The sequence below is a fragment of the Bufo bufo genome, chromosome 3 (genome assembly GCF_905171765.1).
Source record: "Bufo bufo chromosome 3, aBufBuf1.1, whole genome shotgun sequence".
Taxonomy (NCBI): Eukaryota; Metazoa; Chordata; class Amphibia; order Anura; family Bufonidae; genus Bufo; species Bufo bufo.
The window spans coordinates 341,885,537-341,957,625 of NC_053391.1; positions in this window are offsets into that span (position 1 = coordinate 341,885,537).

Sequence of the window (72,089 nt, forward strand, 5' to 3'; positions counted from 1 at the left end):
CCGTGGCATTTAAACGATGCACAGTTGGCACTAAGGGGCCTAAAGTGTGCCCAGAAAACATCCCCCACACCATTACCATTACACCACCACCACCAGCCTGCACAGTGGTAACAAGGCATGATGGATACATGTTCTCATTCTGTTTACGCCAAATTCGGACTCTACCATTTGAATGTCTCAACAGAAATCGAGATTCATCAGACCAGGCAACATTTTTTCAGTCTTCAACAGTCCAATTTTGGTGAGCTCGTGCAAATTGTAGCCTCTTTTTCCTATTTGTAGTGGAGATGAGTGGTACCCGGTGGGGTCTTCTGCTGTTGTAGCCCATCCGCCTCAAGGTTGTGCATGTTGTGGCTTCACAAATGCTTTGCTGCATACCTCGGTTGTAACGAGTGGTTATTTCAGTCAACGTTGCTCTTCTATCAGCTTGAATCAGTCGGCCCATTCTCCTCTGACCTCTAGCATCCACAAGGCATTTTTTCCCACAGGACTGCCACATACTGGATGTTTTTCCCTTTTCACACCATTCTTTGTAAACCCTAGAAATGGTTGTACGTGAAAATCCCAGTAACTGAGCAGATTGTGAAATACTCAGACCGGCCCGTCTGGCACCAACAACCATGCCACGCTCAAAATTGCTTAAATCACCTTTCTTTCCCATTCTGACATTCAGTTTGGAGTTCAGGAGATTGTCTTGACCAGGACCACACCCCTAAATGCATTGAAGCAACTGCCATGTGATTGGTTGACTAGATAATTGCATTAATGAGAAATAGAACAGGTGTTCCTAATAATTCTTTAGGTGAGTGTAGATTAAAAAAAATGGAGCAAATCTGCTAATAGTTTAAAAATACCCTACCATTTTGTATCTACAGAGTTCATAGGGCTCTGTGAGTAGCTTAGTCCTGCAGTCACCTGTTCCTCTCTTATGTTTGACCCCTGCATATACGTAAGACAAGAGGGAAAATGGAATAGCGTAACACTACAGTAGGACTGCAGGGCCAGACTACACACAATAGTCTATGACCAGAGAGACACATAGGTGTGCACAGGGTTAGCTGATATTAGCATACACTGGGCTTAAAGGGAACATTGGTAAAATTGGTAAATTTTGTCTAGGCTTGTCATGCCAAGAATCTACATTTTAGCAATAATTAAGAAAAAAAAAAACTATCTACATAGATGCTGAACTTTTTCACCCATGACCAGTCATGATAAAGTTAAGAGCTTGGTATAAGTAACACCTTGTAGATTGTAAGCTCTTCTGGACAGGGCCCTCTACCTCTCTGTACCAGTCTGTTAAGTTCAAGTTCACACTTCTATTATTTGGTCAGTTATTTCCATCAATTAGGGCTCATGCACACGACCGTATGTATTTTGCGGTCCACAAAAAAAATGGATCAGCAAAAAATACAGATGACGTCCGTGTGCATTCCGTATTTTGCAGAACGGAACAGCTGGCCCCTGATAGAACAGCACTATCCTTGTCCGTAATGCAGACAATAATAGGACATGTTCAATTTTTTTACGGAAAAGGAATGCACACGGAGTAACTTGCGTTTTTTTTGAGGACCCATTGAAATGAATGGTTCCGCATACAGTCTGCAAAGAAAATACGTTTGTGTGCATGAGCCCTTATTGTGAGCCAAAACCAGTAGTGAAGCCTGCTCTGGATAATGAATAATGGGAAGATTTCCTCCTGTTCTGTGTTTTTGACTAACATCTGGTTTTGGCTCAGAATAACTGATGGAATTGACTGCTAACCAAATAACTGAGGTGTGAACTCAGCCTTATAAATGTCATGCCTGTTTGACTTGTGTTGTTTCATATTCTCACATATACCCACTCTTAGATCTACAGCGCCATGTAATTAATGGCACTTTCAGATAAATAATAAAAATAATACCTCCCCTCATTTACATTTGCAGTAGTCTTTTATCGTGTCTCCTCCACCATACATTACTAAGGTACTTTCTTCAGTTTAGTAGTGCAATGACATAGTAATTTAGCATATGTACAATGCATAAATGTATTTTTGGTAAGAAATGTGTAGACCATGAGATATCATTTATGATTGTGAGAATATTAGTGAATATAATACAGACATTTTTCAGCGCTCATGGGGTTATGAAAGTCATAGGCAGAAAATGATAACCTATTCAAATTTACATATAAATCTGAAGATATAAGGCTGTATTTAAGAGTCTGGATCCATTCCAGTGTTCTTCTTGCTAAAGGCATTAACATGCAGATGGTTGAAGATTAATATGAGTAGGACAAGATCTTTAGTTCATTGGCGCTTACATTGATATATAGCAGCAGCAGATGATGGATCACTAAAAAATATTTATGACAATGGAAAAAAACATCCCATTAGAATGGACTTAACCTCTGAGCCATATTCATATTAGAATTAGCTAACAGTTGTGAGTCTTTTTATACGATAATATAATACCAAATATAACTTTTAAGACACATATAGACATTGCTGCCATTCAAACAATTTAAGGGAACTTGTCCCTAGCTTTGTGCACTGTAAACTGCCACCACACAGGCAGTCAACTCCCTAAATATCTCCCTCTAGTCTTGTTTGACCTCCCCCATCCTCTGCTTAGATGCGACAGATCTTGCTGCCACTGTATTCTGGAAAACTCCTGAATAGGTTCCAAGGAACACTGTTTGCAAAGTACTGCCTCAAATCGGTATTCCAGCCACTAGATATTGATGACCTACAGGATAGGTCATCAATATTAGGTCAGTGGAGGTCCAACACTTGACAACGTCACTGATCAGTTGTTTTTGGCCATCTTTTGGAAACTAAACAATGGATGGAAGAAGTAGTCTCTATCCACTGTGTAGTGGCTGTGCTGGCACAAAACTCAACTACCATTTAAGTGAGCTCCACTGATCTGATATTGATGACCAGGAGCAGAATTGGGAGGCCCAGATATAATTTAAAATCATTTAGATGTTTTTCTATTCCAAAATACTGAATATATGTCAGGAAGTAGCAGGGTTCCGATAAAATATAAGTTACTTACATTTTTTTTATTTTGCATTGGCGCTGGAGCGATAGGCAAACATGGCTCCCGCTCGCACGTGCAGCGGCGCCATGGACAGCAGGTTTTAGCTGTTTCAAACAGCAAAGACCTGCCAATTACCGTGACCGGCAATAATGCCGATGCGGCAATTAAAGGCTTTAGATGCTCGTGCTTCTGGGCTTCCTACCGACATCCCCTGCGGCATGGGGATGTCGGTAGTTGCTTTAAATGCTGTGAGCCTCGCTGACGAGACCCACAGTATTCATTCTGAAATTCTTAGTTTGGCCACCAGATGGCAGGCCAACATGAGAAATAAGTTGAAATCACCCCCCTTTCCGTATAATAAAAAAATAAATACCTGAGTAACAAAAAAAATCATGGATATCACCGTGACTGAAAATGCCCATACTATTCAAATATAAAAAATAAAAATTCAATACATCGAATGGCGTAACGGAAAAAAGAGTAATTTTTTTTTTCAAAGTTTAAATGTATTTTTACATATTTAGGCATAAAAAACCTATACATAAGGGGTATCGGCATTAGAAAGTACAAAGTACAACTTGTCCCACAAAAAAATAAGCTCTCATACAGCTATGTTAATGGCAATATAAAAAAAGTTATGGCTCAAGGAAGATAGGGAAGAAAAATGAAAACACAAAAACTAAAAAATCTCCGGTAGTGAAAGGGTTAAAGGGGTTCTTTAAGATTTTCAGGCTAAGTCAAAGATATGAGATTGGTTGGGGGTCCGACTCTCTGGCTCTGGTGAGTGCCGAGGCTTCCTTGCAGCTTACAAAGCGAGCTGTCCATTGACTTGGACTTGAATGCTCCCAGTGACTGATGAACATGACGTCACATGGCCTAGGAAGAGGCCTAAACAGTCAAGGAGCACAGCAGTCTGTTCTTACAGCTGATTGGTGGGGGTGCCGGAAGTCGGATCTCTGCCAATCTGATATTGAAAACCTATCTTGAGCATAGTCTATCAATATCAAAATCCCAGATAAGCCCTATAAAGAGGGGAAAATATTTTTCATTTACTGTATATTAGTGACAAAAAGGAAAAAAAAAAATGAGAATTTCAAAACTTAGAAATGAGGAAAATAACTGTATATAGATATAGATAAGTCTGTTGACCATATGAATACCATATTTGCTTTTGTTCACTATTTAATTCCTGCACTCTGCTTCTCGACGCATCTAAATGTGCCTTATGAGCTTCTCCCTTATGTTATTGGACGCTGATGGTTTAGGTGAACTTGCTTGATAAAAGCGAAATAAGGCCCTATTCACACGTCCGCAATTTCGTTCCGCATTCATTTCTATAGCCAGGCTATGAGCTGAGCGATGCGATTGGCCAGCGCTACAGCATAGGAGAAGGAGACCGCGGCAGGCTCAACTGGGTGGAGCCTAACTACAAACATATCGGAGGCTATAACCGGAGAACGGAGCGGCGTCCGGGGATAACAGTAAGTGCAGGGGGATCCCTGGGCGCCGCTCTACACGTCTGTATGGTCAGTTTACATACTTTCTTCTGGTGAAAGGTCCTCTTTAAGAAGAAATCAGTAACAACAGGCCAGTGAGACTGACATCTGTAGTAGTAAAAAATGGAAATTCTCCTGAAAGAGGGTAACTGGCTGCCTCAGGGCTCATGCACACAAACTTATTTTCTTTCCGCTTCCGTTCCGTTTTTTTTGCGGACTGTATGCAGAACCATTCACTTCAATGGGGCTGTAGAAAATACAGAAGTTAGGCCTCATGCACACGGCCATTGTTTTGGTCCGCATCCGAGCCACAGTTTTTGCGGCTTGGATGCTGACCCATTTACTTCAATGGGGCCGCAAAAGATGCGGACAGCACTCCGTGTGCTGTCCGCATCCGTTGCTCCGTTCTGTGGTCCACAAAAAAAAATATAACCTGTCCTATTCTTGTCCGCGCTTTGCGGACAAGAATAGGCAGTTATATTAAAGGCTGTCCATGCCGTTCCGTTAACACACACGGACGCCATCCGTGTTTTGCAGATCCGCGATTTGCAGACTGCAAAACACACAACGGCCGTGTGCATGTAGCCTTACTCCATGTGCTTTCCGTTTCCGTTTGTCCGCATGGCCGTTCCGCAAAAAAGTAGTGCATGTCCTATTATTGTTCGCAAATCACGGCCCGAGGCCCCATTCAAGTCAATGGGTCTGCAAAAAATATCGAACACACACTGAACACATCCGTATGTCATCCGTAGTTCATCCGTATTTTGCGGATCCAAACTGTAGAAATGCCATGCCCAGCCCATATTGCTCATGTGTTTGGTGATTAATAAGTAAGGGTCCATTCACACGTCCGTATGTGTTTTGCGGATCCGCAATACACGGACACCGGCAATGTGCATTCCGCATTTTGCGGACCGCATATTGCCGGCACTCTCATAGAAAATGCCTTTTCTTGTCCGCAATTCCGGACAAGAATAGGACATGTTCTATGTTTTTGCGGAACGGAAGTGTGGATCCGGAAGTGTGGATCCACAAATGCGAATGCGGACAGCAAATTCCGGCCCCATTGAAAATGAATGGGTCTGCACCTGTTCTGCAAAATTGCGGAATGGATGCGGACCCATTTTGCGGACGTGTGAATGGACCCTTACTGTTTCTATATACGATCCGCAAAAAACAGATCAAATACGGAAACAATACGGATATGTTTTGTGCAATAACGGAACGGAAGAAGACTTAAATCACAGAGAAAAAAAACTCAGATATGGAACAACGGATCAGTGAAAAACGGACCGCAAAACAACAATGGTCGTGTGCATGAGCCCTTAAAACCAACAACTTTGTGGATAAGAAATAGCATTGATTACTTTAGGAAGATCATGTTGAACTAATTTCAGTGACCTCTGACTATATCAAAGAGCAGGGGCATAGCTAAAGGCTCATGGGCCCTGGTGCAAGAGTTCAGCTTGGGCCCCCCTTCCCTCAAACCTTCGTGCTGCATAAGGCAAAAATTGAAACTGCACCCCCCCTCCTCCATAACAAATTCTTAACCTAACCCCTTCTGTCCAGCCAGAGGTGTAACTTGCATACACTTTCTATAATACCAGTGTCTTCTTATGTGGCACAAGGGTCTTTGGGCCCCTCAGGCTCCTGGGCCCGGTAGCGACTGCTACCTCTGCACCCCCTATAGCTACGCCCCTGTCAAAGAGGATACTATTGGTACCAGGGTTATCACCAGGAAAACATTTGATTTGAAAATAGGACTTCATCCCTGCCACCTGCAGGCTTACATTGGAATATACCTGAGAAAAGCCTGGTACCATCCAGCAGGCTCCAGCTTTTGATAACCAACCAACAGGTTTCACGATCACCATGTGTGGGAGTTGTTCCAGCCTCAGCAGCACAGAGCTCCCAGATTTTCAGCACTCAGATGCCATGGACACAATTGACCATTGCATCTGAGGGTTAAAAATCTGCAATCAGTGTTAGGCCTCATGCACACAACCATTCAGTTTTTTGCGCAAGACACGGTAGCCGCCCGTGTGCCTTCCGCAATTTGCGGAACAGAACAGACGGCCCATTGTAGAAATGCCTATTCTTGTCCGCAAAACGGACAAGAATAAGACATGTTATATTTTTTTTGCGTGGCTACGTAATGGAGCAACGGATGCAGACAGCACATGGAGTGCTGTCCGCATCTTTTGCGGCCCCATTGAAGTAAACGGGTCCGCACCCGAGCCGCAAAAACTGCAGCTCAGATGCGGACCAGAACAACAGTCGTGTGTATGAGGCCTTATAGTGGTGCATTCTGAGATTGCAAGCCAGTGCCATCCTTAAAGATGGGGTTAAGAATAATATAATAATATATATATATATATATATATATATATTACAGTACAGACCAAAAGTTTGGACACACCTTCTCATTCAAAGAGTTTTCTTTATTTTCATGACTATGAAGGCATCAAAACTATGAATTAACACATGTGGAATTATATACATAACAAACAAGTGTGAAACAACTGAAAATATGTCATATTCTAGGTTCTTCAAAGTAGCCACCTTTTGCTTTGATTACTGCTTTGCACACTCTTGGCATTCTCTAGATGAGCTTCAAGCGGTAGTCCCCTGAAATGGTCTTCCAACAGTCTTGAAGGAGTTCCCAGAGATGCTTAGCACTTGTTGGCCCTTTTGCCTTCACTCTGCGGTCCAGCTCACCCCAAACCATCTCGATTGGGTTCAGGTCCGGTGACTGTGGAGGCCAGGTCATTTGGCGCAGCACCCCATCACTTTGAAGAACCTAGAATATGACATATTTTCAGTTGTTTCACACTTGTTTGTTATGTATATAATTCCACATGTGTTAATTCATAGTTTTGATGCCTTCAGTGTGAATCTACAATTTTCATAGTCATGAAAATAAAGAAAACGCTTTGAATGAGAAGGTGTGTCCAAACTTTTGGTCTGTACTGTATATATATATATATATATATATATATATATATATACAGTACAGACCAAAAGTTTGTAGATTCACACTGAAGGCATCAAAACTATGAATTAACACATGTGGAATTATATTCATAACAAACAAGTGTGAAACAACTGAAAATATGTCATATTCTAGGTTCTTCAAAGTAGCCACCTTTTGCTTTGATTACTGCTTTGCACACTCTTGGCATTCTCCTGATGAGCTTCAAGAGGTAGTCCCCTGAAATGGTTTTCACTTCACAGGTGTGCCCTGTCAGGTTTAATAAGTGGAATTTCTTGCCTTATAAATGGAGTTGGGACCATCAGTGGCGTTGAGGAGAAGTCAGGTGGATACACAGCTGATAGTCCTACTGAATAGACTGTTATAATTTGTATTATGGCAAAAAAAAAGCAGCTAAGTAAAGAAAAACGAGTGGCCATCATTACTTTAAGAAATGAAGGTCAGTCAGTTAGCCAAAATATTGGGAAAACTTTAAAAGTAAGGGCTTTTTGACCATGAAGGAGAGTGATGGGGTGCTGCGCCAGATGACCTGGCCTCCACAATCACCGGACCTGAACCCAATCGAGATGGTTTGGGGTGAGCTGGACCGCAGAGTGAAGGCAAAAGGGCCAACAAGTGCTAAGCATCTCTGGGAACTCCTTCAAGACTCTTGGAAGACCATTTCAGGGGACTATCTCTTGAAGCTCATCAAGAGAATGCCAAGAGTGTGCAAAGCAGTAATCAAAGCAAAAGGTGGCTACTTTGAAGAACCTAGAATATGACATATTTTCAGTTGTTTCACACTTGTTTGTTATGTATATAATTCCACATGTGTTTATTCATAGTTTTGATGCCTTCATAGTCATGAAAATAAAGAAAACTCTTTGAATGAGAAGGTGTGTCCAAACTTTTGTTCTGTACTGTATATATATAATAGATTAAAAAAATGTTTTCACTTGTGTGATGATTTCATTTGAAACATATAGAGCATTCATATTTTCTCCTGTTTGCACACCAACATGAATTGTCATTGTAACAAAGTGTGACCCTCCGGTTTACTATAAAAAAAAATTTGCAATAATATATAATGCATAGTTAAAATACCCGGTGTTCTAATTATTAATATTGCTTGAGCAGTTCCTCTGATTTTCAGTCCCATGTTCATTTCTGTAAATGACCATTAGCTTCTTAGTAGAGTTGAGCGGACACCTGGATGTTCGGGTTCGAGGGGTTCTGCCGAACTTCACAAAACATTTTGAGTTTGTGACCCGAACTTGACCCCGAACCTGAACCCCATTGAAGTCAATGGGGACCCGAACTTTGGAGCACTAAAATGGATCTAAAAATTTCATGGAAAGGGCTAGAGGGCTGCAAATGCCAGCAAAATGTGGTTAAGAGCAAGGCAAGTGCTCTGCAAACAAATGTGGATAGGGAAATGACTTTAAATAACATAAAATACGTAAAAATATAAAATAATAATCTTGATCTAGGAGAATGAGGTTCATGTGGAGTAGGAGGTTGAGGAGGCAGTGGATGTGGCGGTGTAGGTGGAAGCAGCGGTGGAGGAGGAGGTAGCCTACACTGATTTTCGGTTTATTTTATTTTATTTTTTGTTTAAATTAGGGTACACCACAAAACATTGGGAAATATAACCTGTGATAACCCCCCTCCAGTCAGGCTAAACACACGTTCAGACAATACACTGGCTGCAGGGCAGGCCAGCACCTCCAAGGCGTAAAGGGCAAGCTCAGGCCATGAGCCCAATTTGGAGACCCAGAAGTTGAAGGGGGCGGACCCATCAGTCAGTACGTGTAGGCGTGTGCACAAATACTGCCCCACTATGTCGCATGTCCCCGTGATGTCCCCTGTTATTGGAATGATTAATAAACAATTATAAGGAATATCACTGGGGTATTTTGGATTTGGAAACGTTAGACAGGAGAGGCCCTGCTGCCGCTTTGTTGAGTCTAGGTAACTTCTGCCTGATCGTACGTCCCAGTGACATCCACGATCCATTTGGATATCTTCTCTATTAACTTTCGATGTTCTTTTCTGTGCCTACCATGTTGATGACGGTTATCGGCGAATCAGGATTGCACGCCAGAGAGGGAGCGTGAGAAAGAGATACCACATCCACAGGGCTGTTGCTTCCATATAGGCAAGGGGGGCAATTGCCCCCAGACCCCCGAGTCCTTAGGGGCCCCCAGGCCTACCACCCGACACCGGCCGGTCCTGACCCTTTTTTTTTTTGCGAGGCCTCGAGATGGTGGGGGCCTCGCTCTGGCTCCGGGAAGAGGGCCCGCAGCGGCAGGTCACAGGGAGATGAACGCTTCCATTGTGGAAGCGTTCATCTCCATAGTCATCTGTATCGCCATCCTCAGGACAGCGATACAGATGCCTGTGCTGTGGGGCAGGGGAGGGAGAGGCGTCTCCCTTTCCTGTTCCTCTGATAGGCTGCCGGCACAAGGCCGGCAGCCTATCAGATCCCGGAGCAGGCGGTGCGATGACTTCATCGTGCCGCCTGAGCCGTACAGCGTGGGACACAGGCCAGAAGAGGCCTGCATCGCATTGCTGTGTGATGGAGGTAAGTATGGGGGAATGGAAGAGGCACTTGTTACTGGCACATGGGGGGTGGAAGAGAGGCACTTGAAACTGGCACATTATTATGGGGCACTATGGGGGCTTCTACTGAGGCCACAAAGAAGGGGTATTTTATATGGGGGGCTCTGTGTAGTACTAGTATTATCAGGGGTATTATCTGTTTCTGCAGTATAGTATTGGGGAGCACAGCGGCACAGTATTGGGGGTAGTAGGATGATTTGTCCAGAAGATGGGAGTATGATGAAAAAAGTAGTAAACTAAGATTTTTTTGCTGTTGTCAAACTGCAGAGACGGAAAAGTTAAAATTATAAGTTGATCGAGAGGAAAAGTGGGACAAATTTATTGAAGCCGAAGCTTACAAGTAAAGGAGGTGGCGCGCATCAATTAAAGAAGAATCTTTGAAATTTCATTCCCTGTCACCTATGCAGATCAGGGGTTTGTATACGGCAAAATTGGTAAACTGTCACCTGACAATGTAACAGACGATTTTTAAAAATTTATGTCCCTGTCACCTATGCAGAGCAGGAGTTTAATCACGGCAAAAATGGTCACATGTCACACAAGAATGCAACAGACAAATTAGTGAAATGTTTTTACCTATCTACTAGGTATATCAGGGGTATATCCCAGCCAAAAATTGGTGAATTTCACGGATGATGTAGCAGATAGCTGGAAGTTATGGATAAACATCCGACTGGCTTGATCCCAAACTAAGGAGCATAAAGGTGACCCCTATAAAACCCTAAGAGCTCACCCTGACTGCTAAGCACATACAAGGGTCTCAGAGGTAGACGATTGCATGCCCTCGTACCTAGACTGTGTGACACCTGAAAACCCTAGTGAGGGGACACGACCACCGGCTCCCTGCACTTAATACGGAGGGAGTCAGGGTCACCTAGAATCAAGCCAGCAAGGAAACACAATGCATGAAATGACTTATCTGAACAAGCAGTAACAGGAGTCTCCAGCAGTGAACACTTCAATTCAGGAAGTAGTATAAACCGCAAAGTGAGGCAGTATGGGAGGGAATATAAAGGGAGGCAATTAGTGTAAATAGGTGACAGCTGGGAGAATGAAAGGAGATGACAAAGTGAAACCAAAACAAAGAACATCATGCAAGAGGTACAGAAGAACGTCTGCCAGACCTTCTCAGAGAGTTGGCGGTGACAGTACCCCTCCCTCTACGGGTGGACTCCGGACACTCAGAGCCCATCTTCTCAGGATGGGACCTATGGAAAGCCCTGATGAGACGAGTGGCCTTAATGTCCGCCACTGGGACCCACATCCTCTCCTCAGAAGCGTCCACCTCAACAATAAAAGGTAGAGAGACATCAGGTTGTACCAAAATGGGAGCGGAAGCAAAACTCTCTTTGATACTAGAAAAGGCCTTAAGCGCATCTACCGACCAGGAGGAAAAATCTACCCCCTTTTTAGTCATATCAGTGAGTGGCTTAACAACAGAGGAATAATTCAAAATGAACTTTCTGTAATAATTGGCAAAACCCAAAAACCGCATCAGCGCCTTCTGATTCTCAGGAAGCTCCCAATCAAGCACAGCGCGGACCTTCTCAGGGTCCATGCGAAAACCAGAAGCGGAGAGAAGAAAACCAAGAAATTGAATCTCCGGAACCGCAAACACACATATTTCCAGTTTAACGTAGAATTTATTCTCCCGCAGAATGAGCTAGACCTGACGTAGGTGGCCCCTATGAGTTTTGAAATAAGGAGAAAAAAATCAAAATGTCATCTAGATACACCAGTACAAATTTCCCCATTAAATGATAAAAAATGCTGTTCACAAAATGTTGGAAGACGGCCGGAGCATTCATCAAACCAAAGGGCATAACCAAATTCTCGAAATGGCCCTCAGGGGTATTGAAGGCCGTCTTCCATTTGTCCCCTTCCCTGACCCTGAGTAGGTTGTATGCCCCTCTTAAATCCAACTTAGAATAAACTTTAGCCCCAACAATGTGGTTAAACAGGTCCGGGATCAGAGGAAGCGGATATGGGTCACAAATTGTGATACAGTTCAGCTCCCTGAAATCCAGACAAGGTCTTAAAGAACCATCTTTTTTCTTAAAAAAAAAAAAAAACAGCGGCAACAGGTGACTTCGAGGGTCGGATGTGTCCCTTTCTCAGGCTCTCAGAGATATAAGTACACATAGCGACTCTTTTAGGTTGGGAGAGATTGTATAAACGTGATTTTGGCAGCTTGGTGCCTGGGATGAGATTAATAGGGCAATCGTACTCCCGGTGAGGGAGCAGCTCCTGGACACCACTCTCGGAAAACACATCCGAAAATTCAGAGAGAAAAGATCGTACAGTCTTGGTAGAAACCTCTGAAAGAGACGCCGTGAGGCAATTCTCTCTGCAAAAGTCACTCCAACCATTTATTTGCCTTGCTTGCCAATCAATGGTGGGGTTATGTTTAGTGAGCCAGGGTAGCCCCAACACTAGAGGAGTAGGTAATCCGCTTAGGACGAAACATGACATATCCTCAACATGAGCATCACCCACAGTCAAATGGATATTGTAAACTATGCCCTTTAACGATTTTTGAGAAAGTGGAGCGGAATCGATAGCAAAAACAGGTATATCCTTTTCCAAAGTGTATACCTGGAAACCATGTGTTATAGCAAATTGATTATCAATGAGATTGACAGCTGCTCCACTATCTACAAAAATCTCACAAACAATGTTCTTGCTATCTAGCGCTACCCTGGCAGGTAGGACAAAACGGGAACTACAAGCAAACGGCAAACCTTCAAATTCCGCATCAACCTTGCCAATAGTAGCAAATGGAAAGTTTTTAGAGGGTTTTTTTCTTTTTGTTTCTTTATTACCCTCAGAAAACTCCCTGAATCTCCTAGAGGGGCAAACATTAGCCAAATTATTTATACCCCCACAACAGAAATAAACTCTCCTCTGAGAGCTGAATCCTCTACTATCAGAGGCAAGCAAACCCAGATGCATGGCCTCCTCCTCAGAGGGGATTGAGAGAGACTGAGACCCCTGCACACTGAATGAGACCGCCCCACTGTCCTTGGACTGAATATGACAGGAAGTAGTGGTCTCTCCTCTCTCTCTAAGACGCCTGTCAATACGAACAGCTAGAGACATGGCAGACTCCAACGAGGCAGGTCTCTCATGAAAAGCAAAGGCATCTTTCAATCCCTCCGAAAGACCATGGCAAAATTGACTTTGGAGTGCAGCATCGTTCTAACCAGTATCAGCTGCCCATCTCCGAAATTCAGAACAATATATCTCTGCGGACTGTTTACCCTGGCATAAAAGACGCAGTTTCAGCCAGAGCAATACGATCCGGGTCATCATATATTTGCCCCAGGGCTACAAAAAATTAACCCACCGATCGGAGGGGCCGTGCCCCCACCGGCAGCGAAAAGGCCCAAGACTGAGCGTTATCCCTGAGCAGCGAGATGATGATCCCCACCCTCTGCTCCTTATCACCAGAGGAATGGGGAAGTAGGCGAAAATGGAGTTTGCAAGCCTCTCTAAAGCAAACAAAATTCTCACTACCCCCGGAGAACGTATCCGGAAGCGAGATCTTAGGCTCTGAACATACTCCATGAACGCAAGCAGAACCGGTCACCTGAAACTGAGACACAGTTTTACGGAGATCTGCTACCTCCAGTGAAAGGCCCTGCATGCGGTCAATCAAGGCTGAAACCGGATCCATGCTTAAGACGGCAATGGCGGTTTATAATGTCACGGATGATGTAGCAGATAGCTGGAAGTTATGGATAAACATCCAACTGGCTTGATCCCAAACTAAGGAGCATAAAGGTGACCTCTATAAAACCCTAAGAGCTCACCCTGACTGCTAAACACATACAAGGGTCTCAGAGGTAGACGATTGCATGCCCTCGTACCTAGACTGTGTGACACCTGAAAACCCTATAATAGTGAGGGGACACGACCACCGGCTCCCTGCACTTAATACAGAGGGAGTCAGGGTCACCTAGAATCAAGCCAGCAAGGAAACACAATACATGAAAGGACTTATCTGAACAAGCAGTAACAGGAGTCCCCAGCAGTGAACACTTCAATCTAGGAAGTAGTATAAACCGCAAAGTGAGGCAGTATGGGAGGGAATATAAAGGGAGGCAATTAGTGTAAATAGGTGACAGCTGGGAGAAGGAAAGGAGATGACAAAGTGAAACCAAAACAAAGAACATCATGCAAGAGGTACAGAAGAACGTCTGCCAGACCTTCTCAGAGAGCTGGCGGTGACAATTTCACCCGAGAATGTAGCAGACAAATTAGTGAAATTTGTTTACCTGTCTACTAGGTATTGCAGGGGTATATCACAGCCAAAAATTGGTGAATTTCACCTGAATATGTAACAGACAAATTAGTGAAATGTTTTTACATGTCTACTAGGTACAGCAGTGATATATCACAGCCAAAAATGGGTGAATTTCACCTGAATATGTAACAGACAAATTACTGAAATTTTTTTACCTGTCTACTAGATAGAGCAGGGGTATATCACAGGCAAAAATTTGTGAATTTCACCCGAATATGTAACAGACAAATTAGTGATTTTTCTTTACCTGTCTACTAGGTATAGCACTGGTATATCACTGCCAAAAATTGGTAAATTTCACCCGAATATGTAACAGACAAATTAGTGAATTTTTTTTTACCTGTCTACTAGGTAGAGCAGTGATATATCACAGCCAAAAATGGGTGAATTTCACCCGAATATGTAACAGACAAATTACTGAAATTTTTTTACCTGTCTACTAGGTATAGCAGTGGTATATCACAGCCAGAAATTTGTGAATTTCACCCGAATATGTAATAGACAAATTAGTGATTTTTTTTTACCTGTCTACTAGGTAGAGCAGGGGTATATCACACCCAAAAATTGGTGAATTTCACCCGAAAATGTAACAGACAAATTAGTGAAATGACATAAAATAAAATACGTACAAATAAAAAAATAATTTGATTTATGAGGTGGAGGTCCATATGGAGTAGGAGTTTGAGGAGGCAGTGGACGTAGCGGTGTAGGTGGAAGCGACGGTGGAGGAGGATGAGGTAGCCAACACTGGTTTTTGGTTTTAATTATAATATTTTTTTATTTATTAGGGTACACTCCAAAAGAGTGGGAAATATCCAAATACAACAATGAGCAATTGCAGCCAGCCAGTAGCGCAGGGGCAACACGTGAGGTGCACGGTGGACCGATGAGGGGTCAAATAATAACACACAGTTCATCAGTTTACTCACGGTTATCAGAAAGCCTCCCTGGTCTGGCAGCACAGTGTTGAGGTGGACAGCACGAAATCCTCTGGGGCACGCTCTGTGGTAGGGAAGCATCAGCCAAGATGGTGGTTAAGGTGCCCTTGATGTTAGGGGTGCTTAGGGTGCTTGTTGCGGCTGAGTCCCTTGATGGTATTTGTCGTGACGCCAGTACCGTTAATGGTGGTACAACCAATAGTAGTAATAAGGAGGTAGACAGTGGTAAGATACAACTCACAACTTTTACTGATGTTGGTTCCAGTTGCAGTAGGTACATCAATCAAAATGCAGTTTTTGGTTATCAGCAGAGTTAATCTGTGAATCCACTGTGAATCCACTGTTTTTAGGCTTTCTTAGGCTGGATTTAGGCTGTGGTTATGGAGTACCTTATTCCTGTTGGTATGCTCACTCCTATATCTTGTCCTTTCCCTCCAAGCTGAATATTGGGACAGGTAGCTAATCTGTTTCCCAAAGTTATGGTGTGGCTGCCAGAAGCTATAAGTCCTCCACCATGCGCAAAGGTGTCTATGGCCCTAAATAACGGCTATTATCACCGATGAATCTTTCTGATGCTTGGTTATGTTCCAGGGAGGCAAACTCTCTCCTACTGGTCAGGGATGCAAGTGTATAGTCCAACCACAGAAGGAAAACACTCTTCTGCGCCTCACACCTTGGTACTACCTCATAGCGAAGTTGGTCCCACTCACTAATCTGTGGTGTGGAGTTTTCACTCTGCATTAACTCTCCAACTAACCCACCTCCCATCTCACTAGGCCTGACCTAAGTATTTATAGGACCTAAGTGTTATCCCCATCTAGTGGTGGGATGTATGAATTACACCTAATCTGCCCAGTAACAGTGATTTTGCAGATAAGTGTCACGGCCATGGCTATGACCGTGACTCCTCAACCGCATGCGGTTGTCAGCGGTTTAGTTTGATTGTCAATCACAGGTGAGGGCTGTGGTATTTGCCTCACCTGTGGTTGCCGCTGGCAATGGTATGTATCTGGCAGCATAGCACTCTGAGCTGTATTGTGGCAGCTTGCTATGTTGTGCATGCGGTTGCACCTAGCAATCTTTCTGTTAGGTGTGTGTGTATGTATGTCTGTGTACACTCTGTGTTATGTGTGATGTGCACTTACATCTTCCCCTCACTGTGGTTGCCCGTGGCAACGTTTGGTCGTTGTGTGTACATGTGGTGGCAGTGTCCCGGCCTTCGGGCTGACTCCCAGGACATGAGTGCCACCCATGTCGTTGCCTGCGGCAACAGCCACAGTGTGTGTGTTGTTTTGACACTTCTCCTTTTTAGTGTGTGTTTCCCTTCTTTGGTGCTGGAAGGGTTAATTCCCTTCCCAGTGTGTGTGTGTCTCACTGGGTGTGTCCGACTCTGGGGTGTGGCTTCTTGGCCTATATAGCCTCACTGTTTTCCCAGGTCTGCATGTTGCTTCAGCCATGCCTAGCTGGAGCAGCCTCCTGTGTTTTCTACCTGCCAGTGAGAGCCACCCCTGTGGTCATAACCATAATGTCACATTTAAGTTTATGTCTAGTTATGTGTGATGTCTATTTGATGTTTCCTTGTGATTTTGTGCAGCTGTGGATCTGGGTCCCTGTGTGGGGATGCGTTGTGATCTGCAACTTGCCAGCACAGGGATCCAGTCAGCAAGGCTGTGGCAGGTAGGTGGAACTCCGAGTTCGCCTGCCATATCCATAGAGCTGTTTATGTTCCCCCTTTTTCCAGACTCCTGCTCCTCCGTGCCTAGGAGGAGTGGGTTGTCTTACCCTGCTCCTTAGCCCAGGGACCGGACGGAGGGTAAGTCAGGGCTCCTAGGTTCCTGCGCATGGGTCTTCCTACCTTCAAGGTCGGCTCATGCAGATAGGAGTTAGGGTCAGGTTAGGGACGCTGTAGGAGGTGACCTGCTCCCTAATCCTGTTGTCCTGGCCAAGCAGCCATAACATCAACTGGCATCGCACGGCTGAGGATTTCCCCCATCCTCAGCCGTGACAATAAGTTAGTACAAAATTACATAGCATAGCATAATACAATTCTTAGGGAAAAAAGTGCTTTTAAGCAGTGCCCACACACATGTAGTGGGACGCTGCACAATTGCGGCGTAGTATAACAATGGCTGGGTAAGGCCGGTATACATGTCTATTCTGCACAAGTAAAAGACAAATCCTATGCGATCCATGCCTGGTTTATTTTAATGAACGTGAGCTTGTCCACATTGGCTGTGGACAGGCGGCTGCGCTTGTCTGTGATAACACCCCCTGCCATGCTAAACACACGTTCAGACAATATACTGGCTGCAGGGCAGGCCAGCAACTCCAAAGCGTAAAGTGCAAGCTCAGGCCATGTGCCCAATTTAGAGACCAAGAAGTTGAAGGGGGCAGACCCGTCATTCAGTACGTGTAGGCGTGTGCACACATACTGCTCCACCATGTTGGTGAAATGCTGCCTCCTGCTAAGACGTTCCATATCAACTGGTGGTGCTGGTTGTTGTGGCGTGCTGTTTTTTGACATTTCGGCCATGCTAACCCTGCCTTCTGAGGTTCTGGTGGTGCCCCAGCTGCATTGGTGACCTCTTCCTCCTCCTCTGCCTTCGCCTTGTGCTTCCACTGTGCCCCTGCTGTCAGATGGGAATGCCACCAGCAGCAAGTCTACCAGCGTGCGCTTGTACTCGCGCATCTTACGATCACGCTCAAGTGACGGAATTAAGGACGGTATGTCGTCCTTGTAATGGGGATCCAGCAGCGTGGCCACCTAATACTCAGCAGAGACACTGCAGCATGTAATCGCTCATGTTTGCCAGGCTGCCCAGAGGCAACTAAAAGCTGTCCTCTGTGGGAGGTGTATCGTCTGTGTCCTCTGTATCCCCCCATCCATGCACCAGTGATGGCCATGAGCTGGTTTGGGTGCCACCCTGCTGTGAACACGGTTCCTCCTCCTCAATCTCCTCATCCTCCACCTCATCATCCTCCAGAACTGTGTCCTGGCTGGACAATTGTGTACCTGGCGTTTGTGGGTGCAGGAACCCACCCTCCGAGCCACTTATGAATAACTGGCCGGAAACCCTATGAAATGATCCCTCTTCCTCCTCCTCCTGTGTCACATCCTCTTCCATCATCGCCAGATGCGTTTTTTGAAGGAGGCATAGAAGTGGGATAGTAACGCTGAGAACGGTGTTATCGGCACTGGCCATGTTGGTGGAGTACTCGAAACAGTGCAACAAGGAACACAGGTCTCGCATGGAGACACAGTCATTGGTGGTGAAGTGGTGCTGTTCCGCAGAGCGACTCACCCGTGCGTGCTGCAGCTGAAACTCCATTATCGCCTGCTGCTGCTCGCACAGTCTGGCCAGCATGTGCAAGGTGGAGTTCCACCTTGTGGGCACGTTGCATATGAGGCGGTGAGCGAGAAGGCCGAACTTACGCTGCAGCGCTGACAGGCGAGCAGCAGCAGGGTGAGAACGCCGAAAGAGCGAACAGACAGCCCGCACTTTAAGCAGCAGCTCTGACATATTGGAGTAATTTTTAAGGAACCTCTGCACCTCCAAATTCAGCACATGCGCCAGGCAAGGGATGTGCGTCAAACCGGAGCTGAGCTACGAAATTTCTGACTTTATCGCACACCACAACATCGGGCTTGAGGCTCACTGGCACCAACCACTCATTGGTCTGTTGATCAAAGCCTGTCCACAGCTCCTGCGCGGTGTGGGGTTTGTCCCCCAAACAGATAAGTTTTAAAACTGCCTGCTGTCGTTTACCCCTGGCTGTGCTGAAGTTGGTGGTAAATGTGTTAGGCTGACCGGATGAGAAGCAGGTAGAGGATGAGGAAGCGGAGTAGGAGGAGAAAGCAACAGGAGGCAAACTGAAGCGCCCTGCAATCCTCGGTGGTGGAAGGACATGCGCCAAACTGCTATCCGCCTCAGGCCCAGCCGCCACTGCGTTTACCCAGTGTGCTGTTATGGAGATATAACGTCCCTGACCGTGCTTTACTGTTCCACGTATCCGTACTTAGTTGGATCTTGCCACACATGGCGTTGCGCAGTGCACACCTGATTTTGTCCCCCATTTGGTTGTGCAGGGAAGGGATGGCAAGCCTGGAAAAGTAGTGGTTGCTGGGCACGACGTACTTTGGGACAGCCACCGCCATAAGGCTTTTTTAAACTCTCCGTCTCCACCAGATGGAATGACAGCATTTCAAAGGACAGACAGTAATTTTGAAATGCTGGCATTCAGGGCCAGGGATCGCGGGTGGGTAGGGGGGTTCTTCCTCTTCCGCTCCAGTGTTTGGGAGATGGAGAGCTGAATGCTTCTGTGGAACATTGTGGAGATGCTTGGTGACCCAGGTGGTGGTGTTGCTGGCAGATCCTCTGTTTGCGGGTGGCAGGTGACACTGTCACTTCAGAGGTGGATGAAGAGGTCTAGACTGCAGCAGAAGAGGAAGTAGGAGGAGCCAGAGACCTTTCTTGGTTTTTGAGGTGTCTACTCCACTGCAGCTCGTGCTTTGCACTTAGATGCCTGGTCATGCAGGTTGTGCTCAGGTTGAGAACGTTTATGCCTCGTTTCTGGCACTGATTGCACAGCGTGCAAACCACTCTTGTCTTGTCGTCAGCACATTGTCTGAAGAACTGCCACATTAGGGAACTCCTTGGAGCTAGCTTTGGTGTGCTCGGTCCCTTGCCGCGGTGGGCAGTAGCAGGCGTACTGTCTAGAGGACGGCCGCTCCGCTTTTGCACCCTGCTCCCTCTTCTGCTGTGCTGGTGGCTCTGTGCGACCACCGCTTCTTCCTCCGAACTACACAGGTCACTCGCATGACCTTGATTCCTAGAATATTTTATTTTTTGTCACAAGTTAGCGGAAAATGATGATTTTTTCTTTTTTTTTTTCTTTTCTTACAAAGTCTCATATTCCAGTAACTTGTGACAAAAAATAAAAACTTCCATGAACTCACTATGCCCATCACGAAATACCTTGGGGTGTCTTCTTTCCAAAATGGGGTCACTTGTGGGGTAGTTATACTGACCTGGCATTCTAGTTGCCCTAATGTGTGGTAAGTAATTTGAAATCAAAATGTGTAAAAAATGACCTGTGAAATCCTAAAGGTGCTCTTTGGAATGTGGGCCCCTTTGCCCACCTAGGCTGCAAAAAAGTGTCACACATGTGGTATCGCCATACTCAGGAGAAGTTGGGCAATGTGTTTTGGGGTGTCTTTTTACATATACTCATTCTGGGTGAGAGAAATATCTCGGCAAAAGACAACTTTTCCAATTTTTTATACAAAGTTGGCATTTGACCAAGATATTTATCTCACCCAGCATGGGTATATGTAAAATGACACCCCAAAACACATTGCCCAACTTCTCCTGAGTACGGCGATACCAGTTGTGTGACACTTTTTTGCAGTCTAGAGGCGCAAAGGGGCCCAAATTCCTTTTATGAGGGCATTTTTAGACATTTGGATCCCAGACTTCTTCTCACGCTTTAGGGCCCCTAAAATGCCAGGGCAGTATAAATACCCCACATGTGACCCCATTTTGGAAAGAAGACACCCCAAGGTATTTAATGAGGGGCATGGCGAGTTCATAGAATTTTTTTTTTTTTGGCACAAGTTAGCTGAAATAGATTTTTTTTTCCCACAAAGTCTCCCTTTCCGCTAACTTGGGACAAAAATTTCAATCTTTCATGGACTCAATATGCCCCTCACGGAATACCTTAGGGTGTCTTCTTTCCGAAATGGGGTCACCTGTGGGGTATTTATACTGCCCTGGCATTTTAGGGGCCCTAAAGCGTGAGAAGAAGTCTGGAATATAAATGTCTAAAAAAATTTACGCATTTGGATTCCGTAAGGGGTATAATGAGTTCATGTGAGATTTTATTTTTTGACACAAGTTAGTGGAATATGAGACTTCATATCCGCTAACTTGGGCCAAAAAAATGTTTGAATGGAGCCTTACAGAGGGGTGATCAATGACAGGGGGGTGATCAGGGAGTCTATATGGGGTGATCACCCCCCTGTCATTGATCACCCCCCTGTAAGGCTCCATTCAGATGTCCAAATGTGTTTTGCGGAACCGATCCATGTATCCGTGGATCCGTAAAAAACATGCGGACGTCTGAATGGAGCCTTACAGGGGGGTGATCAATGACAGGGGGGTGATCAGGGAGTCTATATGGGGTGATCACCCCCTGTAAGGCTCCATTCAGACGTCTGTATTTGTTTTGCGGATCCGATCCATGTATCCGTGGATCCATAAAAAACATACGGACGTCTGAATGGAGCCTTACAGGGGGGTGATCAATGACAGGGGGTGATCAATGACAAGGGGGTGATCAGGGAGTCTATATGGGGTGATCACCCCCTGTCATTGATCACCCCCCTGTAAGGCTCCATTCAGACGTCCGTATGTGTTTTGCGGATCCGATCCATGTATCAGTGGATCCGTAAAAAACATACGGACATCTGAATGGAGCCTTACAAGGGGGTGATCAATGACAGGTGGGTGTCATGGTCTTACCTTCTTGCTGTTCTCCTTCGTTTGACATGTGCTGGCGGCCATCTTGGTTTCTGGGTTTCTTGTAGCCTTCCACCCTGCGGCTCCTCCTTCCCACTGGGAGGAGCTGGATGCCTAGCTCATATATATAGGAGGTCTGTGGCTTCAGTTCCTTGCTTGGTCCTCCTGTGTTCACATGCTTCTAAGACTGCTGCTGCTTCTGGTTCCTGATCCTGGCTTCGTCTGACTACCCTGCTGGTTCCTGATCCTGGCTTCGTCTGACTACCCTGCTGGTTCCTGATCCTGGCTTCGTCTGACTACGCTGCTGGTTCCTGATCCTGGCTTCGTCTGACTACCCTTCTGGTTCCTGATCTCTGGCCTCTCAAAGACTCTGCTTCGGTTTCACCATTCGTTTGGACTTTTGCTTTACAGCTTTATTTTCAATAAAGCCTTCTTATTTTCACTTATCTCTTGTTGTACGTCTGGTTCATGGTTCCGTGACAGTGGGTGATCAATGACAGGGGGGTGATCAGGGAGTCTATATGGGGTGATCAGGGGTGATCAGGGTTTAATAAGGGGTTAATAAGTGACAGGGGGAGGGTGTAGTGTAGTGGTGTTTGGTGCTACTTATTACTGAGCTGCCTGTGTCCTCTGGTGGTCGATCCAAACAAAAGGGACCACCAGAGGACCAGGTAGCAGGTATATTAGACGCTGTTATCGAAACAGCGTCTAATATACCTGTTAGGGGTTAAAAAAAATCGCATCTCCAGCCTGCCAGCGAACAATCGCCGCTGGCAGGCTGGAGATCCACTCGCTTACCTTCCGATCCTGTGAACGCGCGCGCCTGTGTGCGCGCGTTCACAGGAAATCTCGCGTCTCGCGAGATGATGCATATATGCGTGACTGTGCGCAGGGCTGCCGCCTCCGGAATGCGATCCTGCATTAGGCGGTTAATAACAGAATATGACAGCAGTATATAACGCTTGAATTTCACACTGACAGATGCAGCAAGGGCTGTAAAATTGTGTATTTTGCCCAAAAAGGGTGTTTTTTAAAACCCAGAAAATTATAGCTGTATTTCTAGCTTAAATTGCACACTGACTAATGCTGCGAATGCACCAGATGTAGTTTTTTGCCAAAAAATTGTGTTGGGTGAGCTTGCATAAAATGGCCGCCGACGCCCACCTAACTAACAGATGGATAAAAGTTATTTTTCTCTGTCACTGGGCTCAGGGCAGAGTAAAAAGATTGTGCTCTGCACCGACAGTGTACTGATTAAAGATTCTGATAACAGATTCTGTCCTATTCTCTCCCTCACAGCAGCAGCATCCTCTCCTTACAATAAGCACAGCAGAGTGACGTGCAGCGCTACGTGACTGCAGCTTATATAGAGGCTGGGTCACATGCTGCACTGGCCAATCACAGCCATGCCCTTAGTAGGACTGGCTGTAATGGCTTCTAAGGTCACACAGTTAAACGCTTGTTGATTGCTGCTCTGCAGCCTTTCAAAAAGCGCTAAGAAATTGCCGAACACCGAACCCGAACCCAAACTTTTACTGAAATGTTCAGGTTCGGGTCCGGGGTCCAAAAATCCTAAAGTTCGGGTTTGCTCAACCCTAGTCACGACTACTTGCTCTAGCAGAGGGACATATATTGTTAAAACCTCCTACAGTGTAAAGGATACCCCAGACACCGGTTTAAGTCCACTGCACTACCACATCCTCTGTTTGCGGGGTGGCAGGTGCCACTGTCACTCCAGAGTGGGGGAACAGGCCGAGACTGCAGCAGAAGAGGGAAGGAGGAGCCTGAGATTTTTCGTGTTTTTTGAGGTGTGTACTCCACTGCAGCTCGTGCTTTGCATTTAGATGCTTGGTCATGCAGGTGGTGCTCAGGTTTAGAACATTTATGCCTCGCTTCAGGCTCTGATTGCACAGCGTGCAAACCACTTGCGTCTTGTTGTCAGTATATTGTCTAAAGAATCACCACACCAGGGAATTCCTTGGGGCTGTTTTTGGTGTGCTCTGTCCCTGGGTGTGGTGGGCAGTAGCAGTCGTACTGGCTAGGGGATGACCACTCTGCTTTTTCACCCTGCTCCCTCTTTTACTGTGCGGTTGGCGCTGCTGTGTGACCAACACATCTTTCTCCGAACTGCACATGTCACTCGCGTGACCTTGATACCATGTGGGGCCTAGAACCTCATCATCCTCCACATCATCTTCTAACCACTCCTCACCCCTGCCCTCCTTGCCAGTCTGCACACTGCAGAAAGCTGTAGCAGTTGGCACCTGTGTTTCATAATCATCGGAGACGTGTTGCGGTGTTCCTCCCATGTCCACATCCTGAAACATAAGTGGTTGGGCATCAGTGCACTTAATCTCTTCCATTTCTGAGGCAATGCTAGGTGGATCGCCCATGGAAACCCTGCCAGCAGAGTCATCAAAAAGCATAAGAGACTGCTGCATGACTTGGGGCTCAGACTGCTTGCCTGATTTGCAAGGGGGTGAGGTGAAAGACAGATGCCCATTGGCTGCAGGTGTCAACTCTGCACTTTCAGCAGGGGACTGGGTGGGAGGCAATGTGAAGGTACTGGAGGCACTGTCAGCCACCCAATCTACTACTGCCTCTACTTGTTTTCGCCTCACCATTCGTACACCGGTATTTGAGCCTACAAAATAATGCTGAACTTTCTGTCACCTACGTGCACCTGAGGAAGATGTTTCATTTGGGCGTGTAGCTGGCACAGATCGACCACGGACTCTCCCTGCAACAGGAGCTCTACCAACACCAGCAGCACCATGACCAGGGCCACGTCTCTTATTTGATGCTCTCCTCATTCTTTGAGATCACTCACTGAACTAACAGACAGATTAACTATATTAATTTCCCTTTCATGGATGCAGTGCAGGTGTACCTCACTCAAAAAATGGGTATATGTCACCCACAGAACTAACAGACGGATTAACTATATTAATTTCCCTGTCACATATGCAGTGCAGGTGTACCTCACACAAAAAAATGGGTATATGTCACCCACCAAACTAACAGACAGATTAACTATTATATTTTTGTGTCAGGGGTACAAAAATGGTACATTGCACCCACAAAAAAATCACTATAGGTCACGCACAGAATTAACAGCCAGATTATTATATTTCTGTGTCAGGGGCAGTGATGGTCAGTTCGCATTGTTCGCCAGAAAACACATGCGGGCTGCCATCTTGACTGGGAGCAAGCAGTTCCAAGAACAGCCACCGGGGGCCTTCATCGGGCTGTTCTCGGAACTGCCTGCTCCCGGTGACAGCATTTGATTTCAGACCGGCTCCCTGGACAGGCACAGGTAAGGGCTTACCTGTGCATTGCCGGACTTGCGAGTCAAGATGGCAGCCCGCATGTGTTCACTGGCGAACAATGCGAACTGACCATCACTGGTCAGGGGTACAAAGCTGGTGTATTGCACCCAAAAAATAAAATCATTATAGGTCACCTACAAAACAAATAGCCAGATTCCTAACACTCTCCCTCACTTAAGCTGCCTGCTTCCTGTCCCTGCACTACTCAGAGCTGATGGGTGGTGCTACACATGATCCAGCTTGTATAGAGGCTGGGTCACATGATGCACCGGCCAATCACAGCCATGTCATTACTAGGCATCGCTGTGATGGCTTCTAAGTGTCCACAGCTTAAAAGCTTGTTGATTGGCTGACCTGCAGCTTTTTCAACAAGCTTTATTAAATGCCCAAACACCGAACTCAAACTCAAACTTTTGCTGCAAACTCACAAATTTCGTTACTGACCCGAACTTTGCAGTTTGAGTTCGCTCAACACTACTGATGATCTATCCTTTGGAATGGTAATCATTTGGGATGAGCAAAGTTCTCAAAAATTAGATTAGGCTGCTTCGCCAAATTTCACAATTACTTTGTCACAAAGCACATTTCTTTATGAGTAGCGAGTGCAATGATGGGAATTGGCGAATGCGCTGCACCCCCCATTGAACCCCTCAGATGCCATGTTTATTGATGATTGTGGCATCTGAGATGACCATTGAAGGCTGTCAGGGGTTAATCTTTTAAAAAAAAATAAAAAATACTCACCTTATCCATTTGATTGCGAAATTCTGCCGCAGCCATCTTGATTGAAGATCCAGTACAAAATCTCCCACAGTGCGTGATGACATGATCATGCTGGCTGGCAAAAGTTTTTGCGCAGGATCTTTAATCAAAATGGCCGTGACGAACTCTTCTCGCACAAATGGATGAGGTGAGTATGAATTTTTTTTTACCCCCATTTTAGGGAAAATGCATTAGTTACTACAAAGCACGAGGAAATTTGGCTTCACAGCTAATCAAATTTTCCCTGAAATTCGGATAAAATTCCACTTAGCGAACTTCGATTCTCTCACTAGTCATCATCATCTGATCAGCATGGACCGACATCCAGGTCCCTCGACGATCAGCAGTTTGAGAAAGCAGCAGCCTTGCAGTGCTGTTTCCCGCAGGTCCAGTGATGTCATGATTATTATCACTGGCCTGGGAGTGGCTCAGTCCTATTTAAGTGAATGGAGCCGAGCTGCGCCCAAGCCAGAGATAATAGTAGTGACGTCAGTAGGTCTGTGGGAAGGCAGCAGCGCTATTGTAAGCGCTGCTGCCTTCTCAAACAGCTGATCGGCGGGGGTCCCAGGTATTCTCTGACCTGTTAAAAGGTACATAGTGTAATCTGAATGTATCTTTTTACCAGTGTCTGTATTTGTGAGTTATCCCCTCCCTTCTGATCCTCAGCTGTGTCATGTGACCAGCAATCAGAGTTTCCAAATAACACAGCATCTTATGTGTGGACAGGCAGTCAGTTCCTTTATGTATTCCTATGGGAGCCTCACTGTCAGTCTCATAGGAATGAAGATAGAAGTAACTGACTTCCTGTCCTGTGCCAGTTGGAGATCAGAGTGTTGGTCACATGACACAGCTGAGGATCAGAAAGGAGGAGATAGCTCAGAGATACAGTCACTGATGAGAAAATGACATTCACTACAGTTTACATCATGCACCTTTATAACAGGTCAGAGAATATTATTATTTTTTGTTTGCGTATGAGTTCTACTTTAAGGCCCCTTTCACACGGGCAAGATTTCCGCGCGGGTGCAATGCGTGAGGTGAACGCATTGCACCCACACTGAATCAGGACCCATTCATTTCTATGGGGCTGTGCACATGAGCGGTGATTTTCACGCATCACTTGTGCGTTGCGTGAAAATCGCAGCATGCTCTATATTGTGCGTTTTCCATACAACACAGGCCCCATAGAAGTGAACGGGGCTGCGTGAAAATCGCAAGCATCTGCAAGCAAGTGCGGATGCGGTGCGATTTTCACGCATGGTTGCTAAGATGATAGTCTATTCACTGTATTATTTTCCCTTATAACATGGTTATAAGGGAAAATAATAGCATTCTTTAATACAGAATGCTTAGTAGAAGGTCAATTGAGGGTTAAAAAATAAAAAAAAATAATCTCACCTGCTCCTCTTGATCGCTTCTTACTTCTTTAATCATGAGCTGCCGGCTAAAGGACCTGTGGTGACGTCACATCACATGGTCTAATCACTGTGGTGATGGACCATGTGATTGGACCATGTGATGAGCTCAGTGACGTCACCACATGTCCTTTGACAGGTCCTAAAGAAAGAATAGGAGACTGGCAGCTATGCGATCAATTGGAGGAGGTGAGTTAATATATTTTTTATTTTTTAACCCTCAATTGACCTTGTACTAAGCATTCTGTATTAAAGAATGCTATTATTTTCCCTTATAACCATGTTATAAGGGAAAATAATTACATCTACACAACACCGAACCCAAACCTGAACTTCAGTGAAGAAGTTCGGGTCTGGGTACCACATTCAGTTTTTTTATTATGCGCGTGCAAAACGCATTGCACCCGCGCGATAAAAACTGAACAACGGAACGCAATCGCAGTCAAAACTGACTGCAATTGCGTACCTACTCGCGCGGGTTTGCCGCAATGCACCGGGACGCATTTGGACCTAATCCGGACACGCTCGTCTGCAAGGGGCCTAAGAGTTCAGTTATCAACTGTGATGAGCGGCAGGGGCAATATTCGAATTCGCAATATTTTGCGAATATTTGGGCGAATATTCGTCATATATTCGTGAATTCGAGAATTTGTGATCTCCAGTCATTATTTTCTTGATTGCGAAAATCGGCAATCGGTAAATTTGCAATAAAATAAAAATTCTCAATACGAAAATCTGCGATCATCACTACTCCTAAAGTCAAAGATATTGCAGCCTTCTCATTGGCCCACAAGCAAGAAGCAGTGAGGGATCATGGGTACTGATGTAAAAAAATCTATATTATTTGTGATTATGAAGATATAGCACTATATTCTAGATATTTGCAAATTCCTGAAGTGACAATATTCGCGCTAAAAATTTCCGATTAGAATATTTGCGATCAACACTAGTTATCAATAGCTATGCAGTCTGACCTTCTTAATGTTTTAGCTCTCTATGGAGGAAGTTTCTCCATATTAAATTATTGTTTATCTTTGATTCGCTTTATTTCTAAAGTCATTTTTCATATAAAATTATTATAGAAAAAAAGGTATGCCAGAATGGTGAACGGCTTATTATGAACACCTGTGCTTTATGAGAAAATAACGGCAAGCCTCTGAAGGATCCATTCGTTTTACTGACAGTGTTATTGATCGCCTATTGCAATTTATATTTCATCAGGCCTGAAAGCCGTAGCACCTTGTAATTGGTTTAGGTAAATGAGATTCTTTTCTCATGCATCTGCAAGAGCTTATCTGGCTTGATATTGCTATTACAGGGGCTGCGCAGGAGCCAATGACAGCATCTGTAGATTCTCATTGAGCGGCTTTCTACTAGCTGCATCTTTACTGTCAGCAAAAATCTAAAGGTTAAGAAGCTTTAATGTTGCCTTTAGAAAAAGCTGTAAAATAATCTAACATCACTTGAAGTAATTAGCTGTATACAACACCCTGGTCAAGGTAATATAAAGAGTATGATAATGCAGAAATAGATTTTTTTTTTTATGCGACTGAATTTAAAATAACATTGTTAAAGAGGACCTGTCACCTTTACTGACATGGCTGTTTTAGTAACTACCTGCATTCTCCATGTAATAATAGTGTCATAAGAGTCATAAGAAGAAATGCTTCAGAATTATTATTATATGCAAATGGTTGCTCTAACAGACTTGTTAGGATAAGTTATTGGTCCTCTTTAACACAGTCAGAAGCAGAGCAGGCTGTACCTGCTGTTTTACACAGCAGACACCCGGAGGCAAATGCATCTGAGAGGCTTTCCCCTTGAAGTGCTGAACTCCCAGGGCCCGAAGCACTCCCCTGCACTGAGAACGGGGGAACTGTTCAGTTGCTGTGACAGCCTCAGGTCTTCTGAAAGCTCTGAGGCCTGCTACAGCTATGTTCCGATGGAGCCTGGTAATTGATTGCAGTCTATGGGACAAGCGATCTAAAAATCATATGTTAAATTCTCCTAGGGGCACTTTTACAAAAATAAAAAATAAAGTAAAGAAGTAAAAAAAAAAATATATAAAAAAATCTAATCACCCCCTTTCCTCATATTAAAAATAAAATAAACAATGAAAAATAAACATAATTAGCACTGCAGTGTCCCAAAGTGTCCAGACTATTAAAATATAAACATATTTGTCACATATTGTGAAAGCCGTAATGGAAAAAATAATCACAATGCACCATTTGAGATTTTTGTCACATCCACCAGAAAAACTGAATAAAATGTGATCAAAAAGTCATATATAATCCTAAATGGTATCAATAAACACTACAGATTACCCCAAAAAACATTTTGTCCTTATACAGTTCCGTAGATGTAAACATAGAAAATGTATGGAGTTCAGAATATGGTGATGCAAATAAAAAATTACATTTTTCCAAAGTTTTTATATTTATAAAGTATCAAAACACAAGAAAAAATATAAATGTGGTATCACTATGATCATACTGACCTGTAGGATGACTGTAACAGGGCGGTTTTACTGCACAGGGAATCGCAGTGTCCATGGAAAAATAAAAAAGTTACTTGCCACAACTGTGACCTGTCAACACCAATTATCAGTTGCAGTGGTCACAGGTCCATGTTGGTATCTATCTGTGGAGCTGGAATTACAGGAACCAGTAGAGGCCAGGAAACATTAGAAAGGAGCCAAAGGAAATCGGTAAGGGAAGTCTGATTTCTTTTTTTATTTAAAGGGAACCTGTCACCGGGATTTTGTGTATAGAGCTGAGGACATGGGTTGCTAGATGGCCGCTAGCACATACGCAATACCCAGTCCCCATAGCTCTGTGTACTTTTATTGTGTAAAAAAAACGATTTGATACATATGCAAATTAACCTGAGATGAGTCCTGTATGTGAGATGAGTCAGGGACAGGACTCATCTCAGGTTAATTTGCATATGTATCAATCTGTTTTTTTGACACAATAAAAGCACACAGAGCTATGGGGACTGGGTATTGTAGATTTGCTAAAGGCGATCTAGCAACCCATGTCCTCAGCTCTATACACAAAATCCTGGTGACAGGTTCCCTTTAAGGCTATTATAAGCAGTTAATAGGAAAAAAAAATGGACATAGCTGGACAACACTTTTAGGCCTCATATACATGACCGTATTTTTGTTCCGCATCTGATCCGTATTTTTACAGATTGGATGCGTTAACATTTATTTGAATGGGGCTGCAAAAATTGATTGGGGACAGCACATACTTGTTGCAGCCAAGTATAGGATATTTCAACAGAAGGTAAAAAGAAAATTAGGGCATGCACACATTCAGTATCCATGTTTTACAAATCTGCAGTTCATGGACCTCAAAACACATATATCCTGGATCTTAACCACCTCAGCCCCTAGTGCTTAAACACCCTGAAAGACCAGGCCACTTTTTACACTTCTGACCTACACTATTTTCACCGTTTATTGCTCAATCATGCAACTTACCACCCAAATGAATTTTACCTCCTTTTCTTCTCACTAATAGAGCTTTCATTTGGTGGTTTTCATTGCTGCTGACATTTTTACTTTTTTTGTTATTAATCGAAATTTAACGATTTTTTTGCAAAAAAATGACATTTTTCACTTTCAGTTGTAAAATTTTGCAAAAAAAAACGAGATCCATATATAAATTTTGCTCTAAATTTATTGTTCTACATGTCTTTGATAAAAAAAAAATGTTTGGGTAAAAAAAAAATGGTTTGGGTAAAAGTTATAGCGTTTACAAACTATGGTACAAAAATGGGAATTTCCGCTTTTTGAAGCAGCTCTGACTTTCTGAGCACCTGTCATGTTTCCTGAGGTTCTACAATGCCCAAACAGTACAAACACCCCACAAATGACCCCATTTCGGAAAGTACACACCCTAAGGTATTCGCTGATGGGCATAGTGAGTTCATAGAAAGGTGCTCTTTGGAATATGGGCCCCTTTGCCCACCTAGGCTGCAAAGTAGTGTCACACATCTGGTATCTGCGTACTCAGGAGAAGTTGGGGAATGTGTTTTGGGGTGTCATTTTACATATACCCATGCTGGGTGAGAGAAATATCTTGGCAAAAGACAACTTTTCCCATTTTTTTATACAAAGTTGGCATTTGACCAAGATATTTATCTCACCCAGCATGGGTATATGTAAAAAGACACCCCAAAACACATTCCTCAACTTCTCCTGAATACAGAGATACCAGATGTGTGACACTTTTTTGCAGCCTAGGTGGGCAAAGGGGCCCATATTCCAAAGAGCACCTTTCGGATTTCACTGGTCATTTTTTACAGAATTTGATTTCAAACTCCTTACCACACATTTGGGCCCCTAGAATGCCAGGGCAGTATAACTACCTAACAAGTGACCCCATTTTGGAAAGAAGAGACCCCAAGGTATTCGCTGATGGGCATAGTGAGTTCATGGAAGTTTTTATTTTTTGTCACAAGTTAGTGGAATATGAGACTTTGTATGAAAAAAATAAAATAAAAAAATCATCATTTTCCACTAACTTGTGACAAAAAATAAAAAATTCTAGGAACTTGCCATGCCCCTCACGGAATACCTTGGGGTGTCTTCTTTCCAAAATGGGGTGACTTGTGGGGTAGTTATACTGCCCTGGCATTTTCCAGGGGCCCTAATGTGTGGTAAGTAGGTAAATGACCTGTGAAATCCGAAAGGTGCTCTTTGGAATGTGGGCCCCTTTGCCCACCTAGGCTGCAAAAAAGTGTCACACATGTGGTATCGCCGTATTCAGGAGAAGTTGGGGAATGTGTTTTGTGGTGTCATTTTACATATACCCATGCTGGGTGAGAGAAATATCTTGGCAAAAGACAACTTTTCCCATTTTGTTATACAAAGTTGGCATTTGACCAAGATATTTATCTCACCCAGCATGGGTATATGTAAAAAGACACCCCAAAACACATTCCTCAACTTCTCCTGAATACAGAGATACCAGATGTGTGACACTTTTTTGCAGCCTAGGTGGGTAAAGGTGCCAAAATTCCTTTTAGGAGGGCATTTTTAGACATTTGGATACCAGACTTCTTCTCACGCTTTGGGGCCCCTAAAATGCCAGGGCAGTATAAATACCCCACATGTGACCCCATTTTGGAAAGAAGACACCCCAAGGTATTTAATGAGGGGCATGGCGAGTTCATAGAAAAAAATAAATTTTGGCACAAGTTAGCGGAAATTGATTTTTTTGATTTTGTTCTCACAAAGTCTCCCTTTCCGCTAACTTGGGACAAAAATTTCAATCTTTCATGGACTCAATATGCCCCTCAGCGAATACCTTGGGGTGTCTTCTTTCCAAAATGGTGTTATTTGTGGGGTGTTTGTACTGCCCTGGCATTTGAGGGTCTCCACAATCATTACATGTATGCCCAGCATTAGGAGTTTCTGCTATTCTCCTTATATTGAGCATACAGGTAATGAGATTTTTTTTTTCCGTTCAGCCTCTGGGCTGAAAGAAAAAAATGAACGGCACAGATTTCTTCATTGGCATCGATCAATGTGGATGAAAAAGTCTCTGCCAAAAAAAAGAAAAAGGAGGGGAAAGGCGTCTGCCAGGACATAGGAGCTCCGCCCAACATCCATACCCACTTAGCTCGTATGCCCTGGCAAACCCGATTTCTCCATTCACATCAATCGATGTGGATGAATAAATCATTGCCAGGATTTTTTTTTTTAGATATATACAAAGTGTTTGCCAAAGTATATGAACACCGCCACCTCCTCAGCTCATATGCCTCGGCAAACGTATCTTTTACAGCAGAGGAGAAATCTCGTCTTGCAGCGCCGCATACACCGACTTGCGTGTAATCTGACAGCAGCGCAATGCTTCTGTCCAAATGCACATCAGTGCTGCAGCTAGTCGATCGGTTGGTTCACCTGAAAGGTAAAAAAAACAAAACAAAAAAGAAAAAACCAGGCCGCAACGCAATAACTTTATTAACTTTAGAACAGAACATATTAACTTTTTTTTAACTTTTTTAACTTTTTTACTTACCGGTAATTTTTTTTTTGTTTAGTTTTTTTTTACCTTTATAGAACAAACCTCTCCTTCCCCATGGGACAATGTGCAAAGCGCAAATCGCCCAAAGATGTGGCAAAGTACATTATGCACTTTATCCCAGGTGAAAGGAGAGGTTTGCAGCAGCTGTGAGTAAAAGGGCCCTAATAGCCCTGTGTGCCTGTCCTGTGAGATGCAATCCCTATGCTAGGTGTACCTGTGTGTGGTACTTCCGGAAACACTCACCAAAGCATAGGGCAGGGTGGTCAGGACAGTCAGGACAGAAATAGCGGGTGTCACGCCTTATTCCACTCCTGCTACAGACACGATATCTTTTTCGGGGTGACGGTTGGGTTGAGGTACCAGGAACGACACTGGGGAAATGTCGCTCGTGTAGACGGCTAACTACACTGGTGGATGGGGCCACGGAACCTCCTGGGTAAAGGAGGTTCTCGATGATCTCTTCCTGGAATTTGAGGAAGGATCCTGTTCTCCCAGCCTTACTGTAGAGAACAAAACTATTATACAGCGCCAATTGAATTAAATATACAGACACCTTCTTATACCAGCGTCTGGTTCTGCGGGAAACTAAATACGGAGACAACATCTGGTCATTGAAGTCCACCCCTCCCATGAGCGCATTATAGTCGTGGACACAGAGGGGCTTTTCAATGACACGGGTTGCTCGCTCAATTTGGATTGCCGTGTCTGCATGAATGGAGGAGAGCATGTAAACGTCACGCTTGTCTCTCCATTTCACCGCGAGCAGTTCTTCGTTACACAAGGCAGCCCTCTCCCCCCTTGCAAGACGGGTGGTTACAAGCCGTTGGGGGAAGCCCACGCGACTAGTTCGCGCGGTGCCACAGGTGCAAATCCGTTCTAGAAACAAATGCCTAAAGAGGGCCACACTTGTGTAAAAATTGTCCACATAAAGATGGTACCCCTTGCCGAATAAGGGTGACACCAAGTCCCAGACTGTCTTCCCACTGCTCCCCAGGTAGTCAGGGCAACCAACCGGCTCCAGGGTCTGATCTTTTCCCTCATAGTTCCGAAATTTGTGGGTATAGCCTGTGGCCCTTTCACAGAGCTTATACAATTTGACCCCATACCGGGCACGCTTGCTTGGGATGTATTGTTTGAAGCCAAGGCGCCCGGTAAAATGTATTAGGGACTCGTCTACGCAGATGTTTTGCTCGGGGGTATACAAATCTGCAAATTTCTGGTTGAAATGGTCTATGAGGGGCCGAATTTTGTGGAGCCGGTCAAAAGCTGGGTGGCCTCTGGGACGGGAGGTGGTGTTGTCGCTAAAATGCAGGAAACGGAGGATGGCCTCAAATCGTGCCCTGGACATAGCAGCAGAGAACATGGGCATGTGATGAATCGGGTTCGTGGACCAATATGACCGCAATTCATGCTTTTTTGTCAGGCCCATGTTGAGGAGAAGGCCCAAAAAAATTTTAAGTTCGGAAACTTGGACTGGTTTCCACCGGAAAGGCTGGGCATAAAAGCTTCCCGGGTTGGCGGATATAAATTGTGTGGCATACCGGTTTGTCTCTGCCACGACTAAGTCCAAGAGCTCCGCAGTCAAGAACAGCTCAAAAAATCCCAGGGCCGAACCGATTTGAGCCGTCTCAACCCGAACTCCAGACTGGGCGGTGAAAGGGGGAACTAATGGTGCGGCTGAAGTTGGTGACTGCCAATCAGGGTTTGCCAGCACCTCAGGGATTCTAGGGGCTCTACGGGCCTGTCTGTGCAGTGGCTGCGACGGGGTAACTACTGCACGTGCCACCGTACCAGCTTCAACTGCCCTTCTGGTGCTCGCCACGTCACCATGTTGTACGGCAGTGCTGGTACTAGGTCCAGGGAGGGCTGCGCTGCTGGTGTATGCCTCACCACGTGATCCGGCAGCGACAGCCCCACTCTGCTGCTCTTGAAGCGGATCCTGCATAACCTGTGGTCTAGCGACACAGGGCCGGGTACGCCTGGTGCTGCCAGGGACCTCAACCTCCTCGTCCGAACTTTGGGTCAGAGAGCCACTGCTTTCTACAGGTTCATATTCTGACCCGCTAGATTCGTCAGATGAGGGTTCCCATTCCTCATCCGACTGGGTCAGAATCCTGTAGGCCTCTTCAGAAGAATACCCCCTGTTTGACATTTTGGACTACTAAATTTAGGGGTATTCCCTGAGACTACCCAAGAAAAAAAGCAAGCCTGTCTTACAAAGGGGAGGCTAGCGAAGTACCGGAGGCCGCTGCGGTTGATAAAAAATATCAAAACTGATTTTTTTATCGCCGCAGTGCGTGTAAAATGAATGTGCAGTGATCAAAAAAAATATATTTTTTGTCACTGCGGTGGGGCGGGCGTGGGTGAACGCACGTGTGGGCGACCGATCAGGCCTGGTCGGGCAAACACTGTGTTTTGGGTGGAGGGCGAGCTAAGGTGACACTAATACTATTATAGATCTGACCGTGATCAGTTTTGATCACTTACAGATACTATAAAAGTACAAATGCTGATTAGCGATACGCTAAACAGCGAATAAGTGACTGCGGTGCGGTGGGCTGGGCGCTAACTCACGCTAAACTACCTAACCAAGGGGCCTAAACTATCCCTAAAACCTAACAGCCAATACTAGTGAAAAAAAATAAGTGACAGTTTACACTGATCACTTTTTTTCCTTTCAATAGTGATTGACAGGGGCGATCAAAGGGGTGATCAAAGGGTTAATTGGGGTGCAGGGGGGTGATCTGGGGCTAAGGTGTAGTGTTTGTTGTACTCACAGTTCAGTCTGCTCCTCTGCTGGATCCAACCGACGAAAAGGACCAGCAGAGGAGCAGACAAGCCATATAACAGATCATATTTACTAATATGATCTGTTATATGACTTTTGATTGGATTTTTTGAAAATCGCCAGCCTGCCAGCCAATGATCGTTGCTGGCAGGCTGGTGACGAACTTGTTCTTTTAATTTTGCCGGCCCGCGATGCGCATGCGCGGGCCGGCTTTGAGCGAAATCTCGCGTCTCGCGAGATGACGCGTATATGCGTGATTGTGCGCAGCGCTGCCACCTCCGGAACGCGAATCTGCGTTAGGCGGTCCGGAGGTGGTTAAAGTGTAGAAATCTTAGTGGATGTATTAGAGACATAAAACATGCAGCAGCAGGGCTTTTAATTATTTAAGGCTACATGCACACGACCGTATGTGTTTTGCGGTCTGCAAATTGCAGATCCGCAAAAAAAACGGATGACATCCGTATGCCATCCGTTTTTTTTTTTGCAAAACTATTGTAACAATGCCTAAAACGGACAAGAATAGGACATATTCAATTTTTTTTGCGGGGCTACGGAACTGTCACGGCTGAGGATGGGGGAAATCCTCAGCCGTGTGGAGCCCGGTGATGTTACGGCTGCTTGGCCATGAAGACAGGATTAGGGAGCAGGTCACCTCCTAAACGCATCCCTAACCTGACCCTGGCTCCTAGCTACATGAGCCAACCTTGATGGTAGGAGGGCCCATGCTCCGGAACCTAAAAGTCCCTGCTAGCCCTCAAGATGACCCTCACCTAGGAGCTGAGTAAGACAAGCCCACTCCTCCTAGACACGGAGGAGCAGGAGTCTCAACGGCCAAGCTGCAGGAAAAGGGGAGACATAAACAGCTCTATGGATATGGCAGGTGAACAAAGAGTTCCACCTACCTGCCACAGCCTTGCTGACTGGATCCCTGTGTTAGCAGGGTGCAGATCACAAACGCATCCCCACACAGGGACCCAGATCCATAGCTGCACAAAATCACATATAAAACATCACACGGACATCACACATAACTAGAAATAACTTAAAGCGACATTATGGTTGGCTCATGTAGCTAGGAGCCAGGGTCAGGTTAGGGATGCGTTTAGGAGGTGACCTGCTCCCTAATCCTGTCTTCATGGCCAAGCAGCCGTAACATCACCGGGCTCCACACGGCTGAGGATTTCCCCCATCCTCAGCCGTGACAGTATGACCACAGTCGCTTCTTACGTGGCGCTCCCTCGAAAGAGGGTAAAGCATGCACTGCTGTCTACGGATGGGGTGCATGCGCGTTCTCCGGAGGGAGAGCGTTATGGGGCTTTCACCATTTACGGCGCGGTGAGTGGCATTCCCAGCTCACCGTTGTCCGTGTTGGTGTCCCCTTTTTGTTTGTCTTTCCCCTCCCCCCCCTCCCATTGTTTCTTATGCCTCACCAACTTTCCCCTTTTGTTGTTGGGAGGGGCTTTGAGGGGTGGGAGTATGCATCCCTCGAAAGAGGGTGAAGCATGTACCGCCCTCTGCGGAAGGGGTACATGCGCGCTCTTCGGAGGGAGAGCGTTCTGGGGGTTTCGCCTCTGACGGCGCGGTGAGTGGCTTTCCCCGCCATCATCGTTGCCTCGTTTGGCGTTCCCCCTGATTTTAGTTACACGTGGTGTTTGTTTGGTATGCGGTATGCATACCTTCGAAAGAGGGTGCAGCATGCAGTGCCATATCCTTGTGGCCTGCATGCGCGTTCTCCGGAGGGAGAGCGTTCCTGGGGGTTCTCCGTTAACGGCACGGTTGGTGGCTTATTCCCCGCCACCTTACCTTCCGTGTCCGTGTTGGGGATCCCTCGTCCCTCTCCATGTTCCCATCTCTGGTCGTCTGCTGGCAGCACTCCGTAAGTGGTCCGGCTGCGTGCTGGTTAGGAGTGTCTGCTGGCAGCGACTGGAGTGGGGACGTGAGTGGAGAGTCCCCTCGTCCACTCTCAGTGGTTCCATTTCCGTGTCGCTGGTGCGGGCTGCAGGCCTCGTCGGACTGGCTGTGTTGTGTGCTGGGAGAGGATGCAGCTGACAGCGACTTTCTGGGAACCATGTCCTGAGAGTGGACGTCCCCTTCTCTCATCCCCTTGTGTGAGTCCCTCACGTGTCTTTTTTTTGGTGGGGGGGCTTTGAGGGGTGGGAGTGTCACGGCCATGGCTATGACCGTGACTCCTGTACCGCATGCGGTTGTCAGCGGTTTTCTTTGGTGTTCAATCACAGGTGAGGGCTGTGGTATTTGCCTCACCTGTGGTTGCCGCTGGCAACAGTGTGTATGTGGCAGCGTAGCAGGCTGAGCTGTGCCATTGCAGCTCGCTACGTTGTGCGTGCGGTTTTGTATGATGTGTGTATGTGTGCACTTTCCTTTTTATGTTATTGTGTGCACGTCTCCTTTTAGTGGTGTTTTCCCTTCCCTGGTGTTGGAAGGGTTAATCTCCTTCCTAGTGTGTGTGTGCACTGGGTGTGTCCGACTGTGGGGTGTGGCTTCTTGGCCTATAAAGCCTCACTGCTTTTGCAGGCCTGCAGGTTGCTTCAGCCATGCTTAGCTGAGAGCAGCCTCATGTCTTTATTACCTGCCAGTAAGAGCCACCCCTGTGGTCATACTGTCACGGCTGAGGATGGGGGAAATCCTCAGCCGTGTGGAGCCCGGTGATGTTACGGCTGCTTGGCCATGAAGACAGGATTAGGGAACAGGTCACCTCCTAAACGCATCCCTAACCTGACCCTGGCTCCTAGCTACATGAGCCAACCATAATGTCGCTTTAAGTTATTTCTAGTTATGTGTGATGTCCGTGTGATGTTTTATATGTGATTTTGTGCAGCTATGGATCTGGGTCCCTGTGTGGGGATGCGTTTGTGATCTGCACCCTGCTAACACAGGGATCCAGTCAGCAAGGCTGTGGCAGGTAGGTGGAACTCTTTGTTCACCTGCCATATCCATAGAGCTGTTTATGTCTCCCCTTTTCCTGCAGCTTGGCCGTTGAGACTCCTGCTCCTCCGTGTCTAGGAGGAGTGGGCTTGTCTTACTCAGCTCCTAGGTGAGGGTCATCTTGAGGGCTAGCAGGGACTTTTAGGTTCCGGAGCATAGGCCCTCCTACCATCAAGGTTGGCTCATGTAGCTAGGAGCCAGGGTCAGGTTAGGGATGCGTTTAGGAGGTGACCTGCTCCCTAATCCTGTCTTCATGGCCAAGCAGCCGTAACATCACCGGGCTCCACACGGCTGAGGATTTCCCCCATCCTCAGCCGTGACAGGAACGGACAAACTGATGCGGACAGCACTATGTATATTTTTAAAGGACCCATTAAAATGAATAGTTCTGCATCCTATCAGAAAAAAAAAAAACAGAACAGACATAGAAACTGTGGCAAAACCAACCTCGCCACGGTGTTTTGGAGGGGGCTGTTTGCCAGCCTCCTGCCCCAGGATTATGGCCCATACTAACTTTGAATGAGAAGACAGACCGACCGCACAGCTTAAATCTGTGGAACTGTTTTGGGCAGGAAAGCCATGCTTGCGGCCGGCCAAATGTGACTTCCATGGAATTCGGGAACCCCTGCTCGGATCTGGGTGATTTTTGGATATGTTGTTCCCCCAGAGCTATCCATGGATATATACATTATGGGGATGTGTGGGGTTTTGAGGTGTTTTCTGTGTGTTGGTAAAAATGTGTGTTTTCTGTCTGGTAGTGATTAAGTTAGTCCATTACGTTTGGTAATTGTATTTTGTGGATTGCGTCTCAGACAATGCCAGTGTGTTAGTTAATTGCGTCTCAGACAATGCTCATTGTATTTTGTTGATTGCGTTACAGACAGAGGGAAGGGGATTTTGTGTACAATTGCTGGGAGGGTTTCAATACTGTAAATGCATGTGATTGGCTAAAATATAAAGTGTCACAGTCTTTTACAAGGGCCCCAGGGGGAGTGTCCCTTGCTAGGAGACCTGCATAAAAGGCTGAAAAATAACCCATTAAAGAGTTCCTGCTTTGACCCTTTATGAAGTCTTGGCTCATGTTTGGGGGATGGGATAACTACACTCTTGGGGATTTCTATATCATAATACTCCCCTGAGTATAAGCTCTTGTAAGAGCTTGTTCCTGGTTCCTGTCTCTGCATTTAGGAGAGGTTCACCCACTGGAGCCTGGAGCCTTGGCGTAGGTCCAGGGTGGGTAGGAGACGGCGAGACCTCCACCAAGCTTCGGCGGTTCGTGGAGTCTGCAGTGCTGACGGTGTCAAGTGGAGTGCTTGGAGTCCTCTGGAAGCACTAGGAGCACCTATCGACGGAGGTACCCGGTCGGGGTGCTAGGCCTTCCGTTACAGAAACAAAATACGTTTGTGTGCATGAGGCCTAACTCTGGTCCTTTAAATCCAGATTTCTAAGACTTTATGTAAAACTTTAGAATAAATTTAAAATATTAAAGGGTGTTATCACATCTGCCTGGCCCTGTCAAAGTGCAGAGGACGCGACAGTTGCAGAGACAGCAGAGACGCTCGGTGTAACAGCAACACCCCATTGCTCCTGGAGGCTAAATTGCATATATAAAACATATTTTTTTTCAGCAAGCGGGCACATATGAACATGGGACCAACACTGATGCCTTCAGCTACCAAGTGCATATGTAACAAACCAGACAATTTCATAGGTACATATCTGCTGACAGATGCCCTTTAAGTTAGAATAATTATATTGTCTTTATTGGTACTTTATGTTTCTAAATGCAATAGCAGTCTGGAAACAACCTAGTCCTAATTTGTCAATATTTTCTATTCATTTTAACCCCTTCAGGACCCTGCCATTTTTCACCTTAAGGACCAGGCCATTTTTTGCAAATCTGACATGTGGCACTTTCTGTGGTGATAACTTTAAATGCTTTTTCTAATCCAGGCCATTCTGAGACAGTTTTCTCATCCCATATTGTACTTCATGACAGTTTTTAAAATTGAGTAAAAAATATGTGTTTTTATTTATAAAAAATTCCAAATTTACAAAAAAAATTAAAAAAATAGCGAATTTCCAAATATCTATTTCTCTACTTTTATAATAGATAGTAATACCTCCAAAAATAGTTATTACTTTACATTCCCCATATGTCTACTTCATGTTTGGATCATTTTGTGAATGCCATTTTATTTTTTGGGGACGTTAGAAGGCTTAGAAGTTTAGAAGCAAATCTTGAAATTTTCCAGAACATTTCCAAAACCCACTTTTTAAGGACCATTTCAGGTCTGAAGTCACTTTGTGAGGCTTACATAATAGAAACCACCAAAAAATTACCTCATTTTAGAAACTACACCCCTTAAGGTATTTAAAACTGATTTTACAAACTTTAACACTTTAGGTGTTCCACAAGAATTTATGGAAAATAGAGATAAAATTTCAAAATTTCACTTTTTGGGAAGATTTTCCATTTCAATCAATTTTTTCCAGTTACAAAGCAAGGGTTAACAGCCAAACAAAACTCAATATATATATGGCTCTGATTCTGTAGTTTACAGCTACACCCCATATGTGGTCGTAAACTGCTGTACGGGCACACGGTATTGCGATAAGCTGCCATGTGATATTTGAAGACCCCCTGATGCACCCCTAGAGTAGAAACTGCAAAAAAGTGACACCATTTTAGAAACTACACCCCTCAATGTATATAAAACTGATTTTACTAACTTTGTTAACCCTTTAGGTGTTCCACAAGAATTGATGGAAAATGGAGATGAAATTTCAGAATTTCACTTTTTGGACAGATTTTCCATTTGAATCCATTTTTTCTCTCCATTCAGAATGCATGGGTATAAAACTGATCTGTTCTTTTCCAGTATAGAGCCCCTAGGACGGAACTCTATGCCAGAAAAGAAAAACGCAAGTGTGAAAGTACCCTAAGTTTTACACAATGATTTCATTTTTGAAACAAAAAAATCTTGTTTTAGTGTCTCCGTAGTCTGAGAGCCCAAGTTTTTTCAGTTTTTGGGCTTTATCTTAGGTAGGGTATGATTTTTGCAGGATGAGATGATGGTTTGATTGGCACTACTTTGGAGTGGGTATGACTTTTTGATCACTTGCTATTACACTTTTTGTGATGTAAGGTGACAAAAAATTGCTTTTTTTACACCGTTTTTATTTTATTTTTTTTACTTTATTTGGGGAAAATGGCGTTTGTTTTTTACTTGCAACTTAAAATTTTTTGGGGGGAAAACATTATTTTTTCAACTTTTTATTCACTTTATTTTTTGTCCCACTCTGGGACTTCAACTTTTGGGGGTCTGATCCCCTTTGCAATGCATTCCAATACTTCTTATGTATTGGCTGTATGTGTAATACAGTGTGTATTACTCATACAGCTTCTTGCCTGAGAGATCCAGGGGGCTGGATCTCACAGGCTCTCCACCGGAAGGCCGCACCTATGCCTAAGGAAGGTGTCACAGCAGCACGGGGACCCGATGGCAGCTCGCATGTGCCGTGGTCAGCGCTGACCGCGGCACTTCAAGGGTTAATGCGCCAGCATCGGTGATTTCACCGATGCCGGCGCATGCAGCAGTGGTCCGGCTATCAGTGACTGCCAGACCCCTGCCACTGATCGGGTGGGCGCAGCTCCTGCACCCGCCCGATCAGAGCGCCGTACATGTACTGCGCTGGTCCTTAAGTCACGGACATCTGCGCTGTACATGTACGGTGCGGGTCCTCTACGGGTTAAGATCTTTATCCTTTTGATCAGGTATCTGAGACAGTCTGCTACTGAGCTACATATAATATATATGACAGCAGCACTCGATTTTAGTAAACAGTTGTATTTATTAAATATTCCATCCAGAAATAGAAATAGGCTAAGGCCAACGTTTCGGTCTCATCCCGAGACCTTGTTCACGGCCTGAAATAATACAATATTTGTAATACATATATCAGTATAGTTGTGAAAAATTATATCGAATTCTGGATATCATGAAAATTTAATTATAATAATATATACAGATCCATACAATGTGTGGCAATAAAGCATTGCCAGAAATTGTAGAGACAGAGATATTACAAAGGTGCAAAAATATATACAGTTTTGAATGAACACCATAGAGAATCATTGCAAACAGAAGTGGATTGCAGAGTAACGTAGCGGTCAGAAGATTCCTATTTTGTAGAAAAAAAGCCTGTAAAAAGAATGTATGATTTTATATTTTATATAACTATGAGTTTTATATAACTATAAGTTAGTCTTAAGGGAATACTGACTCTAAGTGTAATAGCATAGATGTTTTGATATTCACATGCTGATTGATAAGTATATAATATAATATAAGCTTGTTGTTATTATCAAGTAATGTCTCATAATACATTGCCCAAGAGTTCCAGGGAGTATACCAATAATCCGGATAGTGCAAACTGACACTGAGTGTGTCTATTGAACCAATCACAGAGAGGGAATTTAAAATCTTCTGCAGGAGAAAGGTCAATTTATATTGACAAAGATATATGAGCAGCATACCTGAAAGTGGAATACGTCTGGTGTGGTGGATGGCCAGTGTTGTCTGAGCCGTAACATGTGAAATACTAGTGCGGTGTCGGGCGTGGATCGCCGTCCGCCTGACGTCATCGCGGCTGTGCACGTGACGCCACAATACTAGCGCTGATGTGGCGATTCAGGGCATGGGCAAGCGGAGCTGATGATTTGAAGGCAGGTATCAATAGGAAAAATGTCAGAAAATATATAAAATGATGTGCCGCCTCAAAAATAAGCAATTGTGGGACTAGTATATGATGATTATGCACTATTAAAGCAATAATTACTATGGGCAATACAGGGCAATGTATAAAGGTTAAGGTGAATATGGATACATCTATGCAAAGCTAGTAGGATATGTAGGGGTATATAGATACTATATCTATGTGAGAACACCTACCACCTGAAGATGTGCTGTGAGGATCATTTTGTCTGAAAAAAGTGGAGGAGAAAAGAAAATTCACATTAATCAATAACACTTAGTTAGAACAACGTGTAACGTTACTAATGATGAACATGTGCTAAAAAAAACCTTATGGCAATAGATCCTCAGCAATTTCAGTAATCCAATTATGGTCTATACCCATGAGATATACAGAGGAACATTAATTGAACAGAAAGAAAAAACTATTTTACGTTTGGGGAAGGAACTGCGGGTCAAGTTCATTGAACACAAAAATCAAAGTCTCTGTTTAACCCGTGTGGCGACAGGGTATTTAGTTCGAAGATCCAAAAGGATTCGCGCTGTTTTAAGCGCGCAATCCTATTTCCTCCTCTCCTTGCTAACGGTACATGTTCCAAAACTTGATATTGTAGTTGGTTGATATGATGTTTCGCAGAAATGAAGTGATATGGAATTGGAAGTTCAATTTTATGGCATCGGATGTCAGATTTATGTTTTGAAATACGGTCCCGGACGTTTTGGGTGGTCTCATAGGCTAATCCGCATGGACACTTAATGAGATAGATAACAAACGAAGAGCTGCAAGTAAAAAAGTCCCTAGCATGGTACACTTTTCCAGAGTGTGGGTGTATGATTCTGTTGCCTCTTATTACATTAGTGCATTGGGCACAACTGAGGCAGGGATATGTACCTGTTTTTTGGGGGGCTAAAGTGGTTTGACGCAGTCTCGGTGTAAGTGGACCTATATCAGCACGTACTAGTTTATCTTTTAGGTTGGTCGGTCTCTTGTAGCACATGCGGACGGGATGTTGGAACTCGGTAACAGTTGGGTATGATTGATGTAAGATGGGCCAATGTTTTTTAACTATGGACTGGATTTTAGGTGCATATTTGCATACGTTGGCGCTACATTAGCCCCCATAGCGGTACCCCGCTTTTGGATATAGTAGGCATCCCCAAACATGAAATAGTTATTGTGTAATATAAAATTCAATAGCGTCACACAGAAACGTTGTGCTTCTGGAGAATAGTTAGATGTTGCTAGAAGTGATGAAACGGCCTGGACCCCCCTATCATGAAAGATAGAGGTGTACAGGCTGTTAACATCAAGAGTAACCAAAAGGGACTCAGGAGTGATGTCCACCAAATTAGAGAGAATTGACAGGAAATGGCTTGTGTCTAGTAGAAATGACCATGTTTGTTTCACTAGAGGGGTGAGTATTTTTTCCAAAAAGATCGAAATTGGAGACAGGATGGAGTCAGTAGAAGCTACGATTGGTCTACCTGGGGGGCTGGTGAGATTCTTGTGTATTTTAGGTAATATGTAGAAGACAGGAGTGACTGCATTATCATTGGTGAGGAAGGTATATGTGGCCTTGTCGATGGTGCCTAAGGAAAGGTGGTGATCAAGCAGAGTACTTAATTCCTTTTTGATACGGAAAACGGGATTACAGACCACTTTTTCGTAAGTCGATGTGTCAGCTAACTGTCTGGTAATTTCGGATATATAGGCTGAAGTGTCCATCACCACAATTGCCCCACCTTTATCGGCTGATTTGATGGTAATCGTATTGTCTTCTCTTAGTGTGTTGAGTGCTATATGTTCTTCACTCTTCAAATTGCGGGGGATGTGTATGGTCTTATTCTTCAGTTGTTTAATATTTTTATTTATATCTTGTTGTACCAAGTTAATAAAAGCTTCTGCCGCATGGTAGTGTTTCGGGGGCATGAAATTACTTTTATTTGTCAGGTTAAGTGAACTAATGGAGAGTTCTGTGACTGTATGCGTAATGGGCGGTGGCGTAGAAACAGCTAGTTGAGAGAAGTGAGTTTTGAGGCGGATAGACCTATAAAATCTTTGTAGCTCTTGTTCTAAAGAGAAATAGCGGAGAGTACCGTATGGACAAAATGACAAACCTTTTGAAAGTACGGTAAGCTCAGCAGGTGATAATGTTCGTGATGAGATGTTCACAACGGTATTCATACCTGTGAGCGCGTCTGTATTCCCGTCTGTATTTGATCAGCGGTGGCCCCTTCCTCGGCGTGTGCGGCGGGTCGTCGTCTCCCTGGTCTGTATCCACGTCTTTGAAAAAAACGCTGGTTCCGATATCCAGTAGATAGGTTGCTTCCTGAAGAGGAGGATGCGTAGCCCGTGTATGAGGTGAAGTCGTTGCCCTTCAAGGTATTTTGCCATTGCCAGCGGTATACTCTTTGCAGTTGGTAATCCTCGGAATCGCGAAGGAATTTGTTACGTTTGGTATTCTCCAAATATTTCCGATGTTCGTAAATATTTCCGATGTTCTGGATGGAATATTTAATAAATACAACTGTTTACTAAAATCGAGTGCCGCGGTCATATATATTATATATTGATTGCCATTACCGCTGAGCACCGGAACCTAGCTACGGAGTGCCGTCCAAACAACCTGAAAATTGCTACTGAGCTACAAACCTGTCTCTGACTCCTGATACGAAAAACCTGGAAATCATGATTTTAAAACATCCTACATGTATTAACTAACAGGTTGAGTTAACTTTACCTGTTGGAGTTATTTACTTGAAAATACATTAAATTAAGCTGAGGCTCCAAAAATACAGCATCAAAACAATGTCCTACCTGTAGGAGGGCTGCAATAGCTTTGCTTCTGTATTGTTCCATTTCAGTATACTGTTTCTTGGAAAAATTACCTACTGTGCTCAGATGGCTACTTTTTATTGCACAGTTGTCCGGATAACGTTACAGCAGACCTTTATTCCAAATTCTGAAATTGAACCTAAGTCGTGTGAAGGACCTTTTGTGGCTTCAGGGTTCATTTGGTATTGTGTGTGACATTAATAGTGAAATACCACATCCAACTCACAATAATTTAGTGCTCCTTTAGTGCTCCAGATGAAACTTTTCTGTTTTAATTTAGAATTGGTTAAACCGTTTCTATGTCTTAAACCCTCATCTTGGACGGTCATACACAGTGCATTACTCAACAGGAGGTACAATGGACAGGAAGGCAACTTTCAGACCCTCAGCAAATAGTGATGGACAAACATTGGCCGGGACGGTTCACGAACGCGATCAAATGTTCGCGAACTGAAAGTTTGCGGCGGGCTCCATTCACTTTAATGGCAGGCGAACCTGAAAAACCTTCAGCTCATATTTGCAGCCACCAAATACTAAGTAGAAGTGCACAAATAGTCCCACAACATGAACAGTGACATACTAGAGGGGGATCAATGACAGGGGACATTTTTATGTGTCTAAAAGGGGAATTCTCTTAAATGTGCCCTGTTACGCTACCTAAATGCACTATATAGAAAGTATATTATTGGTATATACCACCCCTGCTTCAATCACTTTTGGGGGGGGGGCAACTGCTATATCACACCAGTAGAAATTATTTGTTCCAATAACGCTTGTCCCTCTATATACCTGCGGTATCGCAGCAGAACCGTACACAACTGCCGCACAATACAAATGCAATATAATATACAGGGTGGGCCATTTATATGGATACACCTTAATAAAATGGGAATGGTTGGTGATATTAACATCCTGTTTGTGGCACATTAGTATATGTGAGGGGGGAAACTTTTCAAGATGGGTGGTGATCATGGCGGCCATTTTGAAGTTGGCCATTTTGAATCCAACTTTTGTTTTTTCAATAGGAAGAGGGTCATTTGACACATCAAAATTATTGGGAATTTCACAAGAAAAACAATGGTGTGCTTGGTTTTAACGTAACTTTATTCTTTCATGAGTTATTTACAAGTTTCTGACCACTTACAAAATGTGTTCAATGTGCTGCCCATTGTGTTGGATTGTCAATGCAACCCTTTTCTCCCACTCTTCACACACTGATAGCAACACCGCAGGAGAAATTCTAGCACAGACTTCCAGTATCCGTAGTTTCAGGTGCTGCACATCTCGTATCATCTGAAGGCAATCGTCTATGCTGTGAAGATACGAGATGTGCAGCACCTGAAACTACGGATACTGTAAGCCTGTGCTAGCATTTCTCCTGCGGTGTTGCTATCAGTGTGTGAAGAGTGGGAGAAGAGGGTTGCATTGACAATCCAACACAATGGGCAGCACATTGAACACATTTTGTAAGTGGTCAGAAACTTGTAAATAACTCATGAAAGAATAAAGCTACGTTAAAACCATTGTTTTTCTTCTGAAATTCCCAATAAGTTTGATGTGTCACATGACCCTCTTCCTATTGAAAAAAACAAAAGTTGGATTCAAAATGGCCGACTTCAAAATGGCCGCCATGGTCCCCACCCATCTTGAAAAGTTTCCCCCCTCACATATACTAATGTGCCACAAACAGGAAGTTAATATCACCAACCATTCCCATTTTATTAAGGTGTATCCATATAAATGGCCCACCCTGTACTTTCTATGTTTGAAAGTATATTATAACATTGTACAAGGAAGGCAATCCATTAGAATATACATAAAGATAAATTGTAACCTTTAATAATGTTACTATTAAGGGCTCATTCAGATGGCCGTATGCTAGCCGCAAAAATGCGGATCAGTTTTTTTGCAGATTAGATGCTGACCCATTCACTTCTATGGGGACCTTTTCTATTCCACGGTTCCGCAAAACAAATGAAACATGTCCTATACTTGTCCGTGAAAATCAGGACATGGCCCTATTGAAGTCTATGGGTCCGCAAAAATACTGAAAGCTATCCATTTTTTAACGGACATGCTGAACTGTCCGCAAAAAAAACAGATCCGCAATTTTTGCGGACAGCATACAGCCATCTGAATGTGCCTTAACCCCTTAAGGACCAGGCTCATTTTCACCTTAAGGACCAGGCCATTTTTTGGAAATCTGACCAGTGTCACTTTAAGTGCTAATAATTTTAAAACGCTTTGACTTAACCAGGCCATTCTGAGATTGTTTTTTCGTCACATATTGTACTTCATGACACTGGTAAAATGAAGTCAAAAAAAATTTTTTTTTTGCACAAAAAAATACCTAATTTACCAAAAATTTTGAAAAATTTGCAAATTTCAAAGTTTCAGTTTCTCTACTTCTGTAATACATAGTAATACCCCAAAAAATTGTGATGACTTTACATTCCCCATATGTCTACTTCATGTGTGAATTGTTTTGGGAATGATATTTTATTTTTTGGGGATGTTATAAGGCTTAGAAGTTTAGAAGCAAATCTTGAAATTTTTCAGAAATTTACAAAAACTAAATTTTTAGGGACCAGTTCAGGTCTGAAGTCGATTTGCGAGGCTTACATAATAGAAACCACCCAAAAATGACCCCATCTAAGAAACTACACCCCTCAAGGTATTCAAAACTGATTTTGCATACATTATTAACCCTTTAGGTGTTGCACAAGAGTTATTGGCAAATGGGGAGGAAATTTGAGAATTTAATTTTTTTGTCAAATTTTTCATTTTAACACATTTTTTCCACTAACAAAGCAAGGGTTAACAGCCAAACAAGATGGTATCTTTATTGCCCTGACTCTGCCGTTTACAGAAACACCCAATATGTGGCCGTAAACTACTGTACGGCCACACAGCGGGGCGTAGAGGGAAAGGTGCGCCGTATGGTTTTTGGAAGGCTGATTTTTATGGACTGGTTTTTTGACACCATGTCCCATTTGAAGCCCCCTGATGCACCCCTAGAGGAGAAACTCCCTAAAAGTGACCCCATCTAAGAAACTACACCCCTCAAGGTATTCAAAACTGATTTTACATACGTCGTTAACCCTTTAGGTGTTGCACAAGAGTTATTGGCAAATGGGGATGAAATTTGAGAATTTCATTTTTTTGCCTAATTTTCAATTTTAACCCATTTTTTCCACTAACAAAGCAAGGGTTAACAGCCAAACAAGACTGTATCTTTATTGCCCTGACTCTGCTGTTTACAGAAACACCCCATATGTGGCCGTAAACGACTGTACGGGCACACAGTAGGGCGTAGAGTGAAAGGTGCGCCGTTTGGTTTTTGGAAGGCTGATTTTGCTGGACTGTTTTTTTGACACCATGTCCCATTTGAAGCCCCCCTGATGCACCCCTAGAGTAGAAACTCCATAAAAGTGACCCCATCTAAGAAACTACACCCCTCAAGGTATTCAAAACTGATTTTACAAACGTTGTTAACCCTTTAGGTGTTGCACAAGATTTAATGGAAAATAGAGACACAATTTCAAAATTTCAAATTTTTGGCAGATTTTCCATTTTAATATTTTTTTTCCAGTTACAAAGCAAGGGTTAACAGCCAAACAAAACTCATTATTTATGGCCCTGATTCTGTAGTTTACAGAAACACCCCATATGTGGTCGTAAACAGCTGTACAGGCACACGGCAGGGCGCAGAAGGAAAGGAATGCCATAAGGTTTTTGGAAGGCAGATTTTGCTGGACTGTTTTTTTTGACACCATGTCCCATTTGAAGCCCCCCTGATGCACCCCTAGAGTGGAAACTCCAAAAAAGTGACTACATTTTAGAAACTACGGGATAGGGTGGCAGTTTTGTTGGTACTAGTTTAGGGTACATATGATTTTTGGTTGCTCTATATTACACTTTTTGTGCAGCAAGGTAACAAGAAATAGATTTTTTGGCACGTTTTTTTTTTTTGTTATTTACAACATTCATCTGACAGGTTAGATCATGGGGTAATTTTATAGAGCAGGTTGTCACGGACGCGGCGATACCTAATATGTATACATTTTTTTTTATTTATGTAAGTTTTATACAATAACTTCATTTTTAAAACCAAAAAAATGTTTTAGTGTCTCCATAGTCTAAGAGCCATAGTTTTTTCAGTTTTTTGGCGATTATCTTGAGTAGGGTCTCATTTTTTGCGGGATGAGATGACGGTTTGATTGGCACTATTTTGGGGTGATTATGACTTTTTGATCGCTTGCTATTACACTTTTTGTGACGTAAGATGGCAAAAAATGGCTTTTTTTACACTGTTTTTATTTTTATTTTTTTACGGTGGTCATCTGAGGGGTTAGGTCATGTGATATTTTTATAGAGCCGGTCGATACGGACGCGGCGATACCTAATATGTATACTTTTTTTTTATTTATGTAAGTTTTACACAATGATTTCATTTTTGAAACAAAAAAAAATCATGTTTTAGTGTTTCCATAGTCTAAGAGCCATAGTTTTTTCAGCTTTTGGGCGATTATCTTGAGTAGGGTCTCATTTTTTGCGGGATGAGATGACGGTTTGATTGGTACTATTTTGGCGTACATGCGACTTTTTTGATCACTTTTATTACCTTTTTTGGGAAGTAAGGTGGGCAAAATTTCAATTTTCTCATAGTTTTTATTTTTTTATTTTTATGGCGTTCACCGTGCGGGGAAAGTAACATGACCATTTTATAGATCAGGTCGTTACGGACGCGGCGATACCTAATATGTGTAGTTTATTTGATTTTTTTAATTTTTATTCAGTGATAAATGTCCTGTTGCCATGGGAACCCTCCCCGTCTGCTCAGAACTTCGCAGACGGGGAAGGGTAAGCACGGGGCTAAGGGGGGCTCTCTGGGGGCTCTCTCCCTCTCCATCGGGGGGCTGCAAAGGCACAGCAGCCCCCCGATGGAGAGGGAGGGAGCTCCCTGACCGATGACAGATAACTTTTTCCATACAGCGGTCCGTACGGACCGCGATATGGAAAGGGTTAAACGGCTGACATCTGCACAGATGTCAGCCGTTTATACCAGGGTGCCAGCAATGTGCTGGCACCCTGGTATAACCACTAGAAGCCAACGATCATTCATGGGGAGGCGGGCGGGGGATCGCGATCCCGCCTGCCGCACCGCCCGCCTCCCGCAACGCCCCCACCGCATGCGACACCCCCCCCGCACCACCTGCCGGCATCAAATCATGCAGGGGTGCAGGGGGGGGTGAAAAATATAGATTATAGGCACTCAAAAGTTTCTGATCCCCGCGGTCAGGGACCGCGGGCATCAGAAACTGCAAAAAGCGCAGCAAACCGCAGGTCTGAATTGACCTGCGGTTTGCTGCGATCGCCGACACGGGGGGGTCACATCACCCCCCCTGGCGTTGTCACAGGATGCCGGCTGAAGGATTTCAGCCGAAATCCCGTTCCGTTTAACCCCTCGGGCGCCGGAATCCCGATTTAAAAGTTAGGACGTACCGGTACGTCCTTGGTCCTTAAGGACTCGGGAAATAGGGCGTACCGGTACGTCCTATGTCCTTAAGGGGTTAAGGGTCTATTCACACGTCTGTAAGTGCTCTGCGGATCCGCAAATTGCGGATCCGCAAAACACGGACACTGGCAATGTGCATTCCGCAATTTGCGGACCGCACATCGCCGGCACTATAATATAAAATGCGTAACCTTGTCCGCAATTGTGAACAAGAATAGGACATAGTAACATAGTAACATAGTACATAAGGCCGAAAAAAGACATTTGTCCATCCAGTTCGGCCTGTTATCCTGCAAGTTGACATGGTCTATTTTTTTTGCGGAAACGGAAGCACGGAAGTGCGGATCTGCAAATGCGGATGCGGACAGCACATTCCGACCCAATTGAAAATAAATGGGTCTGCACCCGTTCTGCAAAATTGCGGAACGGATGCAGACCCATTTTTCGGACGTGTGAATGGACCCTAAGAGATATCCCTCAAAATGAAAATAAATTAAATGATTAAAGTTAAGCAAAAAGCATAGATGTGGTAGGTAATAACAAGTGTTCGGCAGCACTAAATCAGGTGCTCGGCGGCACCAAATCAGAAACCATATGTCCTACCACAATCCGGGGGGTTCCAGTGCACATCAATGAATCCCGAAGGGAAAGCAAAAACCATCTATCCCTGGGCTAGATGATGATGTGGTATAGAAGGACAGGATTGGCAAAGAACTGTCCCTGATATTGCTCTACAGGGGTTGCTATTCTGGCCCTGATAGCCTAACCACAGACCACCCGCCCTGATAAGAGAGACCCCGTCCGGAACCTTACCCTATATAAAAATGGCCCTAGTAAGCCCCTAGCCCCTAGGCCCCTGACTTCCAGGTGATCACTATATAGATCTATGTGTTTTTGACTCATTATAAAAGTTTATTATAAGTATATCGCACCCCTCTGTGTATCACACCTATCGATAGCACACCTATACCAGTCCTTAAAATGACTTTTGTAGCCCTATTAGCTAGCGTTTGGTGTCCCTAACAGCCTGTCCCTACTCCACACAGCAACCTCTCCCTACACTGGCAAAACACTGAATGTAAAATGGCGGCAAGATCAGATTTATTTATAAGGTAGGAGGTATGTCCATGTGCTGAAATGTCTCAATTGGCTGTCCTATACCACCTGATGGATGTGTCATGGGTCAAAGTTCTTCACAATGTAAAAGAATATGGTGAGTGCGAATATCGCCATATGTTCGCATGTTCGGCGAATCATGAACATGCAAAGTTCGCCGCGAATCGACTGCCGGGCAAACCGCAAGGCCATCTCTATCAGCAAATCGTGAGTGGAATTTTACTGTTTTTCTATGCACAACTCCATAATATTCACTGTGCGTAACTCCATCATATATAAACTTGTTTAGTAAAAACTGGTTATTCCATCATGACTGGCAGCTTAGGGTTTCATTTTGCACCCATTAGTTTTAATATTTGCTTGCATCCCGTCTGTCACAGTCCATCAGTGTGGCATTCCTCTAATTATCGATGTTTGAGAGTTTTTTTTTATTTTTTTATCCCAATCTCTTCTGGTGAATGACATTTCGAATTGTGTGTAGGCAGTTAGAATGTATCTGTTTTGCATAAATTGCAAAAGGTAAGGAAAGTCTCCATAATCTGTAAATATGTGGAAAAGATTCATGGACTTACTTTAAAGACCATATCACTTGATTTTTCTGCACAGTGCTGTATTGCGACGCTTTACAATTTTGTAGATGTAATAATATACTTAGGCCTCTTTCACACGAGCGTGTCCAGATAAGGTACGGATGCGTTGCAGCAAACCCGCGCGAGTAGGTACGCAATTGCAGTCAGTTTTGTATCTTCCGTTGCTCAGTTTTTATTGCGCGGGTCCAATGTGTTTTACACGCGCGTTATAAAAAACTGAAAGTGGTACCCAGACCCGAACTTCTTCACAGAAGTTCAGGTTTGGGTTCAAGGTTGTGTAGATTGTATTATTTTCCCTTATAACATGGTTATAAGGGAAAATAATAGCATTCTGAATACAGAATGCATAGTACAATAGGGCTTGAGGGTTTAAAAAAAAAAAAAAAAAAAATTTAACTCACCTTAATCCACTTGTTCGCGTAGCCGGCATCTCTTCTGTCTTGTTCTGTGAGGAATAGCACCTTTGATGACGTCACTACGTTCATCACATGGTCCGTCACATGATCTTTTACCATGGTGATGGATCATGTGACGGACCATGTGATGAACGTAGTGACGTCATCAAAGGTCCTATTCCTCACAGAACAAGACAGAAGAGATGCCGGCTGCACGAACAAGTGGATTAAGGTGAGTAAAATTTATTTTTATATTTTTTTAACCCCTCAAGCCCCATTGTACTATGCATTCTGTATTCAGAATGCTATTATTTTCCCTTATAATCATGTTATAAGGGAAAATAATAAAGATCGGGTCCCCATCCCGATCGTCTCCTAGCAACCGTGTGTTAAAATCGCACCACATCCGCACTTGCTTGCAGATGCTTGCGATTTTCACGCAGCCCCATTCACTTCTATGGGGCCTGTGTTGCGTGAAAAACGCACAAAGAGGAGCATGCTGCGATTTTCACGCAACGCACAAGTTATGCGTGAAAATCACCGCTCATGTGCACAGCCCCATAGAAATTAATGCGTCCGGATTCAGTGCGGGTGCAATGCGTTCAACTCACGCATTGCATCCACGTGGAAAACTCGCCTGTGTGAAAGGGGCCTTAGTGTTCAGCAAAGTGAAGCATTTGAAGTGGAATTTGGCCCGAATTTTAGGAAAAATTTGACTCTAAATGAAGCAGAATTTCCTCGCTCTTCGTGGTAAGGAATATTTTTTTCCTAAAAGGATGTGTGGAGTTGTCTTAGAAAGAACAGAAAAAAAAAATATTCACCTTATCCAATTGCTCATGCAGAGGCAGTCTGCTCCTATGTTGATTGAAAAAGATGTGCCGAAGGACCTGTGTTGAACCTGATGATGTCACCACACGCTCCCAGCGTGATCACGTGGTGATGTTATCACTGGAGATGAGCGAATTTTAAAAAAATTTGATTCGCCGGTTCGCAATTTTTTTGGGGAAAAAATTTGGTTCGATCTGAATATATTTGCGGTTAATTTCATTAAAAAAACGGCTATTTCCTGGCTGCATAAAGCCTGTATAGTGGTGTAGAGCACTGTGCCTTGTAGTAACACGCATAGGGAGTCTGCTTTGGTAGTGAAATAATATTGTGAGTCAGTATGACATGCAGATGACAGGCGTCACTCTTAGAATCACTGGACACTTCACTTATTTGGGCAGTCGCAGGGCCAAAACTGACCAAGTAACTCAAGTATGAACTCAGCCTTACAGGTCGATGTTAGCGCCAAGAAGAAGCACACTCCTTTTACACCATCATCAGCTGATTCCACATTGATGTCTACAGAACCTGTTCTATTAAATGCTTATACAAGTAGAGCCCCCGACAGAGTGGAGAGGGTGTCAGCAGTAAGTTTGTGTTGACGTCACAGATTAATTTGCCCTTCCTCTGATTCGTCAGAACAATAACCCACAAAAAATTGATCCTGTTTGTTAATAGTGATGTCTCGAACTATTCGCCGGCGAACAGTACCCGGCGAACATAGCTTGCTCGTGTTCGCCGCGGTGGGCGAACATATGCGATGTTCGGTCCACCCCTTATACATCATCATTCAGCAAACTTTGACCCTGTACCTCACAGTCAGCAGACACATTCCAGCCAATCAGCATACTCTCCCTCCCAGACCCTCCCACCTCCTATCAAAAAGCAAGGACAGCATTCATCTTAGATTCATTCTGAAGCTGCAGTGTCACAAATTTGACTAAGTTGTAATCGCAATGCGATTATTACAGGTTATATTAATCGCATTGCGAATTCAACTTAGAGCTGGGTTCCTAATGGTTGTATTGCTAGAATATAACGAAGATTGAGAATATAGTGCTATATTCGTTATATTCGTCAATTCTAGCAATACAACCATTAGGAACTCAGATCTAAGTTGTAATCGCAATGCGATTAATACAGGTTATATTAATCGCATTGCGAATTCAACTTAGAGCTGGGTTCCTAATGGTTGTATTGCTAGAATATAACGAAGATTGAGAATATAGTGCTATATTCGTTATATTCGTCAATTCTAGCAATACAACCATTAGGAACTCAGATGTAAGTTGTAATCGCAATGTGATTAATACAGGTTATATTAATCGCATTGCAAATTCAACTTAGAGCTGGGTTCCTAATGGTTGTATTGCTAGAATATAACGAAGATTGAGAATATAGTGCTATATTCGTTATATTTGTCAATTCTAGCAATACAACCATTAGGAACTCAGATCTAAGTTGTAATCACAATGCGATTAATACAGGTTATATTAATCGCATTGCAAATTCAACTTAGAGCTGGGTTCCTAATGGTTGTATTGCTAGAATATAACGAAGATTGAGAATATAGTGCTATATTCGTTATATTCGTCAATTCTAGCAATACAACCATTAGGAACTTAGCTCTAAGTTGAATTTGCAATGCGATTAATGCAGGTTATATTAATCGCATTGTGAATTCAACTTACCACACTCTGCGTCAACTACGTAATTTTCCATGGGAATTTTGCCATGGATCCCCCTCCGGCATGCCACAGTCCAGGTGTTAGTCCCCTTGAAACAACTTTTCCATCACTATTGTGGCCAGAAAGAGTCCCTGTGGGTTTTAAAATTCGCCTGTCTATTGAAGTCTATGGTGGTTTGCCCGGTTCGCCGTTCGCGAACATTCACGGAAGTTCAATTTCGCGACATCTCTATTTGTTAAGCATCCGCATTCACTTGGTCTGCATTTGGTCAGTAATTTATCAATATTGCTAATGCCAAAAAAAAAAAACAGGAGTGGATCCAAAACAGAGATGACATGTGAATGGAATATTTGCATGTCTTCTGTGTTTTGTGCCCACTCCTGCTTTTGGCTACCAAATAGCAAGCCAATTATGATGGGACCATACAGGCCTTACAGATGCTACACAGACAGGATCCATTGTGCGTCTCATTTTTCCTATCTTTTGACAGATCAGAAGAAATGTCAAATAAATGATGCTTTCAGCCAAGCCGAAAGGCAAATTAGTTGCCCACTCATGAAGTGGGGAGGGTGGGAACAGCATGAGAAGTCCACAGAGTGGCCCTATGACATAGTGGTGAGGTGGAAGCAGCATGAGGAGGCCACAGAGTAGCACAATGACAGTGTGTAGGTAGCAGCAGCATCAGGAGGCCACAGAGTGGCACAATGACAGAGTGTGGAGGTGGCGGCAGCAGCAGTATCAGGAAGAGGCCACAGAGTGGCACAATGACAGTGTGGAGGTGGCTGCAGCATGAGGAGACCACAGAATAGCCCTATGACATCGTGGTGAAGTGGAAGCATCATGAGGAGGCTACAGAGTGGGACAAAGACAGTTTGCAGGTGGCGGCAGCATAATGAGACCACAGAGTGGCAAGGTGACATAGTGTGGAGGTGACAGCAGCATGAGGAGACCAACAGAGTGACCCTATGACATAGAGGTAAGGTGGAATCAGCATAAGATGGCCAAAGAGAGGGACAATCACAGTGTGGAGGTGGCAGCAGCAGCATAAGGAGGAAGCCACAGTGTGGCACAATGACAGAGTGTAGAGGTGGCGGCAGCAGCAGCATCAGGAGGAGGCCACAGAGTAGCACAATGAGAGACTGTGGAGGTGGCGGCAGCATCAGAAGGAGTCCACAGAGTGGCACAATAAAAGTATGGAGGTGACGGCAGCATCAGGAGACCACAGAGTGGTAAAATGACATAGTGTGGAGGTGGCAGCAGCATCAGGAGGCCACAGAGTGGCAAAATGACATAGTGTTGATGTGGCAGCAGCATAAGGAAACCACAGAGTGACCCAGTGACAGAGTGTGGAGGTGGTGGCAGCATCAGGAGGCCACAGAGTGACCCGGTGACAGACTGAGGAGGTGGGTGGCACTAACAGTACCCGCTGATGATGGTGGGTGTAAGAAGAAGCACTTGGCATCAGATGTTTGGCATCAGGCGGGTGGCAGCATCAGAATAGTAGCTGAGGTAGGTAGCCAAAAGAAACCTGTCTCTTTTGTCAAGGTTTGGGTGAGGCAACATGGATGATTTCATCTGATGCATCAGGCATTGGTGGGTGGAAATCCTGGCTGATCCACACCTGATTCATCTTGACAAAGGTCAGTCTCTCCACATTTTGGGTGGACAGGCAAGTTCTTCTTGGGGTAACTATGGCCCCTGCCGCACTAAACACCCGCTCTGATGCCACACTACTGGTCGGGCAGGACAGATTTTCCAGGGCAAACTCTGCCAGTTGCGGACACAAATCCAGTTTGGCTGCCCAGTAGTCCAGCGGATCTTCAATGACGGCTGGCAGGGTGCACTCCAAGTATGCCACCACCTGTTGATTCAGGTTCTGCTCTGTGTCTAGCTGCTGGTGAGTATTTTCTTCACTATGCTATACTATAAAGTTGTTCATCAGCAACTACAGACTCAGGCTGCTGCTGATGGAGCTGGTACTGCTCCTACCACCCGACCCCTCCCCAGCAGCCATGGCAGTGGAATGTGAGTGCAGAAGGCCCCTCCAGTCAGACCTGCGAGAGTATGGACGATGGTGCAGATAGGCAGCGGCCAACTGACTACATAGGATGTCTCTGTAGTACTTCAGTTTGTCCTCGCTCTCAGCGGGTATAAAAAAGGCCCCCATTTTGGACCGGCTGTCACTATACAAGCAAGTGAGCATGCATTGGGCCATTTGTGTAAGTTACTCGGAGGCACTTCCTGCCTCCATCTTCACTGCATACTGCCACGGTGTGTCTGGGTCCTCTGCCTCACCTTTCTCATCGCCCTGTAGCTCCTCTGGCTGGTTCTGCTCCTTCTGCTCCACCTCTCCTGTCACCTGTGTACAAAAAACACCCATTTCTCTACACATTGCTTGTGCTCCAATGTCCTCCTCCTCCTCCATTTGAGCCCCCACAGGGCTCATGTTGCCTTGAGATATAGGCGCCACATCTCCAGTAGTGATGAGCGGCAGGGGTCATATTCGAATTCGCGATATTTCGCGAATACTTTGTAGAATATTCGTAGAATATTCACAAATTTGAATATTCGTTATAGTCTACGATTTTTTTTACTCGAAAAATCGGCACTGTTGTGATCTTGTAATATGCGAATTTTCGTCATGCAAATTTTTATTGCGATTTTTTTCAACTTACAACTATTAGACAAAGAAGATTATAGCACTATATTAGCTAAATTGCTCTATATTCGTTTTTTTCGAATATTTGCTATATTGCTATAACTTAGTTTTTTTGAATATTCGTAATATTCTAAAACAAGAATATATAGCAATATAGTGAATATTAGAAAAAAAACGAATTTAGAGCAATTTAGCTAATATAGTGCTATAATATTTTTTTTTTTATAGTTGTAATTTTTTTCCAATCTGAACTTCAGATGAGAAAAAAATTACAACTATTAGACAAAGAAGATTATAGCACTATATTAGCTAAATTGCTCTAAATTCGTTTTTTTTTCGAATATTCACTATATTGCTATATATTCTTCTTTTAGAATATTATGAATATTCGAAAAAACTAAGTTATAGCAATATAGCAAATATTCGAAAAAAAACGAATATAGAGCAATTTAGCTAATATAGTGCTATAATCTTCTTTGTCTAATAGTTGTAAGTTGAAAAAAATCAGATGAGAAAAAAATTACAACTATTAGACAAAGAAGATTATAGCACTATATTAGCTAAATTGCTCTAAATTCGTTTTTTTTCGAATATTCACTATATTGCTATATATTCTTGTTTTAGAATATTACGAATATTCGAAAAAACGAAGTTATAGTAATATAGCAAATATTCGAAAAAAAAAAACAAATATAGAGCAATTTAGCTAATATAGTGCTATAATCTTCTTTGTCTAATAGTTGTAAGTTGAAAAAAATCGCAATAAAAATTTGAAAATTCGCAAACAACACTACTCCTAAAGTCAAATATACTGCAGCCTTCTCATTGGCCCATAAGCTAGAAGCAGGGAGGGATCATGTGTACTGATTAAAAAATATATATATATATTCGAAATTACGAATATATATCACTATATTCGAAATATACGCGAATTTTCGAAGTACCTATATTCGCGATAAAAATTCGAAATTTGAATATTCGTGATCAACACTAATCTCCAGTCCCCTGACCAATCATTTTTACCAGCATCTGTTCCAGGACATGAAGCAGTGGAATGACATAGTCCATCCCGTAGTCGTGGCGACTGACAAATAACGTGGCCTCCTCAAAGGGCCTGAGCAAACAGCAGGTGTCACGCATGAGCTGCCACTGGCTGACATTGAAGTTACACAGGGGAGTATTCCTGTCTGCTTGCATCATCAAGAAATTGTTTATGGCCTTTCTCTGTTCGTATAGTCGGTCCATATGGAGGGTGGAATTCCAACGGGTGGAAACGTTACATATCAGCCTATGTTAGGAAATGCCGTTCTGCCGCTGCAGCTCAAGGAGGGTGTGCTTTGCGGTGTACGAGTGGCTGGAGTGCATGCAAATTTTCATGGCCATTTTTAGGATGTATTGCCGATGGGTGGAAGACTTTAGGAACCGCTTGACAACCAGATTAAACACGTGTGCCATGCAGGGCGCATGGCTCAGCCCTCCTTGATTCAGCGCTGAAACCATGTTCTTCCGGTTCTCGTTCACCATGGTTCCGATTCTGAGTTGTCGCGGAGAAAGCCAGGATTAGATTTCTTGATGAAGGACACAGCAGTTCCTCCCCAGCAGCTCGCAACACCAGCTTCCAGGCCACTCTAATCATCACTACTTGCCCGCCTACCGGAGAAGCAGAAGATGTCTCCTCTAGATCTTGGCTGGGCAGGAGCGGTTGACTGTCCTCTAGTAGCTCTTTCTCGCTAAAAAGTGGAGCCGATCCTTCGGCATATAATACTTCTTGCGGTGAGGGAACTGAAAAAGACAGAGGAAGGTTCAGGACAGGTGGGGGCACAAGGCCTGCTCCCGGGCCATGCCAACTAAACGTTGTGTCAGAGGAACCCACCGATTCCTGGCTGGGGGTATCTGAAGTCACTTAGGATGTAGTGGATGACTGAGTCAACCATTCAAGAACCACTGGGTTGCTGGTCAAGAGTCGACACGATCCCTAGATGACTCCAGTAGCTTAGGTCTTTCGCTGCGACCCCTGCTGCCGCGCCCCCTTACTCTGCTGCGACCTCTGCCTGTGCCAGAAACATTTAGGCCTCTGCCACTCCCCTGTGCAGGGCCTGGCACTTCTCTGTCTGACATACTGTTAGATCAATAAAAAAAAATTAAAAGGAAATTAAAACACCCCAAAAACTCTGTAATTTTCTCACTTCACCACACAATGGCTAATAATCCCTTTTTTCCCACTATTACACGCCACAAAAGGCTTTACAATAGATAACTGCATCGCTGAGCGGCAAATATATTTTTTCTTTTTCCACTAATACATGCCCCAAAAGGCTTTACAACAGATAACTGAACCACTAAGTGGCAAATATATTTGACTTTTTCCACTAATGCACAACAAAAAGGGCTGTAATTTTCGCACTTCACCGCACAACGACTAATAAGCCCTTTTATTTTCCCACTAATACAAGCCAAAAAATGCTTTAGAACATATAACTGCACCACCCAAGGGCAAATAAGATGTAGAAATATATCCTAAACAGCACTTACACCCTAATAAGAATGGTTTGCTGGAATTACAGAGCTGTATAATGGCAATTTGATTCCCCAGTCAGTGCAGCAAGGTGTAATCGGATTGTTCCTATTACCCAGGTTGTGACCTCCCCTACTGAACCCTGTTCAACATAAATGCTGTGGAATGATTCCTCCCTATCCTTTCCCTACACCTTGAATAATCTTTCCCTGCACTTGTAAATAGTTTTTTTAGCACAATGAAGATTTTTCTAACACTGTCCCTGGCACCTGCTGACGTCTCCCCCCTGCACTAAGTACGATGGTACAGAGTGCATGGCTCAGCCCTCCTTGATGCAGCGCCTACACAATGTTCTTTCCATTCTCGTGACCATGGTTTCGATATTAAATTGGCAGGGAGACAGCCAGGAATCAATTTCTTGATGGAGGACGCGGAGCAGTTCCTCCCCTGTGTGACTCAGTTCACCCAGGCAAACTAGGTGTAGAACAGCGTGACAACGCTGTGCTCTGCACATGTGGTATGCTGGAGGAGCACTCCAAATTGTGCCTGCAGTGGAGGCTGAGGGCACGGTGGAGGATGAGGAGGCAGATGCGGACAATGTTGCAGGACCAACGGCGTGAGAGTGCAGAAGCGGCATCACCAGGCCAAGTTGCTGGTGTGGCTGTGTAAGAACCACATTCACCCAGGGGTCTGTAAAGGACATGTATTGTCCCTAACCGTAGTTACAGCTCCACACGTCGCCGCTGCCGTGCACTTTGGCAGACACCGATATGCTCAAGGACCTTCTGTTCTACATACGTGTGCAGGGCTGGTACTGCCTTTTTGGCAAATAAATGACGGCTTGGGACTCTCCACCTCGGCTCAGCACAAGCCATCAGTTCTCTGAAAGGTGCAGAGTCCACCACTTGGAAAGGGAGGGACTCCAGCACCATCAACTTAGACAGGAGCGCGTTCAGCTTTTGCGCCATTGGATGAGTGCACGCATACTGTTGTCTCTTGGCAATCGCTTCAGTGATCAACTACTGACGGAATGACTGATGAGGAATAGGAGGAGCAGGTGCATCAGGACCAGCAGATGATGGGAAGGACAGACATCTCCCTTCAGCTGAGGTGGTGGAGCCTTGACTACCTGAAACCGGGTGCGTGCCACTGAGTGATGCAGCAGTTGCTGCAGCAAGCTAGACCACCACATCGGAGCCACGGTTATCCCAGGCCACTGCATGGCGATGCTGTATACATTGACGCAGGGCCGTAGTGCCAACCTTGACACTCTGGCCACGCTTCACCTTCTGCCCACAGATTCCACATATGTTTACCTCCTCTGGCGGCTTAAGAAAAAACTGCCACACCGCCGAGTAGGTTATTTTACCCCCAACACTACACACTGACTGAATGCTACCGCCACTGCCTCCTTGAACCCCTGCACTGCTACTTCCCGGGCAGGTAGGCTCCCGCGAAGCAGGTGGTCTACCCCTGGCACGTTTGGCTCCCGACCTCCCGCTGCTTCTATCGTGATGACTTCCGGCCATGCTAGTGACTTGCTGGTTCTGCCGCTGCCTCACGGGCAAGCTGCCACCTTCTTCTCTTGATGGTGATGAAGCCCCTTCGTCACCTGGCTCCAAAGTGCGATCAGCTACATCATCATCAAGTACTGTCTGCACATCACTGATGTCCTCCTCAACCGTCTCTGGGTCAGGAGCCTGACCGCTTGCAAACACCAGCTCCCAAACCGCTCTCCTCATCACTACTTGCCCACCTAGCGGAGGAAGCAGCGGATGTCTCCTCCAGATCTTGGCTGGGCAGTAGCTGCTGACTGTCCTCTAGTATCTCGTCCTCGCTATATAGTGGAGCTGAACCCACAGCATACAATACTTTTGTGACACTGGGAACAGAAAACTACAGAGGCAGGTTGAGGACAGACGCAGGGCCTGCTTCAGGGCCATGCCAACTAAGGTTTGTGTCTGACGAACACACTGAATCTTGGCTGGAGGTGTCTGATGTCACTTGTGACGAAGTCGGAGATCAAGTCAACCACTCAAGAACCGCTGGGTTGCTGGTCACGACACGACCGCTAGCAAAGACTGGGAACTCAGGCCTCTCGAAGTGACCCCTGCTGCCATGGCCCCTTACTCTGCTGCGACCTCTGCCTGCACCAAAAACATTTAGGCATCTGCCACTTCCCTGTGCAGGGCCTGGCACTTCTCTGCCTGACATACTGTTCGATCAAATAAAAAGGAAATTAAAACACCCCACAAAAGCATTTACTACAGATAACTGCACCAATAACCGGCAAATATATTTTTTCTTTTTGTGCTAATACACGTCATAAAAGGCTTAACAAGAAATAACTGCATCGCAGAGCGGCAAATGCATTTTTTGTTTTTGCGCTAATACATGTCACAAAAGGCTAGACAGATTACTGCACCGCAGATCAGTAAATGTATTTTTTCTTTTTGCGCTAATACACATCACAAAAGGCTTTACAAGAAATAACTACACCGCTGAGCAGCATATATATATTTTCTTTTTCCACTAAATCACCCCAAGAAAGCCTATACTACAGATCACTGCACCGCAGATCAGCAAATGTGTTTTTTCTTTTTCCGCTAAAACACCCCACAACAGCCTTTACTACAATAAGTGCACCGCACAATGGCAAATAAGACAAATAAATATTTCCTTGTAATAACCCCTGTTAATGCCTGTATCAAACAGCACTTGCACCCTAATAAGAACGGTTTGCTGGAATTACATAGCTACTGTATATAATGGCAATTTGGATCCCCAGTCAGTGCTGCAAGGTCTAATGGGAATGTTCCTATTACCCAGGCTGCAACTTCCCCGAATGTACCCTGTTCAACAGAAATGCTGTGGAATGATTCCTCCCTATCCTTTCCCTACACCTTGAATAATCTTTCCCTTCACTTGTAAATCGTTTTTGCTTATCACTGTCCCTGCAGACACGTCTCTCCCTGCACTAAGTACACTGGTGAATGGCAGAATCTAAGATGGCTGCCAGATTTATAGGGCTGTGACAATACAGGGCTGGCTGGATGGCTGCTGATTGGCTGCATGCATGTGAGTATGGGTGATCCCGCCCACCCAGACTTCCTTTCTCCATGTCCTCACATGTGCAGCAGCCATTTTAGGAAAAATATGATTCGTTACTACAAAGCGCAAGGAAATTTGCATTTGGTGTGAATTAAATTTTTCCTTAAATTTGCAACGAATTCCACTTCATCATCTTTGATTCGCTCATCTCTAAAAGCAAACTTTATCTTTCCACTTGCTGTTTCTATTCACCTTTGTTCAGTGAAGCCCAGTTTAAGTTCTGCCATTCAAATCCTTAACATCTTTGATGAGACAGCTCACTTTACATTTCATTTTCCTTTAACTTAGCCACCGTTGTGATCTCTTTTGCAAGTTATATTTCTTTTTTCCATCAGTTCCATAGTCATGCATTTAATGTTCAGAAATACAGGTCAAAACATCCAAGGAAGCCCATTTCCCTGTCAGAATGGTTCATGCTCTCCAAGTGGTCTACCATTCATTGATAATAGTCTGTCACATTGTATCCAGCTGACAGTGTGAACTAAATTAAACTAATGTCAAATTCATTACACTTTTCTAATTTCCAAATACTAACCTTTTAAAATCAAGGCATTTTTATTACAGCACTCTAGAAATTGTAACTTTTTAGTTTTAATATTTAAATTTACTTTTATTCATTCAGTCTCCTGAACTTTGATTTTCTTTTTAGTAATAATACATATGTATAAAAGTATTTTTTATCTCTGCAATATGGGCTTATCATTAACAATACCCTGAGAATAAGCCTGGGCAGCAGTACCCAGAGTCTCTATGAGTCAACATATTGTGGAAGTAGTCTGCCTTAGAAACAATTCTGTACATTGGCTCTTAAGGTGCTTTTACATGGATCAATGTTTCAGGCAGTTATCTGGAAAGGTTTATAATTGCCTGATCATCATTGGAAAGTAGGGCTTCATTTACATGGAGCAAACACCTTTACTGTATGGGGACAAGGAGATAACTATTTACACAGGACAATCTGCTGCCCAAAACAATGATTTTAGGTTCTGGCCAAAACACACAATCAACCAATAAACACAGGCAAATTATCAGGAACAAGCATTTCTACAAACACTCTTCCCCTTTAATTACTCTGATTATTAGACCTTTAGGGATGAATTGCTTTAAAATCAGAATACATTTTGGGGGAGATTTATTAAGACTAGCATGTTTTTCAGTTTCATACGCTGTGAGCTAGAGTAAAATACACACCTCAATTTGACACATATTAAGGTTCTTCGATAGATACAATGACAGGAAACGGTGATTGCTCTACTCCCCGCCATTGAACCCCTCAGATGCCATATTCATGGCTTGACTTTTACTTTACCAAAAACAGGATGATTATTGTTTATTTGAAAGCACCATTTTTTTTAAAGGCACCACACATCTTAAAGAGGGTACAAAATTCAAAACCAGTACACTAAGGCTGGGTTCACACCTGAGCGTTTTACAGCGCGTTCCTAGGTGCTGTAAACCGCTCAACAGGCAAAAACCAATATTTCCCTATGGGAATGGTTCTCACCTGAGCATTTCACAGCGCGTGCGATCGCGCTGTAAAACGCCCGACACCCCAAGAAGTACAGGAGCTTCTTTGGGGCGTCTTGTCGCGCGTTCCCGTACATAGACTTCCGGGAACACGCGAAAATGGGCGTTCGCTTGTTCCGGAGCCGCGTCTGTAAACGCGCATAAAAAGCGCTCCATCCCGTACGCTCAGGTCTGAACGCAGCGTCAGAGTCAGACCCCTACCAATCAGCTGGGGAACCCTGACCGTGTGTCTGTACGGTTTCCTCAGCATATCAGTTGATATCCTGAGGATAGGTCATCATCAATTTTAAACACCTGGAAAACCCCTATAAAGTGTAAGTTTCGCCCAAAAAACAGTACCATTTTATGATATACAAAAACAGTGTGAACAGAAACTATTGTCAGGGGCATTCTACTGTGTAGGGGCCGCAAATAGGGATAATAAGGGATAATAAGCATGGCACTAAGAGAGAATAACTACTGTGTGGGGGCCGCAAATAGGACTGGGTAGGATTGGGCATGTACAGTCATTGGGTAGACTTAGAGGCGTGGCTTAGTGAAAAAATTTGCCGCCACTGGTTTTGGCACTCCTTGAGCTAAGTTATGACAAGTTGAGAGATATGAAATAGCCAATTTGTACAATACAATAGCCCTTATGCAAGTATCATGATGTGTTTGAATAAAAGACTAGGTATGTCTTCCATAAAAATAGCTGGTTACGTCTTGCCAAATAAAAATTATTTTTCAAATCTATGTCTGTTTAAGATAAGGTAAGAAGGCCCCAGAAATGTTAAGCTCTATAAGTGGAATAACTTTTTTTTTTATGAAGAAAGCATTATTAAAAATACTGTTTCGCAGTTTTGCAAATGGGATAAGACAGTTCTCGTTTTCTAAAAAAGCCCAGATGCTTGTTCTTCTATTCATGACGAATTGATCGTTAATAAGAAGAGAAGCCGAATGCTTTGCAATTTTCCACTAATTAAGTGACAGAAGATTCATCTGCAGACAGCAGGGATTGGTTTCTATCCCCCAGAAATGTATGACCATTCTTTATTTGCAACACATTTAATGCTCACCACACCAAGCTAAATGTAAATGGATATATAAAATCATTGCACTCACTGATGGAAATGCAGGTAAATTATTACTGGATATTCATTCCATTCTTAAGTGCCAATTTCCGAAATTACATTGTATATGTAACGCCATCAGTGGCTCAAGTAACACACATAATGATCCAAAAGTAGGACGATTACTAATCTTGAACATTATTCCCACTGAGCAAAAAGCATTTTTATTATTATAAGAGGTTTTACTTTTCTAAAGAAACAATGGAAATGCTCCAAGTGTCTTTATTGAAACTGCACATAAGAAGGGATTTATCATTGCCTTTATGTCTAGGTTTTGAGTGCGATTAAACGTGATAAATTTCTGAGTCTTCTGACGTATTCTTATATGGAAAAGTGTATGAAAACAATACCAGGTCCACATTGGTACAATTTTTAGAGCCCCCACACACATGAATTTAGCTCAGGTGTTTTTTTTTACCAGTAAAAAAATGCCACAAAAAGCTCAACATTTGTTTTTTTTTTTGGTAGCCACGGCTTTGCTGCATTTTTTGTACTTTTCTCTCAGGAGTTTATTGCATACAATGGGGGTTATTTTTGATGAGTGCTACACCTGGTTTTGCCATAACAAAAAAAGTTTTAAAACCCCGACAAAATCTTGTTGCTATGCTACGGTATGCTTGCTGCTTGGAGAGAGAGTGGCGGATGTGTGGCATGGGCTGGGTGGGACATCAGGCCCGACATCAGGCCCGACATATTTACCATCTTTTACACCTGGAAACAGGTTTTCACGTGTTCGCCCTCATCACTATGCTACACTGGCCAGTGATTTGATTTACTGACACAACAGATACAAGTGATTCATATTTCATGGATGTGTCTGATCGGTTGGGAGGGGTACTTAGTGTGTACTTTGCAGTGATGACACCATGACACCGAAGGATCGCCAAAACGAGCATCGGGGTGGCCCTATCCTGGATAGAGATACATTATGGGTAACTGATCATAATTCTTACCTGGTATTATTGTTGTTGCACTTTGGATCATTAATATCATTTGCTACATGTTGATTATGTTTGCCAAATGTGATCTCATCCAGTGATGCCACCAATTTGTTTCCTGCACTGTTTAACTCCTTTTTAATGTGATTTAATAAAGCAAATGATTTATTCTAGTGGTGTCTGGCATCTTTTTTATTATTTTGAAGACAAGAATATACTTTTTTATAGTGGTGTGCGTTGTAAATTTGTGGGATGCATACGGACTGCATCTGTTTTTTCCAGATCCGACCACAAAACAAATACGGTCGTGAGCAGGAGGCCTTACCTTCTGTCTGTTCTATGCATTCTATATTCTCTGTTGCTTGATCTTCCATGTGCTCTGCTAGAGTCCTGTACCACCATGTCTGAAGTGTGTCCTTTAGCATCAGTCTAAGCAATAGTGCGCCCTTCCCCATAGATGTCTTGACCACTAAAGTACAGTATCCACTATGTTTGTATGGGTTCCTGAGGTCTACTTTGCTAAGTTACTCAACGTGTATTCGCTATATCTGAATTGGTTCCTATAATCCATGTGTCTGGGCTCCTGAAGTCTGTTCATCTGCCAGTGATCCTTGTTTTGCCTCATGCCTGTATGTGTGTTTGTCTTAGATTTGCCTATATTCTACCTGGTTCTGTATTGGTTCCATGCCTGTGTCTCTGCTGCATTGCACTAGTGTCTCTGACCTTTGTAGGTCAGCTGCTGAGTATGTCTGGACCACCTCAGTCTGTTTCCCTTCTACAGCAAAATCCACATCCCTCTACAAGGGATAAAGGGTGGAAATCAGGGGAGTGCCAGAATAAGGCCCTTAGGGTTTGGCCCAACATCAAAACTATTACTTCGTACAGTGGTTCCACAACCATTGTCCATACACTTGTCTGTAACATAATCCTTTAGGTGCCAGGGCAATTTTTAATGTTCTTTTGACAATCACAAATAAAATTGGAATTCTAAAATAATTTTTACCCCCAAACATATACATATGCATTTTAATACATATTGTTGCATATTCAATAGAAGTTAAAAGGGTTGTCCACTTTTTTATATTGATGACCTTATTAGACCTCGGATCTGTCCCATAAATACTGTACATTCAGATCCCAAACCAGTTCCTAAATGAATCAGAGGCCTAAATGAATTCAGACAGACCAGACACCAGAATTTATCAGGTCTCATAAAAGACTGCAGACTTAAGACCAGAAAAAAATACATAGAGCCCAAATCAGATGCCTCATTATGCTCAATGATTCTTGCTAACTGGAACTCTTTTGCTCAATATGCTGTCCCCTAAACACAATAGCAAAACTAAATAATAATTTATTTTAATGGCTACAATGGTATTGAGACAAAAATGATGCTGTTGCACTGGCATACCCCACACTCCACATTAAAATTCAATATTACAGGCGCATTGTGTTTATGTCACTAATTGTATTACATTAAATGAAATCTTATGTGAAAAACAATGACATTTCCACAACAAATATGGCATGCTGTGGATGAAGAAATGTGCATCTTGTCCATAATCCTCTGATTTTATTTTTATATCACATGTGAATGTGTGTACCAAGTATATGCAGATTTCCTGCATCTTTTATGAATGCAATGTTTTTTTATTTGTGTCAGTCATAGAAAAGGTTGTCTCTCAGTCCAAAATTGACTATGCACTCTCCTTGACATTTATCTTGGAAAAGTGGTAATGACCATTGCAGGGAAATTCTTGTGGTCAGTAAGTGTAGGCTGTTTTTCCCAAGAGTTGTGTGTTGTGTTGGGAAATACAGTGAACACTAGGCTATGCATCTAAACAATGCAGTCATACAGTATACTGATCAAATGATACCACAAGGCTAGAACAAAATAACACCGCCACCATGAGAATATGTTACCATTACAGAATGAATTAATAATATCACAATAAAGTAATTGGATCATACAGCCAAGCAGTGACTATACAGGGGACAGAAACCACTTCCACATATGTACCATGCATGTTAATGTAGCTATGATCAGGAGGAATCACAGTCAGAAGACACAATAATTTAATTCAACTATAATTGTAGTTGCTTGCCCCATCTTCTCTGTCCAGCCAGTTACAGTTGTGTTCAAAATAATAGCAGTCAGACATCACTAACCTGATCAATCACTGTTTTTGGTAGAAATTATATTTCTACATGGCAAATAATTTACTAGCAGGTGTAGTAGAGTAATAGAAATCCAACAGACCCAACAGTCATGCCATGCATGCTGCTGATTCTGTGTAATTGAGTCACTAATTGAAAGGGGCATGTTCAAAATAATAGCAGTGTGGAGTTCAATGAGTGAGGTCATTCATTCTTTGAAAAACAGGTGTCAATTATTGCCCTTATTTAAGGAAGGAAGGCAGCAAATGTTGTACATGCTGGTTACAGGGCTGAAATTCTGAAAATTCTGAGGAACATGGGTTGTTCCAGACATTGTTCAGAAGAACAGTGTACCTTGATTAAAAAGTTGATTGGGGATAACATATAAAGATGTACAGAAAATGATAGGCTGCTCAGATAAAATGATTTTCAAATGCTTTAAAATGGCAACCAAAACCTGAAAGACGTGGAAGAAAACGAAAAACTACCATTCAAATGAATAGAAGAATAGCCAAAATGGCAAGGACTCAGCCAACAATCAGCTCCAGGAAGATCAAAGAAGGTCTAAAGTTACCTGTGAGTACTGTTACAATTAGAAGACGCCTATGTGAAGCCAAGCTATCTGCCAGAAGCCCCCGCAAAGTCCCACTGTTGAAAAAAAGACATGTGCTGAAGAGGTTACAATTTGCCAAGAGCACATTGACTGGCCTAAAGAGACATTTTGTGGACTGATGAAAGTAAGATTGTTCTTTTTTGGGTCTAGTTGCCGGAGACAGTTTGTCAGACGACCCCCAAACACTGAATTCAAGCCACAGTACACTGTGAAGACAGTGAAGCATGGTGGCACAAGCATCATGATATGGGGATGTTTCTCATACTGCGTGTTGGGCCTATTTAGGGATCATGGATCAGTTTGAATACATCAGAATACATGAAGAGGTCACGCTGCCTTATGCTGAAGAGGAAATGCCCTTGACATGGGTGTTCCAACAAGACAACAACCCCAAATACACCAGTAAACGTGCAACATCTTGGTTCCAGACCAACAAGATTGACATTTTGGATCTTAATCCAATAGAAAACTTGTAGGGTGACATAAAAAATGCAGTTTCTGAGGCAAAACCAGTAAATAGAGAAGAACTATGGAATGTAGTCCAATCACCCTGGGCTGGAATACCTGTTCACAGGTA